This window comes from Porites lutea, chromosome 3 (genome assembly GCF_958299795.1).
Source record: "Porites lutea chromosome 3, jaPorLute2.1, whole genome shotgun sequence".
NCBI lineage: Eukaryota > Metazoa > Cnidaria > Anthozoa > Scleractinia > Poritidae > Porites > Porites lutea.
The window spans coordinates 28669130-28720510 of NC_133203.1; the positions used below are offsets into that span (position 1 = coordinate 28669130).

The following is a 51381-nucleotide window of genomic DNA, read 5'->3' on the forward strand; positions in this document are numbered from 1 at the left end:
TTTGTATCTCTGATAAACCAATGAAATAGAAATCAATAGCTAGTGAAATGGTATTCCTATAAAAATACCGTAAAATGTCGAAATTTTGAGGGGCTTATCTTTTTTGGAGGGGCTTATATTCAGAGGGGCTTATGTACGAAGGGAAATTGGCCCTAAAAATTGATTGGGCTAGCCTTATTCTTGGAAGATAATTTATCGTTTTTCTTTGTTTTACTTTGTATTTGAGGGCGATTTCTAAGTACATGATGGATGGCCATCATTAGTATTGGGCCCGTCGCATTAAAGGCATTGATGAAGAGATCTTCAATCTCCGGCTTGTCACTTATTGCTTTTAACACGTCTAACACGTCATCCGTATCGGGCGGCTTGTTCACTAATTGGTCCTTGTTATCAAGGTGGTGGAGGGAGTCTGTTACGGGATCCACAAAGTTCTGGATCTCTTCGATGAACTCCTCGGTGAAAACAGTTCCCTTATACGTGCGAATGTTGTCCCAGTTATCTTTGAGGGGGCTGGCCATTTCGCTGATGGCGATGGTGGGGCGCAACAACCACACGCAGTTCAAGTCCTTTAATCAATAGAGAATTTTGTCGTCTGGCAAATTTTCGTAGCGCCTCTCTGTAATTAAGGAGAAAACTTCACGGAAAGTGTTTGTTGTAATTGGGCTTCGGTGTCCCACTATTGCTAGACAATTGAGACATTGCTGCAAAAAAAAGAAAACATTAGTTGTCTACATAGGTGTGTTAAGAAGACGGTAATATAGAGATATCGGCGAGGTTCCCTGCCGAGTTATCGATGGACTATGTTGTTAAAAAGGGGAACGATTGTTTGGAGTGCAGTCCCTTTGGCTTCACCCGTGCAGGCCATTTAGATTTTTAGCCGTCTGAGGTCCATATGGTACGGATTACTGGGAACTCTCACCACGACGGGGTAGCACTATGAGAGAGTCGAAAGAGTGGTTGGCATTGGTAAACTGTTGCATTTCCAAAGAGAAAGATACGTATCAGAAGTAGCTCTCTTATGGCACTCCCCAAGGGTTGGTTACCTCAGCTCGTGTTCTCCGACACAAGAGCGTCCCTTGGAACTGTGCTTAAGAAATGATTCTGCAACGGAGTGGTTTTGAAACATAAAAATGCCAAAAAGGAGTTAACAAAGAGAAAGAAATGAGCTGTAGACAATTGGAGGAAGGTTTGAAGAATGAGATGCAGGCAGTTGGAAGAAGAATGAGACTTGAAGGAGAGATCAAAGAATTCCATGAAGACAAGTGTAGAAAGAATGCAAGAATGAGAGGTGAATAAGAGAGAGAGAGACAGAGCGATTACCAATGTCGGGTCTGCCAAGGAAAATCACAGTCTGACCTGAAGAAGCAGATTGGCGTGGATTGGTTGCAGAATGGAGAGTGCTGCCTTTTTGTGGATTCGCGACAGCCCCCCAGGACCTCATTCCTGCAGGGACAATGGGGCTATCCAGCCAAAGCACAAGATGTTTTATGTTCTGGCCCTGTGACTTCGTAATAGTTTGGACGTATGCCAGTGTGAATGGGTAATGAGTGACAGGAATGTCATCTACTATTGCGGTGACGGGATAAACGAAGACGCGCTGGCCTTGCGGTAAACGCAGGATGATGGTTCTGTTTGGCACCGAGAGAATGAGGGCTTCCTGGCCATTCGCTACTCACAATTGTTTATCCATGTTATCAGTAAAAATTACGTGCATATTTTGATGAGGAAAGATGGGGTTTCACTCCGCCATCGATGTGCATGGGATGTTGGACAATGGACGTCTTCAATCAAAAGGGGAAATTGAAGAACTAGAATTACTCAATGGGAACATGTGGGAAAAAGGAGTTGTTGCTGAACAACTTGCAGGTGGATTGGAAGTTTCTCTCCTTGCAGGTTATGGCACAATAGTGTCTTCTCCAGTTTTTAGTAATGTTTATTTTGTTGTAGGCAAATTCACAAGGTTAATAACTAGAAAGTGCGAGCTTTGCACTTATTAATCATAAAAGATAACGGTACTTTGTAGTTATTAAGGGTAAAGGGGGTCATTTACGATTAACAATTAAGTCAAACATACTTAATAATCATGATATTTATGGTTAGATAGTGCCTGTGGCATAACGCCAGTTAATGATTTGCAAAGGTTTCTTCGTTTATTACCATTACCATGTTTATACCTAAGGAATGTAAACTTGTGGAAAATTATTCTTCCATATCTTGTAAATGAACTGGTTTCGGCTCAGCACCGTCTTCTCCCCCATCTCTGCCTTGTACGTAAAGTAAATTGCCTTTTCTGAAAGGCATGCTGGGAGTGGCCTTAATGGTGAATTTGGTATATGATCAGCGTTTTTTGAGAAGTTTCTAAACCACCCAATTGCTAAATTATATTCCAAACTCTTCCTCTTTGGCTTTTGCTCTGTTTCGGCTTGTTCTTTGTTGTCTCTCACAAATTACTAACAAAATTATGTTAAGAAATATATATTGATAGTGTGTTAAAGTACTGAGATATTCAACTAGTTCCACACTCATGTTGCATTTGAAGATTACTAGTCTTTAGTTGTATTAAGTAATTTGAAACCTGTATACTTTGTTTGTGAAATCCTGTGAACCATACACCAGGCTTTTGAACAAAGGAAAACTCTGTTGAAAGCTAATCCGTTTTCTATGGCCCCTGTCAAAATTCCTTTCCTTTCTTGCCCATTTCTCCTCCAATACTGCTCTCTAGCCTCCTTAACTTCTCGTATTGGAATGTCCTGTACACACTTATTCTTGCAACATTCCACAGAACCTGCTTTGAGCTTTGCAGTTTGGATGACGACAGGCCATCTTTCAATCGGAAAGCAAGAAAAGAAAAAAAAATTAACTATGGTGCATCTTCGTAAGGCTGCTCGTTGACCATTTCAGGTGGGCATATCAATATTTTTATCCTCTAAATTCAGACTATCCAAAAGTAATTTGCACAGTGCTTTTTGGATTTATTCTTTGGGAGGTGTCGGATGTGTCAGGGTATCTCATTCCACAGCGTAGCCCTAAAGTGAGAGAAAGATAGTTTATATAATTCTAGATCGGAACTGTTAACAAAAAAAATTCCTGAAGCTGATGCTCTTGAAATGAAATGAAATGACTTTATTTTCCATATTGAAGTAATACAGCATGTATATTTGGTTGTTACAGTCTACACTTGGGAAGAAGACTAAGGAAACCCTCGGAAGCTTTTACAAAGTAGTCTCCCTTTCAAAAATACTTCATCTTAATTTAGTCAGATGGTATCAGAGATTGGAATTATATATAAAAATTACAATCCGTTAGAAATAATGTTAAGGTATTTGCACAGGCAAATTTTCAACATTTTATTTTGCCCTCAAAATCTTTCTACAGTAAGTTCAGATGATGTAATATGCATATCTGGTGTTCTTTTTTGAATATACCTTGGCATTTAAGAGAAAATCTGCTCAAAAGTTGACTGATTTACTGGAAGTTAAAGAAAAATTTTCATTTCCGTTACTAAGGAAAAGGACGGCAGGAGCGCAATTTGACTCCTCTTTCCAGCATCAAGTTCTATTGATGCGCTGAACAAAATCTATTCACTGCTTGGGTTCATTGACAAACTACAGCCGCTGTGTGTCCAACTTGATTTTTCTTGCTTCTGTTAAAGCTGTGATGACTAATATTACTTGCTTCTTGTCAAAATTTATGTTCTTGAAATACACTCCGTTTTCCAGGGCTTATTATTGTTTTAAATTTACATTACATCGGTGTGTCTTCTCACCTGATATTTTCTGACAATTTTGCAGGGAGAGTAAAACGTTTTCTTGGCCCCTAATCCTCTGGTCTGTTTTTCTGCCAATTTCTTTCACTTTACAGAAGCAATTCTTTTCAATTTTGAATAAAACTCTTCTTCAATCTTCATACTTCGGCGCGCTTCACTGCATTAAAGCTGACAATGAGTAACGCATCTTCCGGAAATGCGTCACACCTAGCAACTGGTCACGTATCAAAATCCAAGGGGGCTATAGAGAGGTCATTTGGCATTTTCTTAGGCTTCCACGAGCATTTTACACAGCGGTGATTCAAAATGGCGGGCAAGAAGGTCTGTGATGGTAGTATCGAGGAAAAACAGTTGATTTTGAGAAGAAAATAAGCTTTTTCACACTGGAAAAGCGTTAATTACCGCGTGACCGATTTACCTTGACTTACGGGAACCAGTTTTTTGGAGGAATGGATCATTATTACTTCGTGAAATTTGACAAATACACAAACAGCATGTTAATGAACAGATCTGTGTTTGACTAAAGGTTAGAATTGCCGTACAGATGAGTTATTGATGTCAAAATATGGGTCAAATTACAAAATAGCAAATTGTGCCCCAGAGGCTGGATTAATTGGAGCTGTGTCGTGGTCAAACACAGAATTATTGTATCTTACGTCCTTATTTGTGTTACATTTCTTTTTTAACAATAACTCTAAGGATTCTTCTGAAATTTTGATTTTTCTCTTTCCGTGCCACCCTAGGGGGTAATTAGATTAACACCTTTTGGGTGACACAACATAGTTTATTTTGATATATTCTAGTTCCTCAAGAACTGAGGAATACTGTCAATGTAGTGACATATAGATATTATCCATAAAACAACCACTAAAAATGATGCAAAAATGTGCAAAATTTGCCTGTGCAGATACCTTAAGCTAAGCTAAGTAGTCGATTAACAAAATAAGATCTATGCCAGTATCACTTTTGTAAAATGAATTGCTTCATTCTCTGTGTAAAGATTTTTAAAGATGCGGAGTATTTGATAGCTTTTGGTATTTCATTCCAGATTTTAATTATCTTTCCCTAGTACAGTATTTTCCATAATTTGTCAGTCTGTTAAATATCATGTGAAGTTGTTTTGATTCTCTAGTATTATAGCTATGCATGGTAAAGTTCTCTATACAGAATTCATCAAAATAAGGTAGAAGTACGTTGTTATTTAGTGGGTGAAACTGAATGAGGCGATAAGTACATCATTTATTTGGTGTGTATTTAGCAGATAGAGTTTCTTAGAAAGTGGAACGTGACGAATAGGTTATTGTTCTTAAGGTAGTAGATATCTGCAAAAAACGACAAAAACGACAAAATTTTTTCAAATTTGTTGTCAGGAGTGTTCCACATATATTGAGCAAAAACTCATGATGAGTCAAAAGTACATTGTTTCAACTGCCTTTGGGACATATTTTCACCAAGTGTCATTGTACACTACTTGTCATGGGAGAGTGGGTACTTGGGCACCCACTGTGAGATTCCTACAATTTTGGGGCAGGTCAATCTCCTTCAAAATAAGTCTGATAGAGGCCAAAACTGGGAAGGAGATACAAAAAGCATTGTAGAATGCAATGATCTCCTTTTCGTAAAGGTCTGTCTATCGATACGTGGAATAGGAAGCCAATAAGGCAACTGAGACCTTGTATCATGAGACTTGTGGTATTTCAAGGGTGACAGTTTCTCAGAGAGGTGATGCAGTGTATGTCCATCCAGGATTTTCTTTAGCAGAAGTAGTCTTCTTTCAATACAGATTTGATCGAAGGGTAGCCACGCAAGTTAAGAATTTTTTCTATCAGAAACAATGTTCCGTTCCTCTGTTCCAGCGACTTTTTCCACAGCAACACCTTTGAATCGTGACTTTTGCCGGCCTCCACTTGATCACGAATAACTTGGTCGTGTGACATACAAATACCAAGGGGGTTTAAACGCACGAAATCGTCTGCTTTTGCTTCACTGCGCACGAGAATGGTGGAAACTCTCTTAGGCAAAGTAGACATAGGAGGACTTTGCAGGTGAGTAATCACAGAACTTGCTAATGCCAGTGAATTAACAGTGTCATCAAATTTCGCCCCAGGCAGATGGCCGTTAGCTGCTCCTGTCAAACAAGCCTGCCACAAAGGACAACAGACTTCAATTTTGTGCACCAATTTCCAGTTAGGAAAGGCCGCGAGTTCAGAAGGAGCACTGTACTTGAGCATGCTATCACTATGGATGTACCCCGTCATTTCGCGAGCCATGTTCTTAGAGAGGTAATGCAAGAGTTTGTCCTTGAGCTCTTCCTGTACAAACAATGCATTGTCCACTGGCTTCCAATTCGTTTTGCAATATTTTTGATCATGTTAGCCGTTGTCGCATGGGGAGCAGAACGAAATGAAAAATTGTCGTTGCCAGAGGGAATGACAATTCTTAAGGCAGGTTTATTGACCTCTTCCATGGACATCAGGTGGCAAATTTCCTCACACATTCTTTGCGATGTAACATTACTTGACATATCATAATTTATTGATCCCCGAGCTGTTGGCTTTTCAGTGCAATCTTTCATAGGGGCCTCGACTCCCTTTTTGATTGGGGAAGCTGTTCTTGTTTACTTTCTGGGATTTGCGGAATGAGGCGAACTGGACATTTGCTTAAAACGTTCCTCTGCAGCAGTTGGCGAGCATTGAATCGAGGGACTCGAACGTGATGTGGCAAACCAGACCTTAAAAACCTCATCAACTGAACAGCATTACAGATTTTCGTGGAACATTTAGAACACACTTGGTTTGACTCAGACAAACTTTTCTCGCAGGAAAAATGGAATTCCTTAAGCAAGTCGACAAGACAACATTTCTCCACGCCTGCTCTCTTTGGTTCTTTGAAGAGATTCTCTGTAGAAACACGATTTTGATTGTACTCTCCGTAATATGTTTAGAGTTGACACTATATACACGGCAGAAATTGTTGCATGGAGGCTGCTTTTCTGGTCTCCCTCTACCGGGAAGTTTTTTCTTTGGAGTTTCGCTCATAACAACTTAGAACTAGACAATATTAAATGTCTGTGGATAGAAGTTTTATTTCCTAAATCTGAAGGTTTTTTTATTGGATTTATTTCTCGTTCTCCAGATTCATCAAAACATCTTTCAAAAAATGTTAATTGCAAATTGGAATCAATGCTTACGAACATCTCTTTGGAGAACAAAGAATGCATTTTAAGTGTAATTATTTGGTCAACTCAGACCGCATAGAATTGAAATGCATTTTGACTGGCTTCGGATTAAAACAGCTCATTAAAGATCCCACGAGAGTTACACAGGATTCAAGGTCTTTGATTGACCTCATCTACACCAACGAAAGTAATTCCTGCTGGTTTGACTGATCATGATTTAGTCGGCTGTACTTGAAAGATTCACAACTTCAAATATCAACCCATGTTGATAATGTGCAGAAATTATGCAAATTATGATTCTGTGGCTTTTTGTAACGAGTTGAGATCCAGTGACTCTGGCTCTGTTTTTACATCATCTTGTGTAAATGATGTGTGCTCTCGCTTTAAGTGTATTCTGCAGCAGTCTATAGATACACATGCCCCTCTCATCACCAAGAAAATCAAAGGTCGTCTGTGTCCTTGGCTGTCTAGTGAAGTCAAAAGTGAAATGAATCTGAGGGATCAACTACTCAGAAAGGCTCGTAGGACAAATCGTGAGATTGACTGGTCATCTTACAAACGACAACGTAACAAAGTGAATAGCCTAGTGAAAAAATGTAAGAGCAATTACTATAAAGATCTATTGCAAGTTAAAGCCTCTTCCTCAGATAAATTTTGGTCAGCAATCAAGGAGTTGTACCCAACAAATATTACAACAGGCTCTGTGGCAGCTATAAACGGAACTAAAATGACAAACACATCCTCCATTGCTCAGGGTTTTTGTCTAAGATCTTGGAAAGGATTGTATATAAACAGTTGTTGTCACACCTCGAGAATAATGGTTTGCTGTCATCTTTCCAGTTCGGATTTCGATCCAAACGCTCTACTGAACTAGCAGTTACTTATTTTACGTACATAATCAGGAAAGAAGTCGACAATGGAAACATCCTGGGTGCTGTTTTTATCGATCTGTCAAAAGCATTTGACACTGTTAGTCACTCGTAACTTCTTGATAAGTTGCCGTTTTATGGAATTAAGAATAAGGAGCTTCATTGGTATACTGATTATTTGTTTTCTTGAACGCAATCAGTCCAATTCAGAGGTGTTTTGTCAGATGCCATACCTGTATTTTTTGGGGTTTCACAGGGAAGTATATTGGGAGCGCTATTGTTTACTATCCATTTTAATGATGTGCATACGATCTTCAGTCAACCTCCGTCATCACCTATGCGGTTATGATACAGTAATTTTCACAGCTGCTAGAGATCTGGAATCCATTCAAAGCCATCTCAGTGAAGATTGTCACAACCTGTCCTTTTGGTTTCGTGATAATGAGCTTGTCCTTAATCTAAAATAGGGCAAAACTGAGTTTATGATCTTTGGTACTGCCAAAAGGCGTAATGCATTGAATGGAAGACGACTAGCTTTGACTGGAAATGGAACACTGATTAATACCATGTCATCCTATAAGTACTTGGGTGTAAACTTGGATTCGTCCTTAAATCTCCAATCACATTTTGACAAAATTTATAAAAGAGCAGCTGGAAGATTTAATTTACTCAAAAGAATCCGACCTTTAATCGACAAGAGCAGTGCTGAGAAAATCTACAAAGCAATGATTCAACCTGTTTTTACGTATTGTGGAACTTTGGGTCTCTGTTGGTAGCATTGAATGTGGAAGTCAGAAAGTCATTGGTGGAAATTATCAAGTCCAGACAGTGGAGAGTTTAATAAAGAGACAGTCCTGCCAGATTGTGTTTGACTGTCTTCAGGATAACATCTGTACCCCTTTTAAAGGATATTTTACAAAAATTGAACACAACATTAACACTAGAAACAATGGGTGTTCACTAAAACTTCCCAGAGCCAAATTAGAATTTGAACGGAGAAGTTTTGCCTTTCAAGGGGCTCTAGTTTACAATACTTTACCTCTGCATTTAAGAAATTTAAATTCTAGGTTTCTTTTTAAGAGTAATTTAAAAGAGTTTTTTCACTAGTATTCCATAATTCACAACTCTTTTCAGTCTTGTAAGTAATAATTTTTACAGATTTTGATTTTTGAATCTTCGATTTCTTAGTGTTATTTTATTTTATTTTCGTCTTTCGATTTTCTTCTTTATTTTTTAGTTATCTATGAGATAATTACAGAACCCTTTTGATGGCAGTTCTTTTAATTAGAACTGATAAGTTATCGTGTATAAATATTTGCGTTATTATTATTATTATTACTATTACTAAAACCTTCAAACACGTTTTCGATTTGGCGTGATTTAGCGTGAGTTTTATGTCCAATAACATCATATTTCCCAATTGAATCAGTCACCGTTGCAATGACAGGGTAAAATGACAGGACATCAAGAGACAGGATTTCATTGGATACGGCTAATTAGATTTCAGTTCTTACGCTAAAAAATCACTAGACCATGAAAGACCATTCTCCCTGGCTTTGGGGGTAGTCTCTCTTTCTTTGTGCCTCTCCCACCTCGCGCCATCAGTCATGCACGTGGCCATTTGCGTCTCGCGTTTTGCTCGACGGACTACAGAATAGAGAGAGACTGCTCGTAGTCTAGAGTGCCAGATGCCTCTCCTGACTATTTCAGCATTTAAAGCTGCAGGTTGCGTTTAGGTAGACACCTTGTGAACTTCCGTACTTTCATCTTCAAGTTTTCATAACTTGTGAACATTTGTGTAGAAGCCTAGAGTGAATGCCAGCAGGTGGCACAAGGGTCTTTTAAGGTCTCCTCGTTCATGCGCGACAGTGTTTCACCATCAATCTGTTCATCTTATCAAGTTTAAAAGTGAAGAGTCACAAAGCAAAAACTGGAATTTTCAATGCTAAACTCTAATAGTGGTTTTACGGGAACTGAAATTGTGTTTCCATATTTCATGCCATAAGTGCATTTTCAGTGGGAATTCGTTTATCTTTTGCGGAATGTGCCTATTCAGATCTTCACGATATTTTTTTCATAGTTTTAGAGGTTTAAAGTAGGTTCCGTTATAGAAAAGGATGGCACCCAACTTCAAAACAACAACTTTGGCACATTCTAGGCTTTCACTTTTATTAAACAATAGCAACATGGCTTGAAGCTTTGTTGGTAAATATGAGCAAGTTAGTACTTATGTTTCATGGAAAATTCCATGGTATCAAAACTAAAAACGTTAGAAAGAAAAATTTAGTTCAAATGAGGCCTTTGACTGCTGAAATTTAAAATAATAATTTAATTCCGAGGAAAAGCGTCATCAGGTAATATACATATAATTTTGCACGGTAATATACATAACAAAAATTTGGTGTAAAGTATAATGTGTGAAAAGCGCAAGAACGGGGTGGAATGTATCAGAGGTATAAAAATATAAACGTGGATAAAATACAAAGATCTAATGAGTGAGTGTCACAGAACAAAGAGTCTCTTGAAAGGCATAATGATAGTCTTAAAAACAAAAGATCCGCAAAATTCGTTGCACTCCTCATGGGAATTTTGGGCTGTAAATCGAGCAGCAAGAAAGCGTGCTGGCTGAGCTAAGCTAAAGCTTAAGCTTAAGCTAAGCTAAGTAGTCGATTAACAAAATAAGATCTATGCCAGTATCACTTTTGTAAAATGAATTGCTTCATTTTCTGTGTAAAGATTTTTAAAGATGCGGAGTATTTGATAGCCTTTGGTATTTCGTTCCAGATTTTAATTATCTTTCCCTAGTACAGTATTTTCCATAATTTGTCTGTCTGTTAAATATCATGTGAAGTTGTTTTGATTCTCTAGTATTATAACTATGCACGGTAAAGTTCTCTATAGATCAGTAGCACAGTACATATGTACAAATGCGTAACATACTAAGAAAATATACAAAATTTGAATGAACTTCAAAACTCATTTGAAATCATTTATTTGCACAGAAAATGAACCTCTATAACAAAATTACAACATATTGGCTTCTTTGGAATTAGTTGGTGCAATTTCTGAAGTACCCAGAATGCATTGCGGCCCCACCCATTTCACTTTTATTAACAATATCAGGTCTCTTTTTTTGTTTTTGTAATGAAAAATTTTCTTCATTGCAAATGAAACAAATGTAAACACAAATCAACGTTTTAGCTGTGTTTTATCATGTGAATAAAGTATAATTATGGAAAAGGTTGTACACTAGAATAAAATAATTATTAATGCAAATTTTGATCACAAGGAAAACACAGTCACCCACAACATAGATAAAGTTTACTTCCAGTAAAGTCACGGACATAATAATTGTGTCAAAAGTTTGCTACAATGAAGCAATTATGTCCTCATGTACATCCATTGCCACCTGGTACACCTCGCTACGTCCCTTTCCTTTCTTTTTGAGTTCTGAGCACACATAACGGACTGTTCCAGGATAAACCATGGCTTTCTTCTTGACATCGAGCTTATAAGTCATGTCTATCAAGTTATGTCTCAGGAAAAAATGGCCCTTCAAAACTGTGTTCCCTGCTTGAAATTGACAGCCATAGTCATCGGTTTCCTCAGTGCTTAAAGTCACAAGGCTATCACTTATCACCCTCATTAGATAGTAGTCGTATGAGTCATCATCTTGTGCCGCAATGGCAATGATGCTGCCCTTATTGACGAGATCCGCAACATGTAGATGTAATGGCTGGGTCGGAGGGGCTTGATCATCTTGCGAGCGTGTTACTGCAGGGTATGCCTCTCGCTCTAAGTTGATGTTTTCAAAGTCATCTACAAGATCCTTATTCTTGCAAGAAGAATAATTTTCATAGAGGCATTCACCGCAGTAACAAGAGCGTTGCCTGACGAGGACCTTCAGTTGCTGAGGAGAAGTGAGCACTGAGTGCAATTTTCTAATGCCTTTGATGGTTTTGAATCGGCGGCCATCTCGATTCCTGGGAACACCTTCTTCTCCTTCTGCTGGAACATAATAAAACAGTCTCCTCTTCAGGCTCACCGCAGTTGAACGGGACGGAAAAGAAGACTGGGCAGGCTTGGAGAAGTTTGCTGTTAAGTGGTCACATAGCTGCTTGGCATTTGTTATATCGGCTCTTCCACGTATAACAGCAAGTGTGGCTTGTTGTTTGACATGGGAGCCTGCAGCATCCTGTTCTCCTTTCGCATGGGATGTTTCGAAATAGTTACGCTGAATCGGAAAACCAAAATCAGCTACACAGCAGGACAGGTCCCCAATGCAGTGCCTCGACTTGTATTGTGCAGCGCAGCCATCAGTGAACTCGTGCATTTTGTTAACGGTTACCTTAAGATCTTGGGTAAGGTATTTTGCTATGAGCCTCTGCGCATGATGCACAGAGTCGAAATCCTGCACTGGGTCGTCGCTGATCACGAAAACATGCTCCTTGAGGACACATGGATCCTCAGCGGTACTTTCCTTTCCATCAGCGTCCATAGTTGCATGGCGGAACATAACAGTGATATGGAGGCTTGCCTTGTTTACATCGAAATATTGGGACTGTATTTCATTTTGGCCTCTGCAGGAATAGCTCTCAGAGTAGTCATGAATACAAACTACATGGCCGAGAGGTAGATTTTCCAGTAGATCATCAAGCTGCTTTCTCTGCCAAACTGCCATGAACTGGTGCAGGGGGTAAGCTTCTAGCAGCTTAATGAAATACTGGAACAGTTCCTTTGGTGCTGTTTCCTGCTGTACAAGGGCAATCTTCTTCTGTTGATCCCCAGAAGAGGTCAGCTTTCCAGTGGCCACGTAGTCATAGCGTTTCCACTTGACTAATTCACTTCCAGAACTGTCCTCTGGTAAAAGCCGAAAGAGGTGTGTCCCACAGTTGTCACATGTTCTGTTTATGCAACCAAACTTGTGGAACTCACTTCCTTCGGGCTTTGGACACAAAGTCATCTCTACAGCCTCACTAAGGGACATTGGAAGAGGTGGATTGTCAGCATTAACAGCCTCTTTTAACAAATTCTTTCTGAACTTAACGCATTCGTTGAAGACCAGCCTTGCTTCCTCGTGTTTTCTACATAAGCAGGATCGTCTGTCCCTTTCTCTTGCTGCTTTCACAAAGTAGGGCTTCAAATGTTCAAATTTACGCTGTGAAATTTTGACTTCTGGATATTGAGCGCGGAAGTTGAAAAATGCTTCACTCTGTGTCTGTTCTAGCACATGCTTTGCATGCTCGAGGTACTGTTTAGGACCAATGCGCTTTCTGATGAGGTCTTTCTTATCCCCTGTGGGCCTACTTGCCTCATATGTCCAGAAATGGCATATTGTCTGCTTGATCTCTTCACTTACTGAGTCAATTCTGGGTTTCCTCTTGGTGAACAGCCAACTGGGTTCATCTCCCTTAAGGACTTCTGCTCTGCGCTTAATTCCCCGGCTGACAGAGCGTCTATCCAGCGAAACTAACTTTGAAACCGAGGACGTCAGCCTTTTCTTTTTCACTGTTTCCCCAAATGCCAATGATTTCATTGCGCCAAAAGCAGCTCTACTTTCGCTTTTTTTGTCATGCTTTAGGACTTCTATTGCACCACTCAGGTCACTGACCAACGCCCTTAACACCTCCGTCTCTTTTTCCTCTTCGGGAGATTTCACAACACCTTTCTTTTGAAGCGCTTTTCTTGTTCGAGGACTCTTTACAAGATTCTCAACAATTTCAACCTTTTTCTCCGGGGTCTGCGGTAAAACGTTTTTGGTTTGGTCTAAAGCCCTTTTTTTCGCCATACGGCTTTGGAATGATGAAGCGGGAGAAACTGACATGTCGTCCGTAAATTCATCTGCAGTGGCGGCCCGTTTCCGTTCTCGGTAATTCTTTGACCTTTCTCTACTTTGCACTCTTTTTCTTTCGACCCGCTCTTTTGACCTTTCCTTTTCTGCATCCCTTTTCTGGCGAAAATTTTTCACTCTTTCAGTGCTTGACTTTCCCGCATTATTTCCCGCCCTGAGACGCCTGTTTCGTGTTGCACGTGGTGTTTGTTGATCTGCCTTTCTCTTCTTTTTCTGGGCATGCTGTTCTGCAATTCTGGCCTTATTTTTTTCATAGAATGCTTTTCTGTACTTTCTTTTCTTCTCCTTTTGGTTTTCTCTCCATTTTCTCATTGATTCTGCTTTGTCTTCACGTTCCATCGGTAACCAGATTTCCTTACACGTTGATTATGCTAGATGAGACAGATGATTTCAAGCTAAAACTCACGTGTAGAGAACGTTTCCTCACGTGTTTTTCACAAGTTGCATAACATTGACCTTCTAGAAGTTTCTTGGGTGGTTACCTAGGCTGTTGTGAAGCCTTCGGTCAGTGTTAAAGCGAGTGGAATGGCGATCGAAGATCGCGAAGTTGGTGCTTCTCTTTGAGATCGATGTTGCTGAATGTAACTTGAAACCTTCCATGAAACGTTTCAAAACGTTTGGTATTTAGTAAAATGCTTCTAGCGCACCCAATTTCTTATATTTTTCTATGAAAATTGCTATTTACAATCGTTGTGAGTTGAGAATGACACATGACAGAAAATCAGCAAGGTCAGTTTCATACTTCGCGTGTGGAGACTGCTTGAATTTTGCGTTCCTTGCGAAAATCAGGTGTAAACATGGCGCGTTTCAAAGTGTTTGGTAATCAGAAATTTGCTTCGTTTTCCGGATGGTAAAGAGGAATTAGGCTAAAATTTCCAGGATTGACTGTTGAAAAGGTGAGAATTCCAGTTATTGAGGCTATTTTATCTTTGAAGCAATCTATTATGTTAAAATGTTGGGCGCATTTCTGATTTCGTGGATTGAAACGTACAGCGTGACGCTAGTACACTGGTTTAAGAAAGCTCATTTTTCTGAAAAACCGCTTTTTCTGGCAAAGTTTGACCTATACACCTGAAATCTATGAATAATTTTGATTTATAAGGATACTAGTTCTGCTCAAATCTACTACGGTTAAGACATGAAATGTTGCCAAAATGAAAATTTTCTGCGTGTGAATGTTACGCGTGACGGCCCGAATTATGCACATTTTGGTAAAAAAAAAAATTTCTAAAAAATTTAGAATTGAATAAATATCCATGATTTTGGGCGGATCTGTAGTTCAACATGTTGTTATTGTTTGTGCCAAGAGACAGCTTTGTAGCTGTAAACGTTGAGGAGATATTGCAATTTATATGTGCAAAATTTCGTTTGTACACGTGAACCGTGCTACTGATCATACAGAAGTCATCAAAATAAGGTGGAAGTACGTTGTTAAGGCTGAAACTGAATGAGGCGATAAGTAGATCAATTATTTGGTGTGTATTTAACAGATGGAGTTTCTTTAAAGTGGAAGGGGTGGTGTAGTGTATGATGTTAAGGTTATTATTCTTAATATTTTTTGTTGTAATTTAAACACGTTTTCCAGTCGCTTTGGATAAGTATTAGCCCATACGATATTTCCATAATAAAGTTATGGTATATTAAACTGTAGTACAACATTGTTAGGAGTGCTTGACTAATGTAAAAGCGAATTCTACACACCTGTAGTTCTTATAATCGTTTTAGTGACATAACTAGTATGATTTTTCCATGTCAGGTGTTGGTCAACTATGATTCGTAGAAATTTGGTGTTTTCAATGCACTGTAACATCTCGTGGTTTAATTTTAGACTCGGATGTTTTGTCAGCTTCCTTTTGTGAGATTTGAAAATAATGAAATTTGATTTTTTACATTAAGAGTCAGTTTATTTAGCATTAGCCATTCTTCAACATGAGCTAATTCCTCATTTATTAACAGTTCCAGTTCTTTTAAGGTACAGACCATTAGAAAAGTTGTGGGGGTGGGGAATCTTCGAGCAGCAGGAATTTTTTTCTTTACTCTTTCACTTGAATGAATATATTTTTTTTGTCGAGATGTTGTGCACGAATATTTTTTTCTTAAAATAACACTAAACTAAAAAAGATATTAAATCATTGAATCATTCAGTTGTTCACTTAGCCAAGAGCATGATTGAAATATGGGCTACCTGGGCACGTATGCGAAAATTAATTGAGCTACAGTTCACAATGGCCTTTTATACACCAGGTATCCTGTACGTACATTGGTACTGTGTAAGTTCATATTGCGTTGCTGACATTTTACATGTAAACAGCGTTACCTACAACAAGTCATGGCAGGAATGTTTCAGGCTCAAACATGAAAGTTGCCAATGTAAGTTCATCACTGTCCACAAAATAAGGCATTCATATGATATTATACAAAAAGAGTGTATTCTCAATAATAATTATTAAGTCTATTGTGGCGTTCTTAAAGGATACATAAAATAATTTATGTCCAACCACTCTAAAAGATCTGATGCGATATAAACACAGTGAGATAGGAGAAAGCCAGTAGGAGTAGATGAGACATTTGCCGCACATTTTTTTAAGTCCCTGGCCTCTATTGTGCCTCTCCCATAGTTCATCATACTAATACCAAGTGCCCTTGATGGTTATAGCTCCTCTATAGTGTATAAGTTTTTTTTTATGTGGCGTCCCGCAGGGCTCAATTCTTGGACCTCTTTTGTTTATTATTTACATTAATGATCTTCCTATTGTCTCTAGTCTCACTCAATCTTTACTGTTTGCTGAGACACAAGTATCTTCTGTTCCCATAAAGATGCCAATCACCTCGTTTCTATTGTTAACAATGAACTTGCAAAAATAATTATTTGGCTTAAAGTGAATAAGTTATCTCTAAATCTGACGAAAACAAATTTTATGATTTTTCATCCAAGGCAAAAGAAAGTCAATGTTAATGTCCCTCTTACTCTGGAAAATACCGTGATCAAGCAAGTCACGGAGACAAAATTTTTAGGTGTTCTCATTGATCAGCATCTCTCTTGGAAACCACATATTGATTTCGTCTCAAAAAAAATTTCAAAAAGTGTGGGAATTATTGCGAAAGCCCGCTTTTACCTATCATCCCAAACTTTGATGACCTTGTATTACTCCCTTGTATATCCCTTCTTAACATACTGTAATGTCACCTGGTCCTCCACCTACTGTTCCAACCTAAACTGTATTTACCTTTTGCAAAAGCGTCTAGTGCGACTCATAACAAAAGCTCACTATCTAGCAAATACTGCCTCTTTATTTAGCCAGCTTAAAGTCCTTGACATATTTAGTATTAATTCATTTTCTGTCGCTACCTTTATGTATTCTTATCACCATAATCTTTTGCCTAATAGCTTTCATGACTTGTTCTTAAGTAGTAATCAAGTCCATCAATACGAAACTCGACTAGCCTCTCAGTATAGACCTCATTTTTGTAGAACAAATATAAAGCAATTCAGTATCCTTTACCGAGGACCTAAAATCTGGAATTCGTTGCCTGTTTCACTAATTAGCTCTCCTTCTATATCTGTTTTTAAAAAAAATTTAAAGAATTATCTCACTGATAGCCGATCTGTCGTTTAATTTTCTGATCTTGCTCACTCTGCACTCAGCCATGAACTTAGTTCACTAGGTAGTTGAAGGAAACCTATTAATATAAGCTTCAAGCTTCGTTAGGCTTCCTTGTCACATTAGTTTTATAATTTAATTAACACCTTTTGTTCATGTTGTGTAAGGTTTTGTGAGTGACTAAATAAATAAATAAATAAATAAATAAATAAGCTTACAAGCCTCAGATATATTTTTTGTATCAGGTATGATTATTTACAAGACCAAAATTCAGTAGGACATGTATTCAGAGAGCTGATGTTTTGCACACAGTATGCTTTCTTCCATGCCTTCTTGAGATTTGTGCAAAATGTGTGGAAGGCCAAGGCAGGAATTTTTTTCCTGGTCTACTCTGCATGCATGAATTTTTTTGGGCACTTCGTCCCCCCCCTCGCCTTATAACTTTTCTAAAGGTCCGTCCCTGTCTTTTCCTGAACAAAAAAGATTAGTATCATCTGCAAATAAAATAGTATATAGTTTACTGGTTGAGTTGTTAAGGTCGTTGATGTATATTAATAATAGTAACGGTCCAAGAATGGAACCTTGTGGGACCCCACAAGTAACTTTTTTTCTGTTGACCTTATCTTATACTTACCAATTTGTTTGGAAAAGTAATTTTTTATTAACGGATATTATCATTTACCGCGTCAAATGCTTTTGGTAAATCAAGCACTACCCCGACAGTGAATTTATGTTCAATTTCAATGGTTTTTGTTATCTTATCAACAAGTTCAATTATCGCATGATTAGTAGAACTTTAACTTAGAAAACCATGCGAGGGTTCTGTCTTGCTTCAAATTACATTCCAGTGTGGTGATAGTGACATTATGATCACTTTTCACGTTCATATGAAAGGGTTGTTGTCTGTTTTAAAAATCATTTATCTCAAAAAATGTACCCCATTGGCATAGTCGTAAAGAACCTGCCTGTATGTGAAACTTGATGATTCAAAGCATAGGTATGTTTTCTTTTCCTTTATGTCGTTTTTGCCTCGTGACAATCGCATGGTGTTTACTAATGACAATCTTAATAAAAAAATACATCCAGAAAAATCTCTTTTTGGTCGTGAATAAATGTGGAAGTCTACAGTGTTGTTTGATGCTGGTAAATACTTTAGTCTTGTCCTTAGAACGACCATTGCATTTCAATCGGCGCAAAGTGAAGAACTTTGCCCTCTCTCTGCAAAAAAAGTCAGCACTAACTGATCGAAAGACTAAATAATTACATTATATGGACTTTGACTTTCATGAGATTTCTTTTTACCTTATTGAAATTTTTTATCGCAGAATACTCCATAAAATTATGAACCTTTTTGATATCCTAAACATGCTAAACAGGCACACGATTACTAGTGTTGGGTTGGGCAGATGGAGTTTTGTGACGAGAAACAGCGCAACATGGGGAGTTGCATGTTTTACGCATTTCATTATCGCAAAGAGCAACTTTTTAATTGAATTGTGGGAGTAGTAAGTACAGAATACCAGGCAATGAAGCATGGTAAAATGGGGTTGACAGACCTGCGCGGCTCCTGCTGTGTGACCGTTGTGTTGTTATAAGCCTTTACAGTTTTGCTTTAACAAGCATGTCTTTAAGCGACTTTCCTTTTCTATAAGAGATCAAGGGAGGTTCCTTGAATATCTCTCTGAGTAGTGGCTGGTTTTCTATTAAATGCCATTTTTCCATTAGTATGTTTTTCAAACCTGGTAATGACGGTTGAAATTGCGTGACAAAGGGTAAAAGTATTTTTTGCGCTCTCTGTTTTTGTGTCAGAGCTGTCGCTCTATCTGCATATTTAACTTCTGAGAGGATCTTTTCTACCATACTCTCTGGGTAGCCTCTCGAGATAAGGCGTGTTTTAAAGTTTTTAATATTCTTGTCAAATATGACTTTAGAAGAGTTAGTTCTTAGAAGTCTAAGAGCCTCTCCTTTGACAAAACCTTTTTTAACGCCTGGTGGGTGGCAACTGTTAAAGTTAGTGTACTGAAACGTTTCAGTAGATTTAAAATGTGTGCGCACGTCGAGAATTCTTTCTTTCTCAAATCTCTCTCCCTTATAGACTGTCGTGTCCAAGAATGTGGTTTCAATTTGTGATATTTCAGCAGTGAACTTGATTGTAGGATGAAAAGAATTGGCTTGCTCAGTGAAAAGATCTATATCTTCTTTGTTTGTGTCCCACAAAGAGAATATGTCGTCAATAAACCTTTTCCACGTTAGTGGTTTCCTTCTGCTTTGTTTTAAGATCTCCTTTTCTATTGTTGCCATAAAAATGTTGGCAAAAGCTACTGCCATTTTCGTGCCCATAGCAGTTCCGTGAGTCTGGAGATAGTCTTTCCCATTGAAATGGAAAGAGTTCTCTTTAAGGATAAGACTGAGCATTTCTTTAAGCAGGTGTGTAGCTATAGGAGGGTTTTTGTCATGAAATTTTTCGTATGCGTTGCATACTATAGTAATTCCTTCCTTCTGTGGGATATTCGTGTAAAGGCTGGTGACATCCATTGAGACTAAGAAAGCGTTACTAGGCACCCTAGTGTTTTCGATAAATCTTATAAAATGTGTCGTATCTTTAAGATACGAGTCTTGTATTTGTGCTATTGGCTGAAGTAGCTTGTCTACAAATGATGAGAGGCGTTCTGTGGGGCCATCGCACCCCGAAATGATAGGTCTTCCAACTAAAGTCGGTTTGTGTATTTTTGTGAGAGTGTAGAATACTGGAATTCGTGGCGGATCTGGTGTCTGGTTAAACCATTTTACTGTCATTTCGTCAATGAAACCTTCGTTATGTAGAGTGTTAATGAGGTGTTTAACTCTCTGGGATGTGTCCTTTAACCATTGGTTTTTCCAAAGGTTGATAGTTGTTTCTATCATCCAACTGTTTTTGTCCCTCATTTATTTTGTTCTCTCTTTTCATTATGACGGTTGTTGTGCCTTTATCTGCTTTCTTAAGGATTATTTCTTTGTTTTGAATAAGTTCACGGAGCGCTCGGCGCTCCCCAGGCGGCAGATTGTTTTTAGGTTTATTTAGTGGCACTTCTGTTAGCCGTAGTTTGACTTCCTCTAAATAGGATTCTAGAGCAACTGACCGTTGAACTGGGGGAATCCAACTAGACTTCACATGGAAGGGGTGTGGTACAGTATCTTTGCCATGATAAATGTATTTGAGGCGCATCCTTCTGGCAAATTGGTTAAAGTCTGAAATTAGTTGGCTCCTTATCTGGTTTTCTTTCATGACAGGAGTTGGAATGAATTTCAAACCCCGAGAGAGTAAATTGATCTGCTCTGTTGTTAGTTCTGTGTCTGAGAGGTTCTTAATGTGTTTTTTGCGTGTCTCTATGGCTTCGTTATATAGCTTAATGTGTTTGACATTTTTCCGCTTTCTTCTCCTGTGATTTCTTTCAGTGAGTGTTTTACTATTTATCCCCTTCTCTTTTCCCTTGTTAGAAACAGAGAGAACACTGGGATACGATTCACTTTGTTTATTCTCAATATCAGTAAACTTTGACATCATTTGTGAGAACTTGTCGAACTTAGCTTGGAGGTCTGATGCTAACTTAATTACATCAGTGCTTTTCATTACATTGTTTTCTCTAGTCGCCGATGGCGTCTTATGCTCTCTAGTTTGAACAACATTGGTCGCTTTCCTGAAGTGAGGCTTATCCTTCTCAACCTTTTTTCGTTTGTTCTGAAGACGATCAATGCGTCTTTGGTGAAACTTCGCTAACGAGTGAATGAACTCTTGTTCGGCAGTTTTTCTAATCGAGCCTATTTCTCGTTTAAATTCTTCGTCTGGCGTGATATTTGCACGCACGTTGTACCTTAGTGTCTTTGGACATGTTCTGTCCTTCATGTGTTTTCTCAGTTTCGTGATGGCTGTCTCTGATTTTTCAATCTTTGTCTCTAAGGAGGCGGCTTCGGCGGCTCTGCGTGGTGTTTTGCCGTTATGGGTCTGATCGTTAGATTGGTCCCGTTTTCGTTTTCTATCGTTATGGTACTGTTCTCTAGGAACTCTTGTTGTCTTCTGGCGGGTAGGTTGAGAGTCAGGTATAGTTTCAGAGTCGTCAGTAATGGCGCTTTCGTTTCCTTCACCTTCTGTCTCGTCAAGGAGTAGATTTTCCTCTTCAGCGTCCATTGGAGACTCATCTGTTTCTTCTGGCTGAGGTGGTCTAAGTTGACCGTCTTTGGTGAGAATTGAATATTCCATATGTAGATGTAAAAGCTGAAGCAAGACTGCAGTTTCGATTCTACTAGGGAATCTCGTCAGTTGCTAGAGGTATATCTCATGGATAGTGGTAACGTAAAGAGGTTACAGCCGTTTATATAACGCTTAACGGATCGAAAATGCGCGCCTGTTTTTCTATTGGTCCATAGATTCTGGCCAATGACATTAAGCTATATAGCTGTATCCCTGAAAGTGGTGTACGAAACTTTGTAAATACATAGTGACTGAGTACCGGTATCCACGTTTCGTCCACCTACTGGTATTTGAAATTGTTTTGTGTCATAGATTGGAAATACTGTAGTCGGACTTGTTGTGATTCAGTTTTATCCCTGGTTCAAATTTTTTCCTTTGTTTTTGGGTGATGTTTATGTGTAATAATGAGTTTGAAATGTAGGAAAATAAAATTAAAATGGGAGATAATAATGAGCCATAACATAAGCTTAACACTACATGATACTCACATTGGCTGCGGGCTGGTGTGATTTATAAGAAAGTCAGGTGTCTTGTTTTGTGAGGAAAGGTCATCGTTTTTACTCTTTGAACGAAAGCTTTCACATGTCATTGTTTAAAAGATGAATGACGATAGGCTTCAGGTCTTCAAACTGGTAAAAGTTCAGCTATTCAGCATCTCTGAGGATTTCAGAAAAATGAAAAGAGAAAGCTATAAAGTTTGCAAAAATATGTGACAAAATGTAATTTTTTGATTATGTCAATTTGTTATGGTAGTCAAAGAAAGTTTGCATAGAGGTATTTTTGTCATTCATGAATAATGCAAAAATTAAGAAGTGTGACTAGTTTGCGGAGACTGTCTATCTCTTCTCACTTCTCTGCACTTCATGTTTATTGTAGCTGCTATCTCCTTGCACACCTGCGTTTAGTTTTCAGTTTCCATAACAGGAAATGCGACAAGCACCAAACTTTCTAATTCTAAATGAAGAAGAGGGGTGATTATTAACTTGACCAGTAAAATAAAATCGCATGGTGCTTATCAGCTTTTCATTGCTCTTTTAAATAGTTGAAATGCTAGAAATTCGTTCTCTCTTGGCCTTGAACAGGAGCTTGTTACTTCGCTTAAACAAGTTATGGTCTTGTTTCCTAAAACTAAGAAAGGTTATTATTTTTACATGGAATCAGTGATACCAACAATAATCTGAATAAATTGTCTGCCATCTTTAACTCGGATTGATCATGAAGTTGATTTGATAATGTACTCACTGAAAATCGATCTAATCTTGCACTCGTCTTACTTCTGTTTATCCTTGGTGCCACTCAAGTTCGAGGCAACAATTTCATCTTGAGTAAAAATCTCCCCTAAGCATTTCTGTGTATACTTCTTTCGTGTTGTTGACTTCATTCTGCTTTCCTTGAGCTTAACTGCGGTTTCGTCTGGTAGGCTGTATACACTTATTGGTGAGATGCTCGGTAGAGTTTGCGGAAGGTGAGTTGGCGTTAGTGGTGTTGGCTGTGTGTCCGCGAGGGTTGATGTTTCGGGTTGGGAATGCTGCAGTGGGGATTCTGTGGCGAATTGGGGGTATGAAACAGAACAGGCTATCAACATGGGTGAAAATTCAGGTTGAGGAAATGGAACAAGAATTCCAGCCTCTACTGCTTCTAATCTGGCCTTTACGGATGTCATAAGTGGTTCCTGGCGAAATCGCCCGCTTCTGGGCCCCCGTGGCCGTCAAAAATGCCTAAAAACGAATCCTGTAGATCAGGGTTTAACGAAACTTCCATAAAATCTTTCATGATGTAATCCCTTCCTGCCTGGTTACACTGACCATTCACGCGGATCATTTTTTAAAATTGAAAATGTTGCCCGGGCAAGCTCTGCAAGCTCTTTTGAACAGCATCCTTTGTATTACTGTCTGGCAATAGTGGACTTTCAGATTCTGTATTACTCCGTGGTCTTCCGGCTGAAGCTTACTTGTGCAGTTTGCCAGGAAGAAAATTAATCTTGTGTTTTTGAGGCCCAGAACTGACGTGTACCGTACAGTTTTCAATAAATAGCAGGATATGCAGATTAGCTACTTTCATCTTGCTGTCAATTTTTGGAACCCATTTTCCAAGAAAAACACTGTCAATCCAGGTATTCTTTTCAAGTGTTTGAAATGCAAATGAATTGGTGGTGATGTAGTCCTTCACCACCTGCCCATGTGGGCAAGAGTAATTATGGATGTCTTGTTTCGGAAGAACTGGGTTTAGGAATAGCTCCTAAAGCACGTACAATGCGTGGTTTAGTAGGCGAAACGACATAATTGCTAAATACTATCTCATGCCATATAGCTTTTTCCACCAAAGTTCTGATTGTGGGATTAATCACTGATTAATAATTAGCCTTATAAATAACAGAAAAGCACATGCCAGGATCCAGCAATGTAATGCCACTTCATATGCTATCGCAGAGGAATGTATTACCTTCATCTCCTCTCAATTCTAAACGCCAAAGATTGCATTTTAGGGGACTATGTTGCAGGGGTTGTAATTAAGGAGATTGTTTGCTTGGGAACTCGACAACCTTTATTTGAGAGAACCCAGGGTGGGAAAGTTCACAGGCCTTCCTAGCTACCTTGCGGCTACAAACATGAGCTAAATTGCAATGAGGAAATGAACAACCCTTTGGCCTGTTAAAATTACGACAGATAACCCTGCTCTCGGGCATAGAGCTTACAAAGGTGATGTGCTGGAGAGTATTAGGTGCTGATGGATAAGAAGTGATCGTGGGTGGGTTAGGTTTGTAAATGGGTGAAGTAAAACTGTATGCAAAGACGTAGAGTCGAAACTCCAGGAAAATTTATAAATAGCCAGTAATTTTCTAAATTCATTGTTGTGCATAATAATTGATTTCTATTCATATCTAGCTATTAGCTCCTCATCCTAACAGTACAAGCTAAATACTATTGAATAGCTGAAGGAGTTGGCAATTTTCCTTCCAACAGCAAAGTATTGAAAATACGTGTATTTGCCACCACCCACTGAGGGATTGATATTGATTCAAATTTGGGTTTCTTAGGCCCATAAGAGACTACAATTTTAGCGTTCCCTTGGCTGCCCAAAGTCTCTTCTTCTTCTTGGGGAACGATGTTATTTACAAAGCCTACAATCAGTATAGGTTTCTCACCCTTTGCTAACCTCTGGCTCGAGAAACATTCCAGCTGTTGAAGGGTCATGAGAGGTGGTGCTTCTAGTGACCACATACTCTGGGGCGTTGGAAAACCTGGTCTATTTGGTCCATTTTCTGTAGATAATGCTGGCTGTGAAGGCGCAACATCCCAACTAGCCAAGAGATCGTCCAGGGAAGTTCTGCTTTCAGGACACCTTGAATCCACCTTTGGTAGATCTTTGACCATCAATCAGGAGGTGTAGTCATCAGTGGGAAGATTTTTGAAACTGGCTTGTCGGAGATCCTCAATGGCCTTTTGTTTATTTGAAATTCTTCTCCTTAGCTGGATTTCTTCCTCCTGGCGCAACCATTCCTGTTCTTGACGCTCCAAAGCCTCTAATTCGGCTGTCAAGTCAGCGATGACTGTGCCCTCCATTGTAGAAGAGGTGTCATTATTTTCCCTTTTTTAGGGAGAACTTTTCAAAGCCTACGAAGTATTTTACTGGGATGCCTCAGTAGTGTTCCTCTATACGTGTTTTGCACCCTGTGCACTTTAGAATTCTGCTTTCTCCTGATGGTTCTGTTACACTAGCCATGCCATAATTTGTATCTACGCTATGCTTTTAATATCGGCACCCCTTAATCTGCTTGCTTATGCCAAAGTTATCTTGTTTCTTTTCAGTGTTTATTTCAGTGGTTGGCAAATCACCATTATCATCCTCACTAGAATATTGCTCCTGTGCTTCACTACTAGCACTGTGCGCATAATCGCTAAAATGCTGCAGGTCACTGTCTGAAGAGGTAACATCTGATCCCTCTTCAAGGCAGGCTGTTTTTCGGAAATGAAAAAAAAAAGGTTCATTTACTGATTCTAAAACGATGATTTAGACGATTCTAAAACTCTGAGAAGGCACATTTGGTCTGGACATTTTTCAATTGTTGGAATGATATGAGATGTCATATCGTGTATAGTTGTGAAGGCTTCACAACAATTTGGGCACATTTTGGTTTCTTTTCTGATGTCCTTTCAAGTTTGTTACTATGCAATATATATGTAAAGTAACCCAGATTAAGGATAATGGAATAATCGAGAAGTGTTAACTAATGAAAGCACATTCTTAAGTATAAAGATATTCTTGGTATAATAATAGAGTGAAACCTGAATAAAGTAATCACGGTTTGTTTAATACGACTTGAGAATAAGAAGTATGACAGAAGTGTGCATCACTCTTCCTAAAGACTTGTGATAGAGGCAACCTCCATTTATGTAGACACTAGTTACGTTCCCATGGATGTTGGCCAAGTACAGGCTTCACTGCTAGTTAATGAATTTTGCTTGTCATAAAGTGAAATGCCCTCTAAAATGTTTCAAGGTACGTTTTTGTCATTTGTTTTAAAAAAAATAGTTTTAGTGGAAGCTGCTTGGAGAAGTAAAGCAATGAAAAGGGTGGTGGGGAAGAGCATGGAAATTTCAAATCTACCCACCAAATATGTAACACAATCAAGCTACAAGGAGTTGAATTTGTAGCATCTTCATGTGTACAATTTCTATAACTTTCAAGCTCAACCTTCAAGCAGAAATGACAAGTCACTGTTACACTGATTGTTGTTGTCATTTCTGTCCCACCTGTCTTTCTTAGTAATAGCCAAATAGCCTAAATTCAGTGATCTTTGAAATCCACTTGCTTCTTGTACAACAGAGCTAACAAGATATGATTTCATCCCTTTTTATTGCTTTTGGAAGCTTGGTAATTTTCTCATTTCCACAGTACCCAGTGACCAGCCAAACTGCACTGTCAAAGTCTTGCTCAGTTGAAAGGAGGCTCTAAAAGGGACATAAACCCCATTAGCTTTTAGGTCCACAGCCTTTTTCAGGGCATCCTGATATCTGGTCGCCCAGAATGACCCTTTTATTGAAAACGTTAAAGGGAAATACACCACTTCCTCTGGATCAGAGAATGACAAGGGGTTCGGGACTGGGGGAAAAGTGTGACATTATCCTGACTTTGTCAGACTATTCCACACTTCCACACTTCCACACAGAAGTGTGGAACTAAGTAAAGAATGACAAGAGGTTCATGGCTGGGGGAACACTTAGTGGGACATTATCCATACTTTGCCGGATTATTTAACACTCGCACACCTGCGAGATGTGTAGAATGACAAGGGGTTTGTAACATGGTGAAATTTGGAATGAGAAGGAAAATTAGGAATCATCCACACCTGAAGACGAAAAAGGAAAGAAGGCCCCCTTTTTTTCATCTCCATTCCAAGTTGCATTCGAATTTTCTTTGCTGTTGTGGAGTTCTGTGCACATGTGCAATTTCTCGGCAAGTCTAATTTCGTGCTTCACCTCCTGCCTGAAGAATCTGTAAGCATTCATCAGCTGCTTGATTTCCTGGGTTATGATTAGATTTAGGCAAGATTAACCATCAGACAGTTGATGAGTAGCACAATCACCCCTCCCATTTGTGTAACACAGGGTCAAAAATCAAAATCATCAGGAAATTTGTCTTTATTGTTTTATTCAATGCATTTTAGTCTTAGATGGCAATATCATTTTATGTTTTTAATTAATTGCAATTTGAGAAGAGATAAAATGCAATTTTTAATTACCCATAATACCTTGCGGGAGTGGTCAGTTACAAATTTACAGGTTTTAACAAAATCATTGATTTTTTTTTTACCATGATAAACAAATATGTACAATATTTACATTGATCCAATGATCTCTTCATGTTGCTGCATAGACAGCTTGTAGATTGGCTTATTTCGATTTTTTTTCTTCACAGAAAGATCTGTACATATAGCACGTACTGTCCCCGCATAAACTACAGCTAGACGTTTAGTGTCAAGAGTGTAGGTCATATCTTGAAGATTTTCCCTTAAAAAGAAGTGACCTTTGAGAACTGCACTGCCACTAGGGTATTGGCAGGAATAGTCATCAGTCATTGGCTCCTCTAGCTCTTCCACGCCATTGGAAGTGACTTTTAGGAGGTAGAAATCATAAGCAGGATCCTCAAAAGCTGCTATGGCCACAGTGCTACCTTTGGCTGCAAGATCAGCCATGTGTGCCATGGTGTCATTATCCAGAGCTGATGTGGCTGTGGACTGCCTGGTGGTGGCTGGGGAAGCTTCCCTTTTGATTTCTACTTCCTTCCAGTCATCAACCCACTCCTTGTTCTTGCATTGATCCTCGTCATCTAGTATACAATCAGTGCAGTAACAAGAGCGATGTCTGGTTAAGACCTTCTTTTGTTGTGGTAAGCTCTTAACACAGTGCCATTTTCTGATTCCTGGGACTGACCTGAATTGCCTTCCAGGTCTGTTTCTATCTACAGCCCCTTCTCCCTGACTAGGAACAAAAAAGAAGACCCGACGTTTGAGTTCCACTGCTTTTGTTCGTGAGTCAAAGCTGGATGCCACAGGAAGGGTGAAATTTTCAACAAGATACTTGTACATACTCTCTGCATTTGTGATTCTGGCCTTTCGTTGTAAAACAGCCTGGCTCACCCTCTGCTTCACGTGAGACCCAGCTGCGTCTTGCTCTCCCTTGGCATGCGAGGTTTCAAAGTAGGAGCGCTGTGTGTGGTAGCCAAAATCCATAAGAGAACATGATAGATCGCCTACACAGTGTTTTGACTTGTACTGTGCAGCACAGCCATCAGTGAACTCATGAAGCTTCTCCACCTGATAGCCTAGATCATTCTGAAAATAGCCATGAATCAGCTCCTGCACGTTGTGAACACTGTCGTGGTCTTGTATTGGATCATCTGAGATTTTTTTTGTTTTTGTTTTTGTTTTTTAATATTTTTTAATTAAAGCATTTCTTACGTTTACATACAAAATAGAAATTAAGAAAGAGAAAAAAAAACACACACACACACACACATATATAGTACAAACAAAAAAAAAATACAAAGCTAAACAAAGCTATTACAGCAATACAGTTACTTAGCATGTAAATTACAATGACATCACTTTAAACTAATTGTTGAAATTAATCATAACATCACTTTTACGTAAAAACGCTTATTAACTTTTCCCACTTTCTAAAATGATTGTCTAATTTGTCTCTTTTCCTGGCAATATGGAGTTCGATGTTATAAATACGCCTTGTCCTGGCTATAAAACCTTGAAGAGAAGGTATACCATTCTGGTATTTCCGAGAGTAAATATAAAACTTACCCAGAAGCACAAATATGTGTTCCTTGATTGTATTGGGCTCCTCCTCACTGCTGCTGACACCATCCACTGCCTCTACAGCATGGCGGTACAAGATAGAAACATGAAGAGAGACTTTGTTGATGTCAAAGTACTCACTCTGTGTCTCCTCTTGCTTTCTGCAGGTGTAACCCTCAGAGTAATCGTGGATGCATACCACGTGTCCCTGCGGCAAATTATTTACCAGACTATCTAGCTGATCCCTTTGCTACCTTGCCATGAAGATATGACTTTGATATCCAGCAAGAAGATCAGTAAAATACTTGAACAGCTGCGATGGTGGTGTCTCCTTCTGCACAAGTGTTATCTTCTTCTTCTCTGTGCCGTCTGGTAGATATTTCCCCGTAGGTACATACTCGTAGCGTGACCACTTAACTAGGCCATTATCACTTGACTCCTCAGGTAAAAGAGGAAATTTGTCAACACCACAATCTTCACACATTCTTTCAATACATTTCAGATTGTGGTAGTCTCTTCCTTCTTCTTTTGCACATAGAGTCATCTCAACTGCCTCGTTCAGTGTTTTGGGTATTGGTGGCGACTGGTTGTCATCTGCTACCAAAAACTTCCTAAAGTTCATGCAGTCCGTGAAAACGATTTTTGTTTCCACGTGCTTACGACACAAGCATGACCTCCGATCTCGCTCTCTGGCCTGCTTCACATAAAAGGGCTTGAGATTTTCAAACTTTCTCTGTTTGATTTTTATCTCTGGATGCAAGTTGCAAAATTCTAAATATGCCTCAGTCTGTGTCTTCTCAAGCACATGGCGGGCGTGGTGCAGGTATTCCCTTTTGCCAACTCGCTTTTTTAACATGTCTTTTTTGTCTCCTGTTGGACGGCTAGCAACAATACTCCAGTAGTCATAGACAACTTTGGCGTCTTCTTCGCTCAACGCGTCGTGCCGAATCTTTCTTTTTGTGTGGATCCAGCTTGAGATTTCTCCCTTTAGTATCTTTTCTCTACGTCTAATTGCGTGATCGATGCTTTTTCTGTTAAGGTTTACCAGTTTAGACAAAGACTTCTTTGCTCTTGATTTCTTCACATTGCTCCCAAAAGCAAGAGATTTGAAGGCTTGAAAAGCAGCACGATTTTTGTTAGACCCGGATTGCTTAACGTGTTGGAGTCCTTCATTAATATCTTCTGCTAGCGCTTTTAAAGCCTTTGTCTCATTTTCCTCTTCTGGTGTCTTAACTAATCCTTCCTCTTCCAAAATTGTCCTGGTCCTTGGACTCTGTATCACAGTTTTTAATATCTGTGCTTTTTTTCTTGGTGTGGCCGGAAGCGCGTGTCGCACTTTATCAGTTCCGCGTTTTTTTGAGGTTCTGTTTTGAAATCCAGGTGATTCGTCTGTTGTCACGAAATTGCTCTCTTTTGCCTTTTCACGGTGTCTTCTCACTCGTTCTCTTGTCTGTTCTCTTATTTTTTTTCGTCTTTCTTCTTCGGCTGCACGTCTCTTTTCTCTGATCTCTTTTGCTTTGCTTCCTTTCTGGGCTTTCTTTATGGTGAATGAGCCACGTGTTTGCGGACGTGAGTCAGATTCTCGGCTTTGTCTTCGCTTTTGTTTAGTTTTTTCAATTAACTTTTCCCGATTTTTTTCATAATATGCCCTATTTTTTTCTTTCTTTTCTGCTTTTCTCCTTAGCTCCGCAATTTTTTTACGTGAAAGACCGTGATTTTGGCTCTCCATGCTGCATTCCTTGATCGCTTGAATGAACACACGCACGTACTTGGAAGAACGAAAATGTCACGTTTTCGTCACGTTATGCAATGCAAAGGCCCTGAATCTGCCAGACATCCACCCCTTGTATTGACATTAAACACGTGCGATTCTTTGGGGAAGAAAAGCGAGTCAAGTCCGCCGAATTTGGGAAGATTCATGGCCGGTTAGAAATGGTTTGCGCGACCCTACACGCTTGTTGTTCCTTCGTTACGCTTTGTGAGCACGGCAATTTCACCTGAAAATGTTTCAGTTTTATTCAGTCAAGAACATCTCGCGTTTTATGATGTCAAAAGAGCTAAAATTCGGAACAGAGACAGATCGATATAAGCCCAACAGTGTGTTGTCGGTTCGATGTCAGGTTTATCAAGAGTTGATATGAAAAGACCCGGTTAATATTGTGAGCTGTCGTTGCAATTAACTCTATTGTGGAAAGATAAAATGTGTTTCAGTCAACTTCAAATCGCTCTCGCATCAGCTACATTAGGTGTATCTGGCCAAATTAACAGATAAAGTTAGCTTGAGTAAAGCCCATTACGGCCCCAGGGTTTTAGTTCGTATTATGATTTTAGAAAGTGACAAATCCCGAATAACCTTGAAGAGGTAAAACGAGTGAGCGGGTGCGTTACATGGGGACCAGAAATAGTAATCTCATGTTTTTTATCCTTATAATGAAATAATTCCCCTCAAACTTCACCAGTTATGTTTTTAGTTAATGCTTTATTGATTTCTTTTGTTTTGGGACTGCTTTGTGGTTTAACAAGGCACGGTAAGCTTGTGAATGCGCGCATAGGTGCACATTTCGGTAACGCGTTACATGCCAAATTAGCACATTTTAGAACAAGTAGTTCCATTTTTCATAGGCTTTTGTTTGAACTATCAGAAAATTGATTAGTTCATTTGAAAGAACTGCCATTTCCCCCAAACATTTCAAAATTTTACGGTGTTTCTTGGCAACTATAGCGAGATATTCGCTTGTAAACCTGGCTGACCATTAAATGGGAGGGGTGATTGTGCTACTCATCAGTTCCTCTAGCTGATCTTCCATAACAGTGGTCTCTTTAAGAGATGTGATTTGATGTTTGAGACTGCATTGGTGGAACACAGCACAGTTATAACGGGTGTCTGTGTTTTTTTTTCTTCCCCCCGCATTACATTATCTAAGGTTGGTCTTCTATATGCTCCATTGAACGCCTAAATGCAAGAGAACAAAATAATATCTAATCTTTATAAAGGTGTTTTGATAATGATGAAGCAAAAATTGTCTCCGGTGAAATATGAAACAGCCTTTGTCCCCCTAAAATAAATTTCCGACAAAAACAAAACAAAACAAAAAAAACAAGCATCTTTCGAACGCACTGTTACCTCTCGTGTTGAGGCAACTTCGGACCACATCATCAACATCAGCTAGAACTCCTTCCGGCTTGTTGCCAAAAATCCTATGGGATCTCGGAGCCAGTTTCTTTGTTGTCTCTAGTTTGTCTTGTTTTGTAAGTACCGGCCAATATAATGTCGGTCGGTGAGTGTCATTTTAGATAACATCTGCTCCTGGCAGACTCGTTCTCACACACATCTGTATCATAAATTTAATGTTTTTGTGTAAATATTGAAAGGTCTTGAGAAAATCAATCTTGTACTTTTATTTTAATTCTGAATGGCTAGAAGACAATAATCTTGTTCTCAATGTTTCAAAAGCTAAGTGTGTACCAGTTACATCTCAAAGTCATAAATAGTGCGATTGCATTTTAAATCTTAATCTTCTCGGAAGGTCCATAACTTGCGAAACTACTTTTAAATACCTGGGCGTGGTGTTCGACAACTTTGGCTTTGAAGGCTCACGAAGACTGTGTGTAAAAAGGTGGCGTCAAGAGTTAGTTTCCTGGGCCGTGTTAGAAGTTTTGTCACAAAAGAGGCAGCAACACTTGTTCACAACGCTTTAATTCTTCCATTATTTGATTACAGTGACATTGCCTGGAGTAACCTTCTACAGCAAGATATAGATCGACTACAGCACCTAACTGAATAGATCTGCATGGATTATCACACATTGCTCTCGCTTATCTGAAGCAATAGAGCAGCTGCACTGGCCGACTCTCTCGAGCAGACGTTCTTACCACAGGGCTAAACTTGTTTTTCTCTGTCTTCACCCATTAGTTCCTAGTTATTTTTCATTATATTTTACTAGATTTTCGAACATTCACAATTATTCCACAAGGCAAAGTATCCCTACCAAACGTTAAACAGAATTTTGGGGAAAGGACCTTTCTTTTTACTGGCACAAATTTTTAACAAACTCCCTTTAAACATTCATGAAGAGTGAAAACATTCAAACGTTCTGCCGCCAAGCAAGACATTTCTTTTTATCATAACTTTGATATTTTATTATATTTTAGGCTTTAAATGTGATTTGGCATTGTATTTTTAGGCTTTTTAATGTAGTCCTTAAATTTTATTATTATATTTTTTTAGGGTTGTTAAATGTAATAGTTATGAAAATTCTATGGGCCCCTATGGAGACCAGCCTTAGAGCTGAATGGGCTACCCTGTGTGAATAAAGTTTTACTTTACTTTACTTTACTTTACTCTTCTCGGGATCACCCACACATATTTTTGGAATATTTTCATTACGGAAATTTAGGCATGAGGCATACATACACCTCGCATGAGTTTAGGTTTGTTTGTGTTATATTGTGTTATACAAACGAGTGGTTACATTTTTTAAAATTCATTGTCTGATGAAAAGTCATCCATAGCTTTGGCTTGGTTTTGAAGCTCCTGAATTTCTTTTTGTTTTCTCTTGAGATCTACCTTCTAGAAATTAAGCTTGTTAAAATATTTGGGATGTTTCTCTTCAATTCTGCAAAAGGTATAGTCGAGACACTTCTTCAGCTGAGATGGTTTTGCCATTTGATTGCGGTGACCCCTATAGGACAATATTTACCACTGCTTCACTGGCGATGGATGGCATTATGAGTGACCTGATCAACTTCCCCCTTCAATTTACGGAGTTCCTATGAATCCCCAAATCAGCAGTTGTTAAAATGGCAAAAAAGGATCAAGAAACCCTTTGTTATTGGAGGGATGTGTGAGGCTGGTGAGACCAAAAGTCAACTGTTAGAAGCCAGAGCACAAATTACAGTGTGGGAACTCATCCTCTGTATGTGTGCACGTCTGATCCTACGACGTCTGTTTCTGTTATTTTGGAAGATTTTTCAGCCAATGGCAATGATCAGTCTTGTGTTATGTGCCCTGTGCAACGTCAAGTGCATACAGCAGTGATGTTCTTTTCTGCAAATTCTGCTGTTCTATTTAAACCTGGCTACCTTCCTCACCTTAACATCACAGCACCATTTTCACTTGGTATATTATCTAAAGATGTTATCAATGATCACTGCTATTCCATTGTTACCCTTTTTTTCTCTTGTTTGACAATTTTCTGACATTCTGTTGTCAGTTATCAGTTATATGACTGATCACCATGGCATAGTAGTCATCAGGGTATAACCTGCGAATGTGATTCATTCTGACTACGGCAAATCAATAAAACTTTCCAATGAACACTTCTCTTCTCTCATCAGGTACTTTAGGTGAAGAGTTGTGGACAGCATGACAATGAGTCTGACAGCGAAGAAGGTGAAGATGACAGCTCCTTCATTATAGACTCAAGAGTCATACATGCATAGTCAGAACTATCAGTGAAAAGACCACTATGTCTTGACTGGTAACAAACAGACAGGTTAGAGGTAAAGGTGACTAGTTTGAACTCATGAATGTGAAGTGGGAGCAACTGCCTTATCCCCTACACCCTTTCCCATTGTTTTCTGTTTTGACCTCTGTTCAGCGTTCGTGTGATTGTATCTCTTCCTTTCTGAAGCACAAAAGAAACACACCAAATAACCACCGGGTACGCAAACTATGTTGAACGCAGATCTATTGTAGATCAGTGAGAAATGTTAACTGTCAATTAAACTAAGAACTGTAGAGTTTTTTTCACAATGCACCTTCACCCACCTTTTCAAAAATTCCGTCAAAGACAGAGGATTTACGTTCAATTTCAAACTTGAGAAACTCCAACACGAGACATTTGGAACTGTACGATCTCTTCCTATAATATTTACACTAACTGCTCACTCTCTTTCTGTCGACGGACTAGACTCTAAGGGACCGGAAACAACCCATCCCAATTGCATTTCTATGGCTACGGGTTCCCCTACACCTCCCCGGACAACATTGCCAGTTTGAAAACTCCACAAAGAATCTGCCCCAATGAGGACATCTATTTCTAACTGATCTTTGTGTTGGCAAACATCAGAGAGCCATATGTTTGCCAAATGAAGGTAGTTCCCATGCACTAATTCCAGATGCTCGTTCTGATTTCTCGAGATTTCGGGAACAACAAAAGCTTCGACATAAATTGCATTCCCTCCCCCTACTGGGGTCAAATGCTTTCCAACTACCTCCCTCAAGTTTTAACCTGCTGCTCGCTGTCCAAAGGTGTTGACAGCGAGCCACTCTGTCCAGAGAGTTTCTAAACTAAACATTCGCGCCACTTGCGCCGTAGCAAAAGAAGTGTGACTGGCGGTATCAAAAAGCACTCTTATTGGCACGTTGCACTTCCCTGCTACTTGGGCTTGTGCCGTTTGTAAAGCAACACTATTCCCGGTTTCTATGTTCATGTTATTGCCCACTGACTCAGCGTTACTTGGTTCACTTTCTAACGCTCCCCCCTCCCCTGGGGATTTGGCACTACAAAAAGACGAATGATGTTTCCCTTTACAAAACTTACAAGTTAAATTAGCTCTACAGTCTTTAGAAAGATGTCCCTTTCGAATACAACTAAAACAACGACCAAACTTAATTAGTAATTGCTTATGCTCGCTGACGTTCTTGACTTTTTGGCAATCCTCATGTTTGTGTCCTCCTAAGCAAAAGGGACAGTTCTGATAGTTTGCTTGTTTTCCAGTGTGCATGGTGTGTTTCTTTTTCATTTATTCGTCACAAGGGCTCCTCGCGTGTCTCGCGCTTCTGTTGTATTCCTCTCGCAGCTCGACCTTGTGGCCCAGGACGTCCAACAACTGCTCCAGGTTCCATTGGTTGGTCAAACGGAGCTGCTCTGGTAGTTTTTCCAACAGCGACAGCACCACGATGGCGGAGTAGGTCTCTTGGTCTACGCCAAGTGCTTCCAATGCCCGGTACTTTGTCTCGGCAAAGTCATACATTGTTCTCAATCGCTGCGTGTCTCGTTCGCCATAAATCAGCTCCAAGTTTAACAAGTCGTTTAATTTTTTTTAAAAAATTTTTTATTTATTTATTTATTTTTTTAAATTTTATTTATTAAACAAAAGTACGTTACAATACTTGTTGGGGGTAAATTTTTTCCTTTTGTTTTTGGTTTTCTCACTTACTTGTTGTCGTGTATTCTTTTACTTTTTGCTCTCCGGTATTTTGTTAATTACGCTCCTTTGTTACGTGCTGTATGTAAATTTCGTTATAGTTTGTTATCTCGCCCCTATTTATTACCAGTTTTTACGTGTCTATTAATGTAACAACATTCGTCGAAGTAGATTATCTTTTTCCTCGGTGGCCCTGACCACCGACTCTGTTATCCTCAGCATTTGGTAAGCAGCTTCGTTTTCATCGTTTTTTCATTAATTTCATTTTGCAGTCGCCTTTAAGTGGTTTTTCTGTATTGTAACTATTATTTTTTCGCTCTTTGTAGGAATTTACTGTTTTTTTGGTTTGGTAATAGTAAAACATTTGCTGATTGTGAGTTCACGTGTTGTGTGTTGGCCCTTGCCCGTTCAATACTTACAATTGTGCACTTAGATAAATGTTCCTGTATTGGCCATTAAAATACTTCTATCGATTACACATATTAAAGCTAATGTATTACATTAATATACATATAAAGCTGAGAGGAGGGTGGCACTATCATGTCAAACTTCTATTTCAAGCTGCATAATAAATTTAGATATAAATTCAGAGGTGTCTGTTTTCTTTTGCATTGAGTTACATCCATAGTGGTACTGCTTTACATATGACAGAAGAAGACACAAATCCTTGGTTTGTTTATTGGAAAGATTGAAAGCTGGGGTTGGTAAATTGAGAAAAACTTGAAGCGGCATGAGCTTAATATTGGTTTTGTGAGATATATTGAACCACTGAAGGGATTCGTCACATAATTTCAGAAAAGAGCGACATTCAAAGAAAGTATGTTCTATAGAATCGTTTTCACCACACATAACACACATAGTACAATCAGTTATCCCAAAGCGTGTCAGTTCTAATTAGACAGCTCAATGAGACAACAGTCGTCTTTAGGTATTAAACAGATCATACCACGTCTTTGAGATATTGACACAATTGATTGTCCAGAGCATCAAGCTTCCCCTGAAGATAAGTCTCCCTATTTTTCGATTCCTTACGTTTAGCTTTTGAATACGTTATTGTTTCAGTACGAATTTCCATCTTAATAAGTTCCCATAAGAGTTGAAGACTCTCAACTTCTTGATACTTAACTAAAACTCTCGGAACACATTCCGTGATTATTTCGATGTAATTATCATCCTCCAATAAAGTATTATTGAATTTCCAACAATAATAACTTTGGACGTGTTTGTGTTAGAAACAATAACAGTACATAAATTCTGAATAAAACAACATTGGTTTTGAGGGTCACAAGGAGCGTACACGAGAGGCTAAAAAAAGATCCTCATCGCCTTCCGTAATTTTAACAATGACTAGTCTACCATCTGGATCAATAATCTGGACGCTAGATGAAAACAAAGAATTTGGTCTCTGTAATATGCAAGTACCTTTAGAGTGTTCTGTACCGTGTGAGAAAAATACTTTCCCACCCCATTCTGTAGCCCAAGAGACTTCGTCTCCTTTCGGTGAGAATGTTTCCTGGAGACAGTAGAAATCAGTTTTTTGATTCTTTAGATACCAAAATAATGCCCTTCGTTTGACATGATTGCATAATCCCCTTACATTCAGTGATAGGAATTTGATAAGTGTCATACTGTATTATCACCTTAAATGCACAATTGTTATGCTAATATTAGGTTACGTTAACTAAACTCAACAGCAACGAATTAATCAAGAAAAAGAAAACAAACAAAGAAAAAGCAGCAGAATAGATTAATAAGAAAAAGCAAAAAGCAAAACCTAACTTTACAACAAAAACTAATAAAGTACAAAAGTTTTTTAAGAAAAATACGCTTAAGAGACTAACCTTCGTGCAATCTAAGCCTATGGCGAAATCGACCTCCCGTAATTATTGCATGGATGTTTGTTAAGCATTTATAATTCATCAAGATCATCTTCAGAGTAAATTCTAACAGGATTACCTGATGGTGAAGTTTTAACATAGACCTTTCCGTCTAGTGTCCAAACACTTGATAAAAGTCCATCAGCCTTCATATCATTCGCTTGTTTTACTAAGTCTGCCCTATAAGGTGTGAGGTTTTCGTTGATAAATATACGGTTTTGCTTTGTTGCTGCTGAGGCATAACTGGGATATAAATCTGATCTCTTTACTGACTTCAATTTCGTTAGCTCTTTATATAGCCGAGACTTAACTTTATGGCTACAAAATTTTACGATTATAGGCTTCATACCATTTCGTCGTCTTAGCTTGTGAGAGATTTCGATGTCCTCCGCAGCAACAGGGACATTAACAGCCTCAGCTACCTTGAGAACAACTTCTTCCGTTGAGGTGAAAATATTTTCCGGGATTGTTTTAGTCTCAAGTAGTTATTTCTGAAGTAGAGCATTTTGCTTGTTAGCCTTTTCAAGAGACGCTTTAAGCTCCTTGAGGTCACGTACATTGGATCTCAGCGACTTCTTTAGCTCCTCCAGGCCTTCTCTAAATTTGACGTTTTCACTCGAGATGCTCGTAATTGAGGACAGTATAGATGACAGCATCAGTTTAATTTCCAGCGGAGTTGGTTCTTCTTCAGAGGAGTCCCCGTCGCCGAATATACCTTCTTCCTCTGTTTCCTTCATGTTTGGCTTCTTGGCGGAATTTTCAGCAGAACCTGAGCTAGAACCCCGGTTACCTCGTTTGTTTTTCCTCGAATTTGCCGACATTATGGACGTTGAAACAAAGCAAGCAATTTGACAGTAAAAACAAGAGCAAAAAGGACAAGAACCCAACGAAATTCTGGATTTGGGGAGTCGAATTTCAAGCTGCTTAGAAAACACGTCCGTCCACTCCGACTCCGCGCATGCTCTCCTAACAAGTCGTTTATGTATGTTCTCTGGATAACTTTCTGTTTACTGTAATGTTTCGTTGAAGTTGTATCGCAGCTTTGTAGTTCGCCGAAGTGAGGGAAAATCCTGCAATCGCGGACCGCGCTGGCTCGATCAGGAGGCCTCGCAAATAGGAGAATTTATCTAGTGCCAGTTGAGCACTGTCAAAAAATGATCATCCTTGAGAACGTGTCAATCATTCCATGAACAACAAAGCACCATCTTATCAATTGATGGTTTCCATCAATGTGATATATACATGATATATACAAGATATATACAATCTGTTATATCCTCTCCTGTGGGTTGTTGGGATTTCAAGTGACCTGAGCAGAGTTCCATGGGGGTCAACTCGGTGCATGCTTTCTCTAACCCTGGCCTCTTGTACATGCAGCCCTTGAGCAGAGAGAAACTCCAGCATTTTCTGATAACCGCGGTTACTTTCCTCCACAGAGCCTGAGTACAGTGAAATGTGCATCCCATGATGCTTACCTAGGGGAGCAACTTCTGGAAGGTCGACCACATGGCCCTTTCGAAGTCTACTGTGATTTTCTTCTCTGAAGGCTGGTTTGGTAGAAGTCTTAAGATCTCCTTGACCACCACTCTGTAGTCTTTCTTCTTTTTCCCGGACATTAATACAAATACCAGGGGTATTTGTTTTGGATGTTCCTCACTCTGGACGAAGGCGTTGATGGTTAATAACTGTGTGAATGGGGCCTTGCAGAGCTTGAAAGTACCGTCCACTACCAAGTTTTGGCACGTGAAAGTATAAGTAGCTGCTCATTTGTGGAAAATACTAGATGATGACGATCACGCACCTAAAAGAAAAGTAATGGAATGATTAAATGCCTACATACATTCCTGTATGTAGTATAGTGAGTGTGTAATTTCATGTCATGCAAAACCTGCAACATATAATTATTACTTATTGATTTAATCTGACTAGACAGTCTGCTTTTGAGAAGTATGTCAACGAATATACTTTGAACAATGAAATGAAATTTTATTTGTTCTAGTTGAGTATTAAATTGCAATAAGTCCCCAAATAACTACTGAAGTTGCAGGTGGGTGATTACAGATGGTTGAAATTGGAAACATCTCAGAATAAAAATTAATCGGCCATCCAAAATGCAAGAAATCAACGACAATTTTGTCTTCATATTGCTCCAAATATTGATAGCAGAATGCAATTTTAAAACCAGAGTAAACTTGGTGCCAAGCGTGGAAAACATTGGGAGCGCCACATGCACGAACCTCGTCATATAAACGCACCAAGGAGTTTAGTCAGTATGTTTGAGCTGCTGTTGTAGAAACCGGGATTTGCCAGGATATTGTAAAAGAACAATGTCCAAGAGGCTTACTTGCCAAAAAATGAGCATTTTGGGGCAAATTGGTGCAGAGATCGTAACCCAGTTATGCTTAGAAAACTGCAAACAAACCCTTCTAAATTTGGTTTTCTTTTACTTGTAGTAAATATCCCCTACAGTTTACCGAAGACAGCAATGACAGCTCAAAGAGAGAAGGAATCCCATAGGATGCACTTAATTGATTTGGAACGTGATACGAACTTCACGCTTCAAAATCAGGCGGCCTTGAAGAGTCAAAAGCTTGTGCTTTGTCTGTAGTCCCTCATTTTTCTCTCTCCCCGCTGCGTGTTGCCTTTTCTCGCATGGGGTTATTTTCACGTGTGCTCCATTTCGCTCGCTCTACTATCTCTGAGGAAAAATGGGGACTACTCGTAGTCTAGTGGATGGCAGGTTCATTCTTTTGATAATCCCTTATTTTATTGGTGGTGTTCTTTGTGACAGGAAACAGTTAAAATAAAACACTTGAGAAATAAATCCATAAAAAATTAACACCTTGCAGTCCATGATGAAGACCATTGCCTTTCCAGTATATGGATTTCTGGTAACGAAATTTTCTGCTGCTGGGTCATCATGAAAATGCAGCTTCACAAATTAGCAATTACAATCTGCACCATCACGAACACACCACTTTATTATATAGACACGAGTGTTTTACTGGAAAATATACCACTCGTAAAATTCATAAAAACTACATCCGGGACCCGAGTGGTTTATTTTCCATAATCTCACACGTGAGTTTATTGATGACGTAATTTGGTAATTTACCTCTATTATTTCATCAATGTCATTTTGTCTATATAATTAAAAGAACATTACACGGCGGCTTGAAGATATGAATTTAATTTTCTCGTGGCAAAAGCAATATTTTACTCACTCGCTGTGCTGGTTCGTAAAATGTTGTTTTGCCACTCTAAAATAAAATTCATATCTTCACACCACCGTGTAATATGCTCTATATATCCTGTCTATCAAACATGTCATCACCATCCTAAAAACCCATTGAACATTACGAGCACATTCTTCTGTCAGTTGGACTCTATCCAGAACCACATTGCCACTGTCCTTCTTCAACTGTGGTACATACTTAGACTGGACAGACATCAGGTATTGAGACATTTCCCCAGAAATGCTGGTGTTTAAGAATTCCAAACCAAGAAAACACTAGAAAAACAGTGACAGCAATTCTATGTAACTATGATCTCTCTCATCTAGAAAAACTTTGCTGCCAACAGGAGTCCAAACAACATAGTGACATTCTTGAGTGGATGTGCAGAACATTTCTAGCATGATTTGAGGGATATGGTTGACACATACATTTTTGTAAGGAACAGATTTGCTTCCCATGAACCGATTTCCTTTTCCCATTGAATTCTATAATTTCATCTGGTGAAGAAGCAAGCCATGATTGATTTTGATTTTGCTCATCATTTAAAGCCAAATTCCAGTTTCTCTTGCAATATTATTACATTGTCTGTTTTTTTCCTCAAAAAACGTTTTAGGTAGGTGACAAGAGCACTGTCTTCATTGATAGAACCCCATAACTTGCCAAATTTGATTCATTTCCTTTTTCAGTTACACCATGTAAATCATTACGTAAATCATTCCAGTAATCATTCATGGCCTCCGCTTCTTATAAAAATTTACAGAAAAAAGAGGATGAAAGCCATTACCTGTGTATAATTGTAAACTGAAAATGTCTTACCCCGCCGATTGGTCTATAATTTTAGTTGTTTATCCTTAAAAATTGTAAATTCAGCATTGCACTGGAGATTGATTTTTGTCTTTATTGCCGGCTGACATGTTGCTGAGATCTGATGGCGTTACCTGAATATATCTTGACCATTTCCAATTGTCAAGTGGTCAACAGTGTTATCGGTTAAACATCACACAAAGATAGGTTTTTTTTTTCCTTTCCTGGCCAGGCAAAACAATCGATACAAAACACCCCTTGGGTGATGTTTAGGTGATGCAATCACTGTTGCAGAGACACCAAGGCAAAAGTTATCTCCAGCACGTGGAAAGCCAATTTTACAATTTCAAGGAAAACAATTAAAATCATGGTCAGAACAATCGGCAGGGTAAGGCATATTTTCAGTGTACATTATACACAGGTAGACTATGGCTTTTCATCCTCATTTTAAAGCCTCAATACCAATATGTCTCCAAATTTTTAGAAGCAGATCGTCAGCATGCAGGTGATAGTTTTTGGCTGTTTTATGGATTGTAGTCTTTGAAAGGGGGTAATTCAACTTTATATATATTTTAGGGGGTCTTAGTTTTCGTAATTTCAAAAACTAAGACAGGTCGTAGGTCTTAGTTTTTGAGGGTCTTAGTTTTCATAACTCCCCATGGGTTGTGGTCAGTGGGGATTACTGAAGATTCGAATTGATCAGCACATTTTGTGTACATGCGGCATCACAAGCAGTGATAAGACTACCGTGACTAAATAAAACATCTAATATCTATCATAATATACATTGTGCACACGCTACACTGTAATTGGTTGTTGCCCATGGTCTATTAGAGTAAAAATCATACATGAATGATAAATAGTAAACAACCAAGGTTCCATACATTCCCCCTAGGCTTCAATGTGTCAATCAAAAGTACTAAGATTCCTCTGTCCAGCTGTGGTCAAAGGATCTACATCACAAGGATAAATATTAATTAAATCTAGGAAGGTTCCTTTGTTTACTAGACGCATTTGTGACTTGTCTCACGGCAGCTGGCGAGTCTTGCAACTGATCTATTTTGTCTGCAAGCAGGGCAATTTGATGTTGCAACTTCAACACCTGAGTGTGCATGTCATTGCAATGCGATCCGTAATGTGTACTGAAGTTTTCTGGTGTTGATGCAATTCTGCTTGGTGTTCTAATCGAACTGCTAGCTGGGGGGAAAGTGGGCGACATATCTTTGTCCATATCCAAATCCGTATTTAAAGAGACTTCCCAGCTGCTACTCTCGCTTAGTGGGCAATGGATGTGCTGATGGTTTCTCGTGACAAGAACGTTAGGACAACTTTGCCCTCTTGGAACTGTTACCTAAAAATAAAAGAATAGGAGGTTTTACTTTATAAAAGTTATTGATTACTACTGTTGGTAACATTTTGGCTCAACTATTTCTATATTGACAAATGAACAAAGAAAACTGAAGTTGAAACCAGAGAATCAAAAATAATTACAGCCTTACTGTTCGCTGCTGTGTTATCGGTCTTTGCGGTGAATCCGAAAAAAAAGCCATGATTACTTCCTCACTTTGAACTATTTGGGCAATACATATCGCCAACTCAGAGGGACACAACAAGAGAACATGTTGGTCGACAAAGTGTAAGCAAATGACGCTCAAAATCCCGTCGATTATGCTAAACACCATCAAACTGGTCATTTCATTCACGTGATTGGAGGAAATAGAGAATGTGAGCAAAGCACATTGAAATATTTTGTTTACAAATGTAAAATGCGCACCGTACCCAGAAAGACGTCAGACAACATGGGTAGGAAGAGAGGTATTTTTGCAGTCACTGCAACGATTTTGTGAGTTGAGGTACACAATCAAGGCTTCTAAAAGATCTTGCAGCAACAGATGAAGCTTTCTTTGACAGCGACTACAGCGAAGTACCATCTAAAAGCAATCAGGAAGATCTTGGTGCATTTGTGGACAACTTAGAATACCAAACTGGTCAAGACAATCGAAATCACAGTTCAAACGGTAAAGCTACTAATCTTAGCTGTGATAGAAAATGGTAAGATTTCTGTATGCCCCATATCATCACCAACATCCACCAACTGACAGAATGGTAACTTTTTTGTAGGGGCAGGGGTCATTTTCAGGTCAGGCCAACGCAAAACGCCTTTATTTTTCTGAAGAGGATAATGTTTGAGCTTATTATGGAAATCTTACTGAAATTACTTAAAATTTGCCAAGATCTTGACACAAGAGTACGAATTTTCATGTAATTATAATTCTCAACTTTTAATCTTATTTCTTGCATTGTATATACATTTTCAATCTTTTATGTATACCATAGTAAGATTATATATTTTAGCATACTCGAACCCCCAAGCAGTTAACTACTTTATTCTAATCATGTCTAAATAAAAGACATTGATTCATTAAAAAAGAAATGAATAATGTGTTGGAGAGGGTATGAATGAAAATGTTTAATATAGTATAAATTGAAGTTATGAATATATGAGAATCATATATGGGAACTGCGGGGTGAAGAATTATATAAAAGATGATCATTGCAGTTATAGACGCAACTTTTGCAGTTTCGATTCTGGGCCGCCATTTTATTGTCACTACGCAAAAGTTTAGAAATTCGAATGTTCTCTGTTACTAAAGAAAGCCCTATTGAACTGAAAACATTGGACAAGAGAAAGCAAGATAGAAATAAAATAGATGTGTCACGTTGAACAGATCCGCAATACAAAATAGTATATATCTTGCTTTCTCTTTTCAATGTGACACATTTACTTTATTTCTAAGGGAAAAACAAACAATGAACCTAATTTTTTTAACCACAGTCAGTGCATAGACATTCTTCAAAATGAAAACTAGATAAAATATCATGTAACATTAACAAAGATCTGATACAGGGTATAAAGTTGTTCTGTCAGTGTTCTGGTAAATGGGGAGACGAAGTTTTTTAGGAAGAGGAGGCGGAGTAGGTGTTAGTAGGGAATTTAAGATCGAGCACTACGGTTGAATGACTACGGTTGGACGAGCAGGAGAGGATGGTGGATTGGATCGAGTATGAACCGTTTGGCGCGAGAAAAAGAGAGATTAAGATTGTAAACAAGCAAGCTGCTACGGTTGAATCACTTATCGGCGGTCATCATGTGAAAAATGTCATTTCACAAACTTCGTGAAGCCTTTGTCTGCCACCTCTTTCCATTTTTGCCCTGCTAGTTTAGATCCACTTTTGTACAGGTATGGTTCAAGAAATGGAACTTCTTTCACCAAAGTATAATCTTTATCGCTTGTCCAGCGAAAAGTTTCACTAAAATGCAAATGAGAAAAAAATCATAGGTTAACATATTATGACTGTTAAAGATCCTAGTTTAAAACTGAGTGTCAAAGATGAAGTTAGCTAGGCACATAAGGTTAAACAGATATTATTTAAACTTAACAAGCTTACTTGTTGTTTCTCGCCGCAGCGGCCGAGGTAGTGACCCTGTCAAAAAAGTGAACATAATTTTAATAAGCAAATAAACAATAACAAACATTCAAAAATTTCAACCTATTTCATGTTGAAGCATATGCAGCGATCTATACTACAAAACAATCGGTTTACTCACGAACTTCCACCGTGGATATCCATGCTTTTCCCGCACCGCTTCGTAAACTCTGAAAATAAAACGAAAAAAAAAAGAAATCAGTGTCACTTCTTTAAGAAACAAACGAAGCTCACTGGTAAACTCAGAAAATAAATCGAAAAGAAACAGAAATGTGTTATTTCTTTGAGTAACATACGAAATTCTCACCTTTGAAGTCACACGTTGTAGATCTTTGACTGCGACGAGAAAAGCTGTCAAAACTTACCGTAGTGAGCCACGACGGTAAACAAAACGCCATCCCATAACTTTTACGCACGCGCAAAAAAGCTCAACCCAGATCCCGCGTACTCGTCCAACCGTAGCCGTTAACCGTAGTCTTAAATTTTAAATTCCCTAGTGTCGCTGATGGTTGAGGTGAAGACAGTAGTGTTGATGATGATGATGGAATAGGTGATGGCGGGGCGGTGTGGGGAGGAAAAATGACACTTGCGTCATTTGATGTAGGTGGTTGACCGCGTCGAAATAATAGACGGCGGACGTAAAGTAAAATTAAAGGCAGAAAAACAGCTAAACATAGTAAAGGTAATGAAACTGCAAGGATGTTGAAGATGGCAGGGAATTGAAGGACTAAGAAAATGCTGATGACGATGGCACAGGGACAGAGATAGGAGAAGGCGATGTTGATGACAAGGGTGGAGAAATACAAAGTTGAGGAGGAGATGGCAGTTTTGAGCAGTTCAGTGTGGATAGCCATGCTATATTGCTCGTACAAAAATGGTGAATACAGGATGATTTTAGAGTGAGGCAAAGGTGGCGACATGGTTGAGCTTAGCGAGCAAACTAAAATCCGGGCATATGGCAAGCAGCTTGAACTAAAAAGTGGCTTGAAGTGTTCAATTATGATGGCGTTGGGGACTTGTTCCTTGGGGCTCAATGCAGTTGAATCGTAAAAGGTGCACTAACCTTTGACAAGGTCAGTGACTTTAAAACATTTCTGCATCTCTGCAGGTCTTAAGGCCAAGGTAAATAACATTTTATTTTGGTAGGAGTACCAGTCTAAAACAGGTAGCAACTGGCAATGAAATGACGTGAACCCAGTCTTTTCAATAGCTACAAAACAATGTGTTACTGTTTTGACTCTGTTACTTTTATTATGCTTCCTGTGATTTTTCTCACATACGCCAATGTCGTATTAAGGTTGAGGAACTTTTTTTATCTCCCTCACGCCCCATTCAAACAATGAACAAAAACGAGAATAATGAGGCTCTAACTTTCCATTCCTCACACACGTGTTGCAGATCAAAATCTGTCAGACCTTCCTTGGTAGAGAAAAGTTCCAATACTTCAAAATACTCAGTATTTTCTCTATGGTGGTTGCGAACGGGCTCACAGTTCATGGCTGCATTAGGGACTCTGGAGCATTTGCCTTGAACAAGTGCCTTTCTAATGAGTTGATAGCTACCGTGGAGGGATTTATTCAAATGCTTACTAGGAAAACTTTAAGAAAGGTTTATGTTGGAAGTCTGCGTATTACCTTCACAGTTCCTTGATAACTTGCGCGGATTGGAAGTGACAACTTTGCGAATGTGTGATGGTATTTATGAACGTGTTTCAGCAACTCGCAACTGTTACTCTGAATTGGTGCTAAGAAGTGCAAAGTTTCATTCTCCAGCCAACACAGCTTTGTGGCAAAATCCCAGAAGGCGTGTCTCGGCAAAGCCGCAGTCACCCCACAACCACAGGCGGCCCAACAAGTTAGCCTTCTCGCTTCACTGTCTATACTGATATATTCAACAATGCTCAGTCATTACTATGGTTCATTGCAGATGGCTTTTTGTAGATAGATTAACAAGTTCTTATTTAGTTATTGGTTCAAGAATAGACATTTGTATGTAGGTTGATAGGTTCTCATGTAGTTACGGGTTATCATTTAGTTACTGACTCCAGAAGAGAAATTTGTATTTTTATTATATTGTTAATGCACGTGAAGTTTTAAAGTTGTAAAAATAAGGGGCTGTATATTTTTTTGCTAGTGGGGGAGGGATGGGGGCGGGATTAGTTTGTGGTGTAGTTTAGGGAGTTAGTGTGGAAATCATTATATTATCAGATCTAAGAGATGTGGATTACGCGATATGGGATTACACTGATAATAATGTCTATATTTATAGAGATGTTAACATGTAATTCGGGGTTATATTGTCTATATTTATTTATTTTCTATACGTGGAATTTTGTATATCTACCAATCTCTTTTATTAATTTAATTTTATCTGACAAGTTTCAAAATAAAGTGCTTCCTTGAACGGGAGAACTCTGTGGATGGTGAGGATAGATACTAGTGCATGGTGGTGAAGAATGCTTGCTGTGTAAGGTGGAGGGGGTGCCTGCCAGTTGGAAGCCTTTACAGAACCAGTATGGGGTGATAGATTTCACAAAGATAGTGGTGTAGTATAGGAAAGCGGAGGATGGAGGCATAGGTGTGGATAAGGTGAAAAAGGAAAAGATTCCTAAGGATGCGAGAAATATGTTTATTTTTGCTATATATTCTGTACAGGTTCCACTTAGGAGACAACAATTAGGGACTTCGTATACTATTTTTTTCCCAATAAAAACGATTTGTAATGGAAAACTCGATTTGTACAATAAATTTTAACATAATTCATGCTGTTGTTTAAATTTCTTTCTTATATCTTTCTGTTTCTTGGCTTCTGCCAAAATGTCGTTGGCCATTAGCCGTAGCTGGGCAGCCACCCGCTTGGCTTCTATGGTTGCACTCCTAATTTCTCTTGCTTTATTCTTGTTGCAAGGAAATCTCAGACTTCGCAGTTTCAGACTTCGCAACATATTTGCTAGCACGTTCATAATATAAGAAGAATGACACAAGAAATCTATCATTTCTGATAGCAGTTTCCTGCTCTGGTACCAAATGTTTGCGACTGTCTCAGTGTGTGCGTGCAACTCCACTAAATGAAAATGGTCATTCCTGAGACGTAGAACACGAAGCTGGTATCATGTGTGAGTGATAGTCGAGTTTGGTTCTATTTTTCAGTGTTCTTTCATGGTTCCCTGCCCTCCATCGCTTCTCCCCCATGGAATGCCTTGGCTCTCCTCCCGCTTCAGAGGAAGTCTTTCTCTTCTTCCTTGCTGCCCCTGCGCCTCCCACTGTCCTCAAGGTGGTCTCTGCGTCAGTCTCCCCATGGTGGACCTCCTCTGAGTCGCTGTTTTCCAAGCCGGGCCAGCTGCTCAGCCGTGTGAGGAGAGCACATCTGTTCAATTACAACTTGCCTCCTTCATTTGGAAACGAAACGGTGTACATAGGATTGTAGGATTACTAAACAAAAAACGAAAATGTTATCAATGCTGTGTACTTTCTCAAAATCGCCAATAAATAGGAAACAAAAGAACAAAATATTGCCAGTTCGCAAGAATAAACGCCCCCAAAACTTTCCAGCCACCCGATATCAAAGTAAAGGGTAGCACTGCAAGACGTTTGTAACTGTGACTGAACCAGTAGCTTTATATGAGTGTCTCTAAACAACGTACCTGTCTAAGCGAATGCGGTTTAAATTGGCGTCAAACAGGGCTTGTCCGCTGGTTAGAGCCTTGGTCAAACGTGCGCCGTGACAGTGGAGGAGTTCCCACTTGTTCACTTTTGGGTGTGTCTGCCTCTTGCCCGCAGTTGGATCAGCGGCAGGACGTGTATCTTTCCACCCTCTTTCCAGTCTCTTGGTGCAGTAGCTGATAGCGCTGGCTGCGTTGTCAAACAAAACTGCGTTGGACACCTCCTCCTGCGAATCTCGAGGCACTATGTGCCTTGGCAACACCAGGCTGTCTAGCACAAACAAGTCAAAGTTGAAAGCTACAGGCTGGTCGATGGATTCTGCGAGTGCCAAGGGGAAATATGGCTCCATGCACTCGGTGTCCCTTTGGAGGGAAGCCGCGTCCTGTTGTCAATAAAAGGACTGACTGCTTTCCTCGACCACATCCTTGGCCGCCACAAAGAAGGTCCTGTCCTGAGAGGACTCAACTTCACCATGCCTTCACCGGCAAACGTCATATAAACACGTACGTACAAACTTAGCAACATTGCCATAAGGGCTATTCTATGTCAATCAATCAATCAATCAATCATTTATTTTAACACGTTACATCAGAGAGCTAAAAAACTCGTTCAAAATACGAACGTGTATAAATAAGATCTATAATAATTACAGCTATATAACATTCAGTTTTAAAAACAACTCAATAAATATATACATAAAAAATACTTTGTAATAAAAACATAAAATATAAACAGCTAAAACCGACCAAAAAGCCACATTTTAAAAACGTAATTAGGAAAAACTATAATACTCATTCTAAAAACAGTTAAAAGCTACAATCGTGCACTATAAGACATGTTCTAAAAAGCTGCAATTGTGGAATTTACTTCTGAAGTCATTAGCAGTACTTGAAAGGCGCACTTGAGAAGGCAAACTGTTCCATAATTTAGTTAATGAATAAGTGAAAGAATTCTTCTTAAACTTAAGATTAAAGTTAGATAATTCCAATGATACTAGGATGGCCAGTGTCAGATCTATGCTCTAACTGAATAGTATTGGCAAAGTAATCACTAAAGACTTTTGCCACACACCCAGGGTTGGAAACAATACTACTGCCCTCAACGAGGATGACGCCTTGTATGTTTTTACTAGAACTAGTTGGCAAAAGGGGCTTCATTTTTCTCCAAAATTCGCCCGGATGTTTAGCACTCAAGGAAGCGTCACACCAAAACGTTTTCAAAGCGTTGCGCTTTAGCGACATAACCTTGTTACGTTGCCGCTTATAATCATCCAAGAAGTAGATGTAGGATTTCACTTGTGGTGCTTGAATAATTTGTTTTAAGGCAAAATTTCTCTTGAACTTTCTCTTGAACTGCTGAGATGTACACGCCAACTCTGGATTCTCATCCTTTTCTTGACCTAGATCCTTGGTAGTCTTCGCTTCAAAGAGGGAATACTTGCAAATTTTGAACATCAAGGCTGAAATATGGTTGCAAAATCCAGCCTTTGTTGCGACACACGTGCAGCTGCTGTCTAAAACGTCTCCCTTGAAAATACACAACGCCAGTTTTAATTGATGTGGGGGATCGTTCTTTCAAAAGCTATGGCAGCATTTAGCTTGAAAATAAAAACAGCGGTCATCACGTGTGGCATTTATTTCTCTTAGATATTCATCTTCGAGGAATGTCTTCGCTTTTCTTAAGGAGGTTGGCACAGAATGATGTTGAATATTGGAAATACTTTTTCCCGATCTGGCTATGTGCTCGTTCATTTCTGCCCTGGTGAACATAGGCATCTTTTCAAGAGACGTACTCCATCCATCAGAGGGATACTTGACAGACGGTTTGTAAGCATCACCATTTGAGGAGTTCGTAACACTTGATGTACCTCCGATTCCAATGCGTTGCTGTTTTCGCTTAGTGTACAGACCATTTGGATCGGGATCCAGGATATTTTTGTCCTTTCCAGTCTTGATATACTCTTCCACCCTGATAAAGAAATCAGGTGATTATTAAACTTGAACAAATCTTACAAGTGACTGGTAGAATATATATGTAAGATTACAAAGCGATTCGCTGTCTTACCTCTTAACAAGTTCAGCTTTGGTTTTGAGGCCTTTGCCTGGATCACCTCTACATTTCAACCAAAATTTAAGTTCTTTGTTCTTTAATTCAGACGGCTTTTGACCGCAAAGTGACCTACCAGGAATATCTTGCTCTTCTAGAAACGATTCACTCGACATATTTCATGCTAGATGCCAGCTGTTGATAAATCGGTACTAAGATTGCTTCGCGTGGCGTGGCGTCGCTTCGATTTGTTTTGGATTGTTTTGGTTACCGAGGCCTTACTTGCCTCGCTCTGATGTGATTCGTTCCCAC

General features: G+C 39.0%; 1 protein-coding gene and 2 pseudogenes across 1 annotated transcript; all 3 read right to left on the reverse strand.

Annotated features, from left to right (window-relative positions):
* Positions 1-11180: 11180 nt before the first annotated feature.
* On the reverse strand, positions 11181-14003 carry LOC140930164 (uncharacterized). Its single transcript, XM_073379829.1, has one exon. The coding sequence runs from the start codon at positions 14001-14003 to the stop codon at positions 11181-11183; it is 2823 nt and encodes a 940-aa protein (XP_073235930.1).
* A 3753-nt stretch (positions 14004-17756) lies between these two features.
* LOC140932111 (uncharacterized) lies at positions 17757-21098 on the reverse strand (annotated as a pseudogene).
* A 6215-nt stretch (positions 21099-27313) lies between these two features.
* On the reverse strand, positions 27314-31582 carry LOC140930864 (uncharacterized; annotated as a pseudogene).
* Positions 31583-51381: the final 19799 nt, after the last annotated feature.

What these genes read in the sequence shown, in the direction of transcription:
- LOC140930164 (XM_073379829.1), bottom strand. Translation starts at nt 14,003, where the DNA reads ATGGAACGTGAAGACAAAGCAGAATCAATGAGAAAATGGAGAGAAAAC.